This window comes from Toxorhynchites rutilus, chromosome 3 (assembly GCF_029784135.1).
Source record: "Toxorhynchites rutilus septentrionalis strain SRP chromosome 3, ASM2978413v1, whole genome shotgun sequence".
Classification (NCBI taxonomy): domain Eukaryota; kingdom Metazoa; phylum Arthropoda; class Insecta; order Diptera; family Culicidae; genus Toxorhynchites; species Toxorhynchites rutilus.
In genome coordinates, this window is record NC_073746.1 from 318,712,979 (window position 1) to 318,785,067 (window position 72,089).

Genomic DNA, 72,089 nt, shown 5'->3' on the forward strand with positions numbered 1-72,089 from the left:
CATAGCATGCATTCTTGCAAAATAAACACTATGATCTATGTGCATTTCATGCAAAGTATGCATTAGCTCTTTAGGAAGATTTAGATTATGTGTAGAATTAATGATATTTATAACTAAAAATCCTTTGAGTAACCATGAGAAATTAATATCCAATTGATGTAAAAGGAGGCAAGGTTACTTGGATTTCATAGTCATATCATTTAAAGTCAATGGAGACTATTTACTTCTTCTTCTTCTTTTTGGCTTTGAGAGGTTTCAAACTATTTAGTTCATTCGCCTCTAAGACCATTTACTTAATGACCCCCTGAACGTAAGAATGATTTGGAGGATCAACAACCTCTGATGTGTATATAAACTAAAAGCCAGCATATAACGCTGGATATTTTGGATAAGTTTTTTGCCATGGTCATTGTATCAGTTGTGGATGAAATGGTAGATCAATTGGTCTGAAGTTCAGAATAATTTGGAGGACCTAGAACATCTGATATTTATATAAATTGAAAGACAGTGTAGCACGTTGCTTCTTGGGTAAACTGTGAAATAAAATAAAAATTGAGTAATACCCTGTTTTTGAAGTAGTTAAATAAGTTTCCAGCATTCAGCTAACTGTATTAAATTTGGAAATGTAAGCAACACTGAGCAGGGTTGCCATAATAAAATCTGTGTTTTTGGTCTCAAAAAATCTTTTTATCCGAGTTTTTTCTCAGAAAATCTGTATCGAAATCTGTATTTGTCTGCTATCAGCCACCACAGCAAAGAAGTATCCTAATATTTCAATTTATGCAACAATGTATCAGTTCACTCTTTTTCTAAACGAATTTTAATGTCTTGTGAACTTATTCTTGGTTCGTGAATAAGCCCGCAAGACATTAAAATTCATTCAGAAAAAGTGCTACTATGAATAATAGACAACGGTACCCCATATAAACAAAAGTTGTCATCCATGCTTCAGGAAAGGATTAATGGAAAGCACCATTTATTGCGGCACTGTGTAGATGTAAAGAGCATTGTTTTGTATGTTCAAACGGAAAGATAAATGGCGAAAGAGGCCAAACTGATTACTTTTGTGATACATGCGAAAGGCATCACACGAAGAAGAGTTCTAGCAAAATTAAATATAGACATAAGAACATTGTTTGGTAAATACTTATTAGAAGTTAACAAAAAATGAAAGAATTTTGTTCATCTTTCAAAATCTCACCAAGTTATACATCACTGCTTTTTCAAGTGAAAATAATTGCGATCAGTACGGTCAGTAATATTGAGATCAAGCCATAACTAATATTAGATCGTTATTTTGAAAAATTTGTAAATCTGTATGAAAACCAAAAAAAAACTGTAAATCTGTATGAAAACCAAAATTAAATCTGTAATCTGTATATACAGATTGTTGGTTTCAAAAAGTCTCAAAAATCTATATAAATACAGATTATTCTGTAGATATGTTAACCCTGACACTGAGTTGACTGTGTAAGAAAAGAGAGCTCGATCGAAGGTCGAATGATTAATGTCAAAAAGTAAAATTGTTCAAGGGATAGGAAGATGGAGGGAGAAGTAATATTTATCATTGTAAATATATTTCACATTGCTATATATAATGGGTTGTAAATATATTTCACATTGACAAACGAGGAAAAATCAAACACACATAAAAACTGGATAAACTGGACGATATTCAAAAAAAGTGGAGGATTTTAGGGTTCAACTAGATGACTAGATCCAGCCTGAGAAACTGTGGTTCAGTCGCAGCATCACGCGAGTCGTGTCTCACGAGCGCTGCGTCATTTCGCGTCACTTTGCCAATTGGCACCGTTCTATCACTTTTCATTAGCCACAAAAAACAGGCGCTATATCACGCCAAGTTCGCGCTATACGCGTCTCAATATGCGCCAGGTCTAAATATAACAACACGACACATCACACCACAATTACTTCTAATACTTTTCTACTACTTTCACATGTAACCATGAGTACACTGACGATGTTGCTTCACTACGAACATTGCAACTCATTACTTTGGTTTTCTTTGCATGCACGTGAGCTATTATTCATATAAGACGAAAGTAAGAGTAAAAGAAGCCAAAATCCTTAGTTTGACAGTTGCACCTTGACGAAGTGGCAGCGTATTCGTGATTTGTCCCACGCGCAAAAGACATTTCAATCGCGGTGGTAGTGAACCGGTGGACTTCGAAAAGGATCTTAGGCCGAGAAAAGAGAGAACAATTATTCGCGAAGGTGGTCACAGATCGTCCGAAGTCAGTTCGGATTCCCAGAGTTATCGCTGCCATCAAAAGGAAGATTCGGGTCCTGTTCACCGATGAGAGCATGTTTAACGTCGAACCCATATCAGATTCGACCGCTATATTAGCTCTCTCCCGTAAACACGTTGAGCACCGAATTGTTCTTATTACGCTTTCCATTCAGCCCTTATCAAGAACATTTGCACAATATCTGTGTCGGTCTCCGTTCCCAAAGATTTTTAGTTATAAAGGGTGTGTCACATCAAATTGCATCACGGAAAAAACGCTGTAGAAATTCGCCCAGTAGACCGATCCATTTGAAAATTTTAGATAGTAAAATAAAAACTATTAAACAACTCTTGGCATTTTCTTTTTATTCATACTTCGAGCCCAAGCCCGTATGCTCGCACCTTCCTCTTTACCCCGTCCATAAGGTTCTGTACAACGTCAGGTTGTAGTTTTTTTTTTAACAGAAATCCATTTTCTCTTGAAGTCCGCCTCCGATTTGACAACTTTTGGGTTCTTCCGGAGGGCCTGCTTCATAATCGCCCAATATTTCTCCATTGGGCGAAGCTCCGGCGCGTTGGGCGGGTTCATTTCCTTTGGCACGAAGGTGATCCCGTTGGCTTCGTACCACTCCAACACGTCCTTTGAATAGTGGCACGAAGCGAGATCCGGCCAGAAGATGGTCGGGCCCTCGTGCTGCTTCAATAGTGGTAGTAAGCGCTTCTGTAGGCACTCCTTAAGGTAAACCTGCCCGTTTACCGTGCCGGTCATCACGAAGGGGGCGCTCCGCTTACCGCAAGAGCAGATCGTTTGCCACACCATGTACTTTTTGGCAAACTTGGATAGTTTCTGCTTGCAAATCTCCTCCGGAACGCTGAATTTGTCCTCTGCGGAGAAGACAACACTTCTCGGATCACGTCTAAATGGTTATGGTTAGGTTCTCGAAGTATCGTTTTAGTACTCTGCTGACCGTGGATTGGACGATTCCCAGCATCTTACCGATGTCCCGATGTGACAACTCCGGATTCTCGAAAGGAGTGCGCAGGATTAATTCACGACGCTCTTTTTCGTTCGACGACATTTTCCCAAATTTACGAAAAATTGACAGTGAAGCATGGCCAACGTGATCTATACACTCTTATCTGATTATAAGCGAAAGCTGAAGATATGATTCCTAAAAATTAAATTTCTACAATTTTTAGGAATCATATCTTCAGCTTCCGTGATGCAATTTGATGTGACACACCCTTTAACCGCACCCAATCACATCACCATAAAACCACAGACGCGCAGCATAAGCATTCAACGACGATAACGAAGAAGACTTAAATAAACAACAGATGTTTACGAAGGACCAACGGATCGTCGAGCATAGAGAAAAGGAGAGAAGACCACCCGCGCCGCAGATCATTCTTCCAGTTTCACGTTTAGGGAATCTGGATTCAGTTTAGTTTTAGACTCACTAGAAAGAAGACACGTTCTTTCCATATAAAGAATAAAGGTTAATTTCTAAACGCATTAACCGTCTTTATTATTATTTATATACATATCGTCACATATAATATAACTTCCGAAAACAAACCATGAGTCAAAATCGATTAGTGTAAACCAAATCAATCCGAGAAATCGCTGAGTAAGAAGCGCTATAAATTGGAAAATGACGGACGGGAAGTGACTCAACCGATATCTAGTATCTTAATTTGTATCCTCAAGATGGTCCCGAAACACGTTGCCCTACGTAACACAAAAACGTGCGAACATTGTCCTGGTCCATTCGCTCGAGAAACGAATCATAAACACACTCGTAAAAATTGAAGACGAATTACAGAATTACTTGTATAAATTGTCAATCATAAATTAATTGTTATTATGGATTCAACGGATGAATAATCGTGGTGCAGTGACTCTCACTAAAACAACGCCTTGGGTTGGAGAATTCCAAAAAAAGAAGCACACTTGTGAGGTCACTTCCTTCAGCTCCGAGAGGGTTGTTTCTCCTAACCTGAGGTGGGTGCAACCTTGATGACGGTTCAAATCCCACCTCGAAAATCAATTTCAACATTCAATAAAAACGATTAATTTTGTCAAAACTTTATTAATGAGCCAGGGCGTGTTACTGCGAAATTATGATTGAGTAGAATTATTGGAACCACGCCGGCGACCGAAGGCTTAGCTCCAACCGAACGTTAATTAATCAGCAAAAACAACATCATAGTGGTTACCGACGGGTGGGGCGATTGTATTTGCCGCTTGATTGAAACGAGGCGCGCAGAAAGTATCAACTGGATTGTCCACCACTGTCCACTTGACGATGAGTTGTTTTTTATTTTTTCGCCACCATGTCGAACAAGACGCCGGTCGTCACGTGTTCTGTGCTCCGTCCATAGCTCAATTTTGCGGTGTAATTTACGATGTGCCATGAGTATACAAGCTAATCGAGGCAGCATCGTTCAACCGGAATCCATAAAGATCTGTCTCTCGTTCCCCGCCATTCTGGACCGATTATGACAAGGTCCGGTGTGGTTGAGATGGCCGCAGGGACGATCGCTTGTTGGCGTTCCCCAACAAATGATCGAAAAAACAGAGCGAAGAGTTCTGAAAACATAATTGAAGTGGAGCAATCTCGCTGATGCTCTTGCTATCTCTCCATCTCCCCATGGTTCGGCAGGGTTCAACAGACAACAACAGAAAAAAAAAGTTGATTAAATCATGAGCCCAAGAAACAATGTCAGATAGTACGGCTTTGGTTGATGGACGAAGCCGAGAATGGCTGAGTGACATTTTAAGGCCGTATGGAAATTTCAGATCTTCCGATCTCTGTTGTTGCACCCCTCGACTTTCGGATGCCACCGTTTCTTATCGGGGACATGATTTATGCCTGCCAAATGATTCAAAATGGCCTGTTTACCGAAAGAGACAGCGGGAAGCATAAGACACTCATTAAGCAAATTTTAGCCCGGCCAACAGCCCGGTGTTATCAGCGACCTGTGATCGATGACTTTATCGGGTTACATTCTTTTTCTTTTTTTTTAATGTTGTTCTGGTGCGACACGTTGCCTTTACACGATCCGATAAATTCCCGAAACTGGTTGCAATCCACCGGGGTTATCTTAATTAATTTATTTCTTCCGCGATAGGGCGAATTTTTCGTGCAGCAATCTATTCTCGGAAGTGTTACCTTGGCGTTTTTGTTTAAATTGAAATTAACCATCGTTCGCCATGGTTTGCTTCTTGGTCCGGCATCAGCACAGGACATGGTCGTAACTTGAGTGGTTCGCCTTGCTGGGAGGTATGATTTGTTCTAAGTAAACACTATTGTACAACAACGCTCTGACGGGAGCGCGCAACAGTTTCTGACAGCTATCGCACGTTGACAGGGAGCTGTCATTCGCGGTGGGTTATTTGCCGTGCACCTGCTGGTGCTTGCCATTAGGCAATGGTGCTAATTTTGTGGTAGCGAGAGTAGCCACAGCGCTCACGGTTCGATCTTGATTGTGCTTTGTATATTTTAACCCAGCGGATGGAATAAACGAACAATTAATCATCGGTTGACGTTCCGATTGATTCGGTGCAGCAGCGTATGGGATTGTTGATCTCGGTCTTAGCCTTTTTCCGGTCGCCATGTTGATTTGGGGAGTGTGAGATTATGACTCGTTAAATCCTCTTTGTTATGTTATTTTCTCATCCAATCTGGATCATTCTATATTTTGTAATCAACAAGCCAAATCAAACAAATGTCTAGCCGAAAATTTAAGGACCCATCAGAATTAATTCTAGTTGAATAATGCTAATTCACGATTCCTAGAAACATTTGAACGCCAAGCTTTGGAAAGAGTTTGTTTGAAGGAATCAACGGTTTGAAATGTCTTGAGTTTTCTTTTTTTATGCGTTTTGAGCTTTTTATGTACCTGTGTAACATATCCATTGCTTGTAATCATTGTCACTGTCCTCAAGTCACAAAAATTAAGCTCAAATATTATAAATTATTAAATATCAAATATTCGTAGGTTTATTTAACAACGGTATACAATGAGAGTAACAATCTCAAATTTCGGATTGGTCAAAAAATGGTAGGGAAACAAGAACTGATTTTAAATTCATTGTATTGACAAATGTGATAAAAAATTGAAACACTCGTATCTCAATAAAATGATGGGTAATCATTATAAATAATCAAAATGTCCAGCATTGAAAATCAAATATACAGGTCGGACTCGATTGATTACAGACTCGATTATATATGATTCGATTATATACTCCCCCTGATTCCACGCAGCGAGTGTCGTGAGATAGCAAAGTTTCTCGCTTCATTGTGGAAGCTACCTTACTTTTCAACTTCTTTTTGATACCCGAGTCGATAACACATGGGGACATGACTTCAAATCTCACTTAAAGACAAACTATTTTGGGCTCGAATAAATAAGCTTAAAAAATTTTTTTTACTATTCAAATATGACTTATTTCAAGCAAAATTTTAATCTTCCAGCGTTAAAGCGAAATTCAAGAGGCTATTATATGTACAGTGGTGTAAAAATTGTGATTTTTTAAGATTTTGCTTGAATTTTCACCAGGAATTGTTTACATCGATATTGCAGCGAAATTAAGAAACATAGAAGTTAGGTGTCAAAGAACAATTTGTAGAACGGTTAGAAAGCTGACATGATAGAAACAATCAAATTCAATATGAATTTTTGTGACAAAATTAATAATAACACATAAAAAAAACTAATTTTTAAGTTTTTCACTTCAGAAATATTATTTAAATCGACTTATTTAAATGTTTTCCTACTATATTCTATAGTAAATTTTCTCATCTTTGAAATGGAAGTGGCGTACTTTTTAATGTAGAGCCAGTTTGAGGCAACAGAATCCGAACTCTGTCATTGTTGAAATTCGAACATATGCGTAGAAGGATTTTTTCCATCAAATATGATCCTCTATCGCCTTCTGAGAGAATCTAGATAAATTTATTTTTTTATGTGAGAAAGGTGTTTTCTGACTTTAAGGGTATGAATCAAAAAATAAATTCTTCTTTTATATTCCAAAAACGAAACATGTATGCATAAAAACCGAATACCAAAATTTTGTTTTGACTCGATTATATACAGGATTCGATTATATACAGTGAAAAGAAATCCGAGATTGTATATAATGTACATAATGTATAAAATGTATATTATGTATATCAAATCATATAAAGCTTGGATTTTTATAATACAATTCTCCTATTTAGAATTAAAAGGAAACCCACCCAATTAAAATGTTAAAAACATTGTATGAAAACAAAACTTATGGGGAACGACTATTTATTTAAGCAAAAAAAGTAAACAATATTTTAAAACAGTGTTATTCTTTGTTAAGGATTGACTTATTTCTAGCTAATCAATCTAGACTTGAAATATATTTCCTCAATTGAATCATTTAGTCTTTATTGGAGTGCTTTCAAACCTTCAGTTTGTCATTTATTTCTCAATTTAAAATTGTCATAGATCTGTTGCAAAGAAAAAACAAAACGCAATCATTTTGTTCAATTTTATGTTGCGATAGTATCGACATGATAGTTTGGAGTTTTCTCAGTAATAAAATAGAAGCGCTTAATTTAATTAAACAATGAATAGAGGGGTGGAGTAAAAATAATTAAATGATAAATATAGGTGTTGAGTGATGTTGTCAATTGAAAGTGATTTTCGAAAAACTGTCACATAAAATAAATTGAGGCATGTAGATCAAATATACTTCATTTTAAAGCTGCCTATTTCTTGTGCTTCAACTTTTGTCGTTAATATCAGAAAAAAATAGAAAATTCTGAAATATAACGTAATGCACATGTTTGGCGGCATTCGAATTTTTTAGAATATTTGTAATGTCACGTTCGTTAAGGGCTAATTAGTTAGCTTTCATTTAACCCCTAGAGCCATTCCAGTGGTATTATTTACGACATTTATATTTTGAATTAATCGTTTCGTCTTTGATTATTAATTTTCCATGAAATAATGATTGCAAATAGATAATAATTTACGATGTTTAAAATTATTTTTTGAAAAAGTATCGAAAATATTTTTTTTATATTGTTTTAAATAAATTACTGTAGGGGAGAGGGAGGCAAGTTGGCGAGGGAGGCACGATGACGAATCGGTAATTTGACCCGTTGTAATGAAGATTGCGCCACCTACTTTTTACTGAAGATGCATCATAACAAGGTCGGTAACTCTGCCGAAAACGTTATTACAAAAAAAGTGAAAAATAAAAATGAGAAAAATCGTGATTTCGTTATTTTTTCCGTTTTTTCAAATTTCATTATCCACTTTATGAGGAAAGTTAAAATTTAAAAATAATTTTATACATGATAAAGGTACTCTGTTGGACATAATCTGTTTGTTTCCGGCGAGTTTCAATCATGATTTTTTTTCAGCTAAATTTTTTTTATTGAAAAAGTCGCTTGGGGGCAAGTTGGCGAACTGCAACATTATGTTAATTTTTGGTTTTTTATTCAGATGGTTAGAACCTATAAGCGAAAAAGAAACCAATATTGATCGGATACCAGTTTGGAGAATGTTATGAAAGCTATAGAAGAAGGTTTGTCTGTTCTGGGTGCTTCAAAACAGTTCGGTGTGCCAGATCCAACTTTGAGACGCTATCGACGAAAATATTCAGACATGGAGGTTAGATTTTCAATTCAGCATGTTCTTTATGCAAGAAATATTAAATCTGTGTCAATTCCAGGATACGTCGTCAAATAAAGGCCGCTTTAAAACAACATTCAGCGACGCTCAACTAAAAGAGCTGTATGATTTTGTGGTCGCTGTTGACCAGCATGCGTTTGGTCTTACAAAGGTCCAGCTTGGAAGAATTGCCTATTCGTTTGCGGTTAAAAATGGCATAGAGCACCCTTTCAAAGGAACATGCGCTGGACGGGCATGGGTTGAAATGTTTATGAAGGCTCATAAGCTCTTTATTGTAACTATTACTCATGTTAGCAGGTAAATTTTTAGGCTGAAGCATCTTCAAAATCTTGTCAAAATTTCATATTGCTACGTTCCGCCATTGTTCCGCTATGCAGATGCACCGAGGGCTGTAAATTCAAATATATTATTTTATTTTCATTTGTGCGATTTTTTCAAATGATAATGCAACTTGTGCGTGAAGTAATCAACCCGGAAAAAGAATTAGTTATTGAAGATTTTGGTGATTTGGCAAACACATTCATTAATACTTTCATTATATTCAACGAATGCATATTTTATTGCATAGAAAGCTTCCACTGCGCGGCGCCAGCAACCGGCAAAGCATTATATTAGCTCTCAGTTTTAAGAGGGTATACAAGTCTAGAAGTTTGGAAAATGTCGATTTTTTCATATTTCTGAAGTTTAGACATTCAAGAATATACCCCTGCAAGAATTTTATGAATTCTCATTATTTACCGAATTACAGCCTTTTTAGTGACGCGATATCTGATCTAGTACGGCTTTGACTCAAAATGTTTAAATGTTTAAAGAGTTTTAATTCAAAACTATTTTTTAAGCTGGCGCACATTCTATCTCAAGTTCTACTGAACCGATTTATTTTAACTTTTTTTTTTATTAAATTCGTTTATTTTTACAGGCTCAGTTTCATAAGTTTAAAGGAGCCGAATTCTTAATTACATTTTTATTACTATACATAAACATTTTCTAAATCTAAGGTAAGTAAGGTAGAAAACCGATTACTCGCGGTCTACTCGAGTTTAGTAGGGTGACATATTTATTCAGGAAAAGGATGGGATATAAGGAAATTGTTACAATAATGATAATCTCACACACTCAATTCTTAAATCTATTCGTATATCTATTGTGTATTTACATTTCAACTTATTCTACTGTTTGTAGCAAGGGGACCAATTGCACGCAAAGGATATAAGGATATAAGGATAATCACACACGAACATCGATAGCTTTAAGGAAAATATAGATTTGGGACATGTAATCAAGGTCTAACCGAGCCAACACATCTCTCACCGGCACATTGGGCTGTCTTCCTCTAGCCCTGAGGGAGTTTTCTAAATTCGATCTGGCGACAAGATACAACTCACACGACCAAACAACGTGCTCAATGTCGTGGTAACCGTGGCCACAAACACAAAGATTGCTGTCGGCAAGATTAATACGAAAGAGTAGCGCGTCTAACGAACAGTGGTTGGACATGAGTCGGGAGAAGGTGCGAATAAAGTCTCGACTCAAGTCCAGACTTTTGAATCATGGTTTGAAGCTAACCTTAGGGATAATTGAGTGGAGCCACCGGCCCAATTCATCTTCGTTCCATTTGCGTTGCCAATTAGCGATGGTATTTTTACGGACTAAAGAATAAAATTCATTGAAGGCGATTTGACGCTGATAAATATCGCCTTCAATCGCACCTACCTTTGCTAATGAGTCAGCCCTCTCATTACCCGGAATTGAGCAATGAGAAGGGACCCAGACAAAGGTAATGACATAACAGCGTCTGGATAAAGCACTCACAATTTCTCGTATTCTCTCAAGGAAGTACGGCGAGTGCTTTTCCGGCCTCACTGAACGGATAGCTTCGACAGAGCTAAGACTATCCATTACAATGTAATAGTGTTGAACAGGTCGTGAGGCGACGCTGTCCAGCGCCCAATGAATTGCTGCCAATTCAGCAATATACACTGAGCAAGGATACTGAAGACTGTGTGAGGTGCTAAAAAATACGTTGAACATTCCAAATCCTGTGGACTCATTCATAGAGGACCCATCAGTAAAGTACATGTTCTCACAATTGACACGCCCATACTTTGCTTCGAAAATCGTAGGAACGATCCCCGATCGATGATAATCTTGAATTCCATGGATATCCTGCTTCATGGACAGATCAAAATGCACAGAGGAATTGATGTAGTCAGGAAAACACACACGGTTGGGAATATACGAAGAAGGATCAACCTGCATGGAGACGAATTCATGATATGAGCTCATGAATCCAGAATGAAAATTTAGCCCGATCAGCTGCTCAAAATGTCCGATCACCAATGGGTTCATAACCTTACACCGGATGAGGAACCGAAGAGATAATAAATTAAAGCGATCTTTTAGTGGGAGTACGCCTGCCAAAACCTCGAGGCTCATGGTATGCGTTGAGGGCATACATCCCAACGCAATACGTAGACAAAGATACTGAATTCGCTCGAGTTTAATGAGGTGTGTTTTGGCAGCTGATTGAAAACAGAAACTGCCATACTCCATCACTGAGAGAATAGTTGTTCGATACAACATAATAAGATCTTCGGGATGGGCTCCCCACCAGGTGCCGGTAATTGTACGGAGAAAGTTTATTCTTTGTTGACATTTTTTACTCAGATACCTAATATGGGCCCCCAAGTACATTTGGAGTCGAACCAGACCCCAAGATACTTGAATGACATAGCATGAGTGATCGGTTTACCCAAAAGTTGAAGCTTTGGTTTTGCTGGTCTATGCTTCCTAGAAAAAACCACCATCTCTGTTTTCTCCGTGGAGAATTCGATCCCTAGCCCAATGGCCCAGGTTGAAAAATTGTTCAAAGTATCTTGTAAGGGTTCTTGCAGGTCGGATTCGTTTGATCCTACGACAGACACCACTCCATCATCTGCAAGTTGTCTTAGGCTGCAATTTTGTGTAAGACAATTGTCAATGTCGCTTACATAGAAGTTGTACAAAAGGGGGCTTAAACATGAGCCCTGGGGGAGTCCCATGTAGGAGACCCGGCTTACTGCCGAATCTCCATGAGAAAAGTTCAAATGTTTCTCACAAAGCAAGTTATATAACATATTATTCAATAGAGGCGGCAGTCCCCGAGAGTGTAATTTGTCTGACAAAACCTCTATTGAAACAGAATCAAAGGCCCCCTTTATGTCCAAGAATACTGAAGCCATTTGTTTTTTTTCGGCGTAAGCCATTTGAATTTCTGAAGAAAGCAACGCAAGACAATCATTCGTCCCCTTGTCCCTGCGGAACCCATATTGTGTATCTGAGAGTAGGCCATTCGTTTCAATCCATCGATCAAGGCGAAACAAGATCATTTTCTCCAACAATTTCCGTATACAAGACAGCATTGCTATTGGGCGGTACGAATTGAAGTCGGACGCGGGTTTTCCGGGTTTTTGAATAGCTATAACTCGTACTTGTCTCCAATCATCTGGAACAATATTATGTTCCAGAAACCGATTGAATAAATTCAACAAGCGATGTTTCGCCACACCAGGGAGATTTTTCAACAAGTTGAACTTAATTCTATCCGATCCCGGAGCAGAATTGTTACATGAAAGGAGAGCAAGAGAGAATTCTACCATCGAAAACCCGGAATCAAGATCGCACCTATCTTGTGGTATATCTCGAACAATTTTCTGCACGGGAGCGGAATCGGGACAAACCTTCCGTGCAAAATTAAAAATCCATCGATGTGAATATTCTTCGCTTTCATTCGTTGAAGAGCGATTTCTCATGTTTCGAGCCACTTTCCATAATTTTTTCATTGACGTTTCTCGTGACAAACCTCCCACGAAATTTCGCCAATAAGCACGTTTTTTCCCTTTGATCAAATTTTTGAACTGATTCTCAAGGGCTAAATACGTTTGAAAATTTTCAGGAGTTCCACGTTTCCGAAAAGCTTTAAATGCATTCGATTTTTCTATATACAGCTTGGAACATTGGCTATCCCACCATAGATTGGGAGGCCTTCGGCAAATGGTAGAACCTGGGATGGGTTTCGTTTGAGCGCGAACTGCGCTGTCATAGATCAAACAAGAAAGGAAGTTATACTCCTCCAATGGAGGTAAACCATCTCTGGAATTGATGGCTAGAGCAATCGCGTCCGCATATTTTTTCCAGTCAATGTGTCTTGTGAGGTCATATGCCATATTTATAGATTCAGAAGAATTCGACCCAATGGTGATGGAAATTTGGCAAGTGATCACTACCGTTGGGATCCTGTATTACATTCCACTTGCAATCTAACGATAGTGAGTTCGAGCATAGCGAGAGGTCAAGAGCACTTGGGTTAGCAGGTGGTTTAGGAACACGTGTTGTTTCCCCAGTATTCAAAATGGTCATATTGAAGCTGTTACAAAGGTCATACATCAACGATGAACGGTTGTCATCGTACTGTTCCCCCCAGGCGGTTCCGTGAGAATTGAAGTCTCCCAAGATCAACCGTGGCTCAGGAAGGAGTGAGCACGTGTCAGCAAGTTGCTTGCGGCTAACCAATACAGGCTGACAATACAGAGGTCTTTGCCTCTGATGTTTGCATGACAAGCAACAGCTTCGATCCCACCAATAGGTGGAAGATCAATTCGGAAAAATGAGTGGCACTTATTATTTTAACTTTGATGTGAATGAATCTTTGTTCATCTCTCTATCGCATGAATTTTTCTTTTAATTTCACCAAATGAAATCGTCGTAAAAATGTAGATTTTAAAAACATGTGTTTTTGATTCAAATGAAAGTTTGTTATCCGTTTGGGTTGGAGGAAATATGAGTTTTCCACAGCCATTGGGATTTTTTCGACTCAAGTGTAACTTTTGAGAAGAGCGTATCGATTTTAGTATGAAAAATCTTTAATAATTTATATCTCAAAAACTATGAGTCCTACCGAAAAGTGTCTTAAAAAGAGTTATAGAGTATTGATGTCTTAACGTGAAATAAATACAGCCATTCCATGTCAAACCGATATAGTGGTTCTCAGATTTTCGGGAAGTGGAAATTTTGCTCTTTGTCGCAAACCATTAGACCCGTGTTTTTTTTATTTTTTTGTTAGGGTGACCATTTCCATTTTAGGGTGGTTCGAAAAATCAAATTTCTCCACTTTTTTCAAAAAATGACTTTTTTCAAAAATTCATAACTTTTGAACTGCTGAGCCGATTTAAATGATCGATATATCAAATTAAAGCCAATAAGCTAGTCTTTGAAAAAATACCAGAATTGCCCAAAAATTCAATTTTGGTTTCGACATTAATGATTGTATTTATTTTTTATAGTTTTCATGGTCTCGGGACCAAAGGCGCTATATTATTTTATATTTTTTTCGGAAAGCTGAGAATTTTTTACATAATATATCTCGAAACCAGAAAGGCGTTTTTTTTTGTTTTTGAGTTATTATTTTTCAAAGATAACCGATGGTCCGAAAAATCATTTTTTCCCTTTTTTCCACTACAAAAAATCATAACTTTTGATCTACTGAACCGATTTAGATGATCGACATATCAAATTAAAGCTAGGCTTGTTTAAAAGAATATAACAATCTGAATAGAAATGGATTTTGTTTTCGTAATTATTGATTATATTTGTTTTCTGTAGCTTACATCGTTTCGGGAACAAGAGCGCCATATTTTTCTATATTTTTTCCTGAAAGCTGAGGTTTTTTCACAAAATATAACCGAATATCAGATAGGTGTTATTTTTCGCAAATCGAATCGAATTACGGAGTGTAAAAATGCTTGGGGGTATAAAAGAATTGCCGACTCGAATGTATCTGCAATGCCGATTTTCCCTTCTTGGTAGAACACATTCCGGTTTGCAAAAATGCAAGCGAGTCCAAAAGTACCCGCTGCTTGCATCTATTTTGCAATTCCGATTTCCCATGGCTTCATGGTTTTGAAGTCTGTGTTAGAGAAACATCCATCCATTCCAGCGATCGTACCTCAATCGTTGCGCAATCATAACAGAGGGGATTTCCGATCGGTACTCGCTTATATACCGATTGGTGTGATTGCAATAGCCTGTTTTGAAAGCAATTTCAGGGTTATTGAAACAAGTTTTTGGATCAAAAAGTAACAAGCATATAACGCGTAGTCTTTTTCAGCCCTATTCTGTATTCCGACGGATTTCCATTTCGCTCGAGTTATAATTTCGCATACCCTTTATCGAGCGTTTTGTCCATTCAATGTTCGAAGAGAAACAGATCGAACAAAATGCAAAAACAACTCGAACGAAATACAGAATGGAATTTTACAAAGTCGTTTTTTTTAATTCGAATTGTTTGAAATACAGAATAGAGGTTTTTATCTTTCGAATAAAGTGTTTATCATACCATTTCGTTCTGTTGTTTAGGAGCTATGAACGCTCAAAACCTCGTTCTCCGGCGTAACGCTTTCATTTTCGAAACTTTGAACTTACACCACAGTATAGAAATGAAAGACGTAGTCCTACATCAAAAACTTTAATTTGCAAAATCTAAAATACAAAATATTTTTTTATATATTTTTTAAAATTCTTTCTATAAAATAGAAGTTATGTAGGAAATTAAAAAAATTAGTCCAAGATGGTAAAAAAACTTTTTCACAAACATTGTGAAACATCGAATTTTTATGAATTTTCGAAATTTTGTATAAACGCAATCATTTTTAGCCACAAACTATGAATTCTGATGTGATTTAAAACAAAAAAGGTTTTTATGAATCTTCTTCTAAATGCAGCCATTCTCGAGATATTAAAAAAAAATATTTCAAATTTATTGTCCTTTTATGGTTAATAGGCTCTTTTAATGTGTTTGCCGTGTTGTACCGTCATGTTCATGAAATTTTATCAATTTGCTTATTATTTTCAACATTTTTTCCAAATACATCATTACGGTAAAAATATATGTTTAGAAGTTACATTTGAATACATGTGGGTTTTTAACAAAATGTTTTTCAACGTAACTCCTAAACATATAGTTTAAACTTAATTTGTTTCCATTTGGTTGATCAATTCTTGAGTTATGCAGAAATTTATGTTTCATTTGCATGGCAGACCATTTATCAACAGGAGATTCGACAAAACTCTGATTTGTCTGTTTGAATTTTTCCTTCTTCATTCGGGTAAACGTTAGATTCGGGTAAATGTTGCATTCAGGTAAATGTCGCATTCGGGTATTTGTTATATTCGGGTAAATGTAGCATTCGGGTAAGTGTTCATTCGGGTATTTGGTAAATTCGGGTGAATGTCATTAGGGTAAATGTGTTTCGGGTAAACGTGTCTCGGGTGAATGGTATTCGGATGAAAGGGGCACAACCGATGCCGCACCCTATCACAATTCTCACGTGGGTTTTTTACACGTAAAAAATCTGGTGTACAGATCTTTATCTATGTTCTCTGCTAGTTTCTAGTAAAGAACATAGATGAAAAGTTATACTATACATTTCAATGCCGAAGTTGCCAAAAAAACAATCATTTTGGGTGTATAACGACCGTATAACGACCGACCGAGGTCAGGTTGGAACCACTTTCCCTTAATCATCATTCGTTCTGTTTGTTCCTCGTTCTTACGGAGAATCCGTCATGAGACAGCTTCGAGGTGGTGTAACATTTACCCCAATTCCTTTCACCCGAAGCACGTTTATCCATGTAACAAATACCCGAATGCTACATTTTCGCGAATGAACATTTACCCGAATTTCAAAACAAATAGAGAGTGAGTTTTTCAACCATGTGACACCACAAAAAGTGCGAAATCGACTTCATAAACAAGGTTTTAAGGGTCAAGTGTCGAAACACTTGAGAAACCATGGCTCTTAGAAAAAAACATTTTGAATATTAAAAGACGGGTGGGTAATGTCGGGGACATAACCGGAGTGACGTAGGACCATACAAAGGGGACAGCTTTTGCTAAATATATATTTTAAATATATTGTTTTATTTTCTTCTCCTACGTGAATACCTACTTATCTACCTGAAAAATAGATTAGTTTACTGTTTACTCTTTATGAACATGTTGGGGGCTCAGAAAAGAACCTTTGGTGTTGTATTTTTGCGTTTTTTTTTACAAACTTATTTTGACGTATGCACATATCGTACAATCAAAATGATGGCTGTGATAGGGAATGCATAGGTGGTCATCAGCTCATTCACTATCATATATTTCACTATTGAGCACATTACCGTACCTTAAACTGTGGTTTCGGAGACGAATGAATTGTAAGATTTGTAGTCTCCGCAAACAAAGTAAATAAAAATGAAAAAGAACGGAGGTTTTGGAGACGAACTCTACGATCTGTCGAGAAATAAACGAGCTATAAGCGTTCTGAAAAACCAACAGTAAATACAAGGACGGATGACCTTCGGATTAAAGTCCTTTAAAATAAGAACAGAGCAGCAGGAACTACATAGCTCATCATGTTGCTCCTTAGTTATTTTTCTATACAATGCAGATGTAACGTCAGTCAATTTTCAACATCAGTTATCAACCAAAGAAAGCAGTTCATGCTACCGAGAAAATTCGTTAATGCCATCCTGCATACAATGTGTTGTAATTTGAAGCCACTTTTAATTCGGAAACCATGTATGGGTTTGTGAAAACTGAATGATCAATTTAAAAGACCCCAACCATCAATAAGTTCAAAAACACGCATAAACAAAATAATTCAGTTCATATTATATGTCATATTATGTCACTTTAGAATGCATTAGTATAGTGAATAACTTTTAATAACTCTTCTTTGAATGGCCATTAAGCCCTGAAAAGCGCCGTGTTTTACGGAGGCTGGTTTTGCCACCAAAGCAGGATGTATAAACAAACTTTTCCCTTCTTCTACCTGCTGCCGTTTTGCGATTGCGTTTGCCACTCGCTGAAACTAGTTGTGGCCACCGAACCGAATATGCTCAACTCGATCACTCCGGCGACCGAAATTCTATAACCGCTATTAGGTATACTGGTTCTCCGGCACCAATCCGTTGATGCGGTGAGATGTGAAACGATGCCATACAACCACACTGATTTACGGTTTGAAAGAGAATGATATATTTTTCAGCGGATCCGCGCGTTTTGTACTTTAGCGGTACACGCTCACAGGATAGAGACAAATCGGCAGACTCAGCCAAAGGGGCGAGTCCAACGAGACGAACGAATGAGCGTTAAAAGGCAGCGATGGCAAAAAAAATACATTCATAGAGGCGAATGAACTGAAAATTTTAAACCCTCTTAAAGCCAAAAAGAAGAAGAAGAAGAAAATACATTCATTACGATTTATTCGCTCGTTGGATTCAGATGCGGGCTAAAAAAGGTCCTTTTCAGGATCACAAAATTATCTTTAATCTAATAAGTTTATTGTTTTGTTATCACTCGATATCCCCATCTTGTTCGGCTAAACCTTCCTGTTTAGCGATTGCGTTTGCCACTCGCCACAGCTTTCACAGTTGGAAAATTTCTTCCCATCCAGCTTGTGACTGTGACTGTGAGTTACTGTACAACATAAATTATATTTAATGCGACATGCCGAAACACCACTCAGTGTCGCATTGGAGGCGATTTTAACATGTAATTGAACATTTGCGATGACAGTGGTACAGTGTCCATAATTTGGACCCCGAACTCTATGTTTACAAAAATGTCCAAATAAATATGTCGCATTACAGGTCCGTCCAATTAGCTAAATGTCGAGCTAAATGTAAATTACTGTACTTTCAATCTAAAATCAATTTAAGAATTGGTGAAAATTGAATAATCGGGAAAGTCCCCAACCATCAATAAGCTCAGAACAACTGCCAAATTCTCATAAAGGGTGTGTCACATCAAATTGCATCACGGAAAAAACGCTGTAGAAATTCGCCGAGTAGACCGATCCTTTTGAAAATTCTAGACAGTAAAATAAAAACTATTAAACAACTTTTGGCATTTTCTTTTTGTTAATACTTCGAGCCCAAGCCCGTATGCTCGCACCTTCCTCTTTACCCCGTCCATAAGGTTCTGTACAACGTCAGGTTGTAGTTTTTTTTGAACAGAAATCCATTTTCTCTTGAAGTCCGCCTCCGATTTGACAACTTTTGGGTTCTTCCGGAGGACCTGCTTCATAATCGCCCAATATTTCTCTATTGGGCGAAGCTCTGGCGCTTGCAGATCGCTTGCCACACCATGTACTTTATGGCAAACTTGGATAGTTTCTGCTTGCGAATCTCCTCCGGAACGCTAAATTTGTCCTTTGCGGAGAAGAACAACAGGCCCGGCAGCTGACGAAAGTCCGCTTTGACGTAGGTTTCGTCGTCCATTACCAGGCAATTGTGCTATACCAGATTCCCCAAAGATCATAAATAATTGATCTTAATGTTTCCAGAGAAATTTACAACCCTTGAAACCAGAATTGGTTTATTTTCTAGATGTTCCCACGCATACGTTATTTATGCTTATTCATAATTGCATGCATAACATATCATCACTGGATCATGTCTATTCACAGCTAATCGATTATAGCTGAACCTTTTCCATTTCACACAAGTGTTGCAACTAAATTAGGGCACTTGTGTTCCCAAGCATTAAGCGTTGACTCAATAATCGATATACATGTTGCACCATACTTGAAACGGTCTCATGGCATCGTATTTCATGGAACACTCATCGCGCTAAGCAATTATATTTTTTCGCTCTATCTATGAGCCATCCGCACACGCCTAGAACATAGCGACAATGCGTTCACGTATGCATATTGGTATTTGTCATTTCAATTTACTTACTTCTGATTGGATAATCAGTAAATAGTTGTTCCAGGTTTCTCCCTCCAGTTTAACATATTGTATTAGCGGTACTAGAATTAAGAACTATCCTGATTGTAAAAGAACGTGAATAAAAGGATTATGTTTTTAACCGTCAACGAGAGATAACGTCTCTTATTTTTGCAATGAATAGAAAGAAATCCGTGAGTTAGTGTTACGTGTTACATCGGATTGGTGTTTGTTTGCGCGGTTAATCAATCACCACACGACATATCCCAAATGGCGACCGAGTAAAATAGTCAAAGTGTTGAAAAAAAAGGACGTTGCGGAAACATGGGTTTCTTCAGTAGTGACGAGATTGTCACAAATGCAAGTGGTGCAAACGAACACACAGTAATAGCGGTAACATTAATAGTGATCGTGTTGATCGTGGTGATTTTCCTTTGCGCAAAAGTGTACACAAAATATGTGAAGAGCACGATCAACGAAGCCGCACGTAGAGAAGTGCAGTTAAGTAATTTACGCCAAGTGTAGTTGGTTTGACGATTAATACATTCGGAGTGAGAAAAAAAATATATATATAATAAAAAATGTGTGATTTCTGGGACCAAGTGTTAGAGAGAGTTCGTGTGGAACGGATTATAGATGCGGCAGTAGAAGAATTCAAAAACAGTGCAGAGTTCATTAAGTTTCATAAATCGGACTCCAAGAGCCACACACTGGTGGTTGAGTATGTGGACAATGAAGGCACAAATGCTAAAAAAAAGTGAACGTTGCGAAAGTATATGAGAATAGAAATTCGCGTGTGAATAAACTAACCAAGTTAATTAAAGCTAAGAAACTGCAAGAAGAAAAACGTTATGTGTCCCGCCGAGCCCTCTAGTAGCTCCCGCGTGATCAAGTGATCTAAGAACAATTTTAGTGCAAATAAACTTGAACAATAATGAACAGAAAGGCGTCTACCCCGCCATAAATGGGTAAACAGTGCGAATATACAAAAATTTATATACATCAATTATAGCCAACACCGCTGGGTGGTGTGTCCGCTGCCAAAATAAGGAGCTGAGTAGGAGTGATCGAGAATAGCAACGCAGCGATGCAGATGATAATGAGTGGTGAGCTAAGTCTATCAGATTAATTAAGACCGGATGACGGATCAAACATTTTGCTTAAAAATATTAAAAGGTCAATTTAATGATTTATTAAGTAACATAAAAAAATCTAAAAATAACATAAATACAAAAAGTTTAATTGAAAAGCAAAAGAATATATTAAATATATTATATTAAAATATAATCAAATTTTGATTACATTGCAAGGAAAAATACATACTTTAGAGTACAATGAGTTGTTTCTAGATTATGAGCAGTTACTGACAAAACAAACATATGCTCTAGAAATATTGAATAATAAAATCATAATGACTACTACAGTGGCTAATTTTGATGTGCGCACAGCAACTGCTGTAGTACAAATGTATGATGGAGCCAGTGATGGCTTACAAGCATTCATTGATGCTTGTAGTTTACTGAAAGATTTAACTGAAGAACCTCATCAAGCAATGCTGCTTAAGTTCCTGATGACAAGAATAACAGGAAAAACTCGCCTTGGCTTACCAGCTAATATAAATACATTTAATCAATTTATCACACACATTACAGAGAAATGTCAGGATTTAACATCCCCTGAACAAATTATAGCAAAATTGAAGTCGATTAAGCAGAAAGACAATTTGGATTCATTTTGCGAACAAATCGAGAAAATTTCAGATAGGTTGAAAAGTACCTACATTCAACAAAAAATCCCGGAGGAAGTAGCGAAGAAAATGGTTACAAAAGCAGCTGTGGATGCTTTAATTAATGGAGAGTCCAACAGTGAAACTAAACTCATTTTAAAAGCTGGATCTTTTGATAGTGTTCAAAATGCTGTTCAGAAAGTGCAAGAAAATGGTTCAAGTAGCCAACATTCTGCTATCTTAACATTTTCCGCCCGAGGTCACCTCCATCAAAATGGATATAGGTCCTCAGGATTTCGGAAGCACAATCATTCCAATTTTCGTCATAATAATAAAAATTACAATAGTAATCAAAATTTTCAATCACGCAATAATGGTCATAACGGGAATTTCAGAAATTATTTTCAACGTAACACCTCCTATTCAAACTCGAATGGACGTGGAAGGTTTAACATTAATAGAAATTTCCCGAGTCGCATGTTCCCCATGGAAGCAGCTCAAGTCGAAACTCAAGCATTCACCAATCAAATGGTACCAATGCGTAATGATAATATGAACACGAACCATTCTCCATTAGGTTTCAATCAGCAAAATTTTTCTTTTTTAGGCCAACCAACTGCTTTTCATCAAAGACCGGCACAAAATCAAAACCAGTCTTCGCGATGAATCTAAATGCAGCCAATTTCATCACATTATTTGTTCAAATGACGAATACAAAATGTACATTTATTATAGATAGCGGTGCAGACATTTCTGTTTTTAAATGGAATGGAATATCTACTAACCAAAGAATTGACTATTCAAAGAAATACAAAGTAACTGGCATTACAGATAGTGTCTTAGAAACCATAGCTGAAACAGATACTTATTTGCAAACTACTAATGGATTTATAATTTCTCACAATTTTCAATTAGTGCAATTTAATTTTCCAATTCCAACAGATGGTTTACTTGGACGCGACTTTTTGGTCAAGTACAAGTGTACCATTGATTATGAATACTGGTTACTAAATTTTAATCATGACGATAATCTAATTTCAATTCCAATAGAAGATCATTTGAATCAATCTATAGTACTGCCACAGCGTTGTGAGGTAGTCAGAAAAATTCCAAATTTAAATATCACAGAAGACATGGTTTTACTTTCACAAGAAATTAAACCCGGTGTGTTCTGTGGAAATACAATAATATCAAAGAATAGTCAATACATAAAATTAATAAATACAACGAATTCACCAATTACCATTTTATGTTCAGATTTTAATCCAAAAATGGAACCGTTAGATGACTATATAATTTTAAACATTAATACTAAGTCAAACAAGGATGAAAAACGGAATCAAGAAATTTTAAAAGAAATTGATTTAAAAAATGTTCCTGTTTATGCTAGAGATGAACTAAAGAAACTGATTAAAAATTAAGCAGATATATTTTCCTTGCCGGATGAGCCAATCACAGTGAATAATTTTTATGAACAAAATATCAATCTAAATGACAAGGTACCGATTTATATACCAAATTACAAAACTATTTATTCCCAAAGCGAGGAGATTCAAACACAAGTTAACAAGATGTTGAAGGAAATGTTATTGAACCTTCAATATCCCCTTATAATAACCCAATACTACTAGTACCTAAAAAGAGTGATGGTGCAGGAAAAAAATGGCGCCTAGTTATAGATTTCAGACAGCTTAACAAAAAGATACTCCCAGATAAATTCCCATTGCCAAGGATTGATTCCATTCTGGATCAACTTGGTAGAGCGAAATATTTTTCAACTCTAGATTTAATGTCGGGATTCCATCAGATTTCGTTGGACAATAATTCTAGAAAATTTACTTCGTTTTCGACCCAGTCAGGTCATTACCAATTTACCCGACTACCGTTTGGCCTGAATATAAGTCCAAACAGTTTTCAAAGAATGATGACAATAGCAATGGCTGGTCTGACACCAGAACAAGCTTTTGTCTACATAGATGATATAATTGTAATTGGATGTTCTATTCAACATCATTTTCAAAATTTAACCAAAGTTTTTGATAGAATAAGAAAATATAATTTGAAATTAAACTTACAGAAGTGCAAATTTTTTAACAAGGAAGTCACTTATCTTGGTCATAGAATAACTGATAAAGGAATTCTCCGTGATGATGCAAAATTTGAAACGATAAAGAGTTATCCTGAACCAAAAAATAGTGATGAAGTCAGACGGTTTGTAGCCTTTTGTAACTACTACCGTAAATTTGTACCAAACTTTGCAATTATTGCTCACCCATTAAATCAGTTGCTTAAAAAGAATAAACAATTTGAATGGACACCTCAGTGTCATGAATAATTTAACTCATTAAAATTTTTCTTGATGTCCCCCATGGTATTACGATATCCAGACTTCACACAAAAATTTATTTTAACTACAGATGCTTCAGACGTAGGGTGTGGAGCAGTCTTATCTCAAATAATTGAAGGCAATGACCGACCAATAGCATTTGCAAGCAAAAGTTTTACACCTGGTGAGAAAAATAAATCTGTCATATTGAAGGAACTTACAGCGATTCACTGGGCCATTAATTATTTTAAAGCATATCTGTATGGAAGAAAATTTATCGTCCGTACCGATCATCGACCTTTAGTATTTTTATTTAATATGAAAAATCCAACCTCTAAACTTACTAGAATGAGGTTAGATTTAGAAGATTTTGACTTCGACATCGAATATATACAAGGAAAAGCTAACGTAAGTGCTGATGTTTTATCCCGTATAGTAAAGTCTTCAGATGAATTGAAATCATTAAACATGCTCTTGATTAATACAAGGTCAATGACACGAAAAATTAATGAAACCAATAAATTGAAGGATAAGAGCACACAAATTGTAAAAGAAAAAACCAACGAAAAAGACAATAGAGAGTCTGATCAACTTTCTATTTATACGACAGAAAACCCGACTGAAACAAGAAAATTACCGAAGCTTCGAGTGACATTTGAAAATGACAATATATTATTCACAATAAATAAAGGAATGCAGAAAAATGCAATAATGAAACAATGGACAACAAAAATGAGAAGTCAAACGTTAGCGTTTACACTTTCAATGTTGGAATACGAAATGAAAATGAGTAACATAAAGAAAATCGCGATATCATGTCATGATACATTATTTGAAAAGGTACCAATAGGAATGTTTAAGGAATTAACCCTGAAAACAGTTAAGAATTTGCAAATAATAATTTATACACCGCCTGAGTTTATTAGTGATCCTGGCGTAATTCAAAATATTCTCCAAAATTACCACCAAACACCCACAGGAGGACATATAGGTCAGCATAGACTGTACCTGAAATTACGAGAAATTTATACATGGACAAATATGAAAGCTTCAATTGCTCAATTCATAAAGGCCTGTGAATTGTGCAAAATGAACAAAATAAATAAGCACACAAAAGAAGAGTTGAAAATAACAAACACACCTTCTAAACCCTTTGAAGTGGTATCGATTGATACAGTAGGACCACTTCCAAAATCAAATAATAATAACCGATATGCAGTAACTATACAGTGCGAACTTACTAAATATGTAGTTTTAATCCCGATCCCAACCAAAGAAGCAAATGTAATTGCCAAAGCTTTGGTTGAGAATTTTATTTTAATTTATGGGAAATTTTTAGAATTAAAATCAGATCAAGGAACCGAATACAAGAATGAGGTTCTTGATCAAATATGTAAATTATTACAAATAAAACAAACTTTTTCTACAGCCTATCATCCACAGACGATTGGTTCATTGGAAAGAAATCACAGATGTCTGAATGAATACCTGCGATCTTTCGTAAATGAGCATCAATCGGACTGGGACAATTGGTTATCATTTTATTCATTTTCATATAATACCACGCCACATACAGATCATGGTTTAACACCATATGAATTAGTTTTTGGCTTAAAAGCTAAAATGCCACATGAAACACTCAAAGAATGTATTGATCCTGTTTATAATTTTGATCTCTATAGTAAAGAATTGCAATATAAACTTCAAAAATCACACGAAATTGTTAAACAAAAGTTACTAGAACATAAAGAATTACGAAAAGAATTAGCTGACAGATCGGCAAATCCAATACAAATAAAAATAGGAGATTTAGTATATCTGAAAAACGAAAATAGGAAAAAACTAGACCCGTTTTATAGAGGACCGTATAAAGTCGAAAAGTTGAGTGATTCTAATTGTGAAATAAAGCATATACAGACGAATCAATCATTTGTAGTTCATAAAAATAGATTAATCAAATCATAAAAAAAAGCAAAAACCTACCTTTATGCATATAATTTTTCTCATTACACATACAGAACAATTTAAAAAAAAAAAAAAAAACCATGTAGAGAAATTTGGAACAATCCTTTCGAACTCATAACTTGTAAAAATATAAATATCTATGAATGTCTTCACTACGTTACGTCATTCACCCAAAGGGGGATGATGTGCTATACCAGATTCCCCAAAGATCATAAATAATTGATCTTAATGTTTCCAGAGAAATTTACAACCCTTGAAACCAGAATTGGTTTATTTTCTAGATGTTCCCACGCATACGTTATTTATGCTTATTCATAATTGCATGCATAACATATCTTCACTGGATCATGTCTATTCACAGCTAATCGATTATAGCTGAACCTTTTCCATTTCACACAAGTGTTGCAACTAAATTAGGGCACTTGTGTTCCCAAGCATTAAGCGTTGACTCAATAATCGATATACATGTTGCACCATACTTGAAACGGTCTCATGGCATCGTATTTCATGGAACACCCATCGCGCTAAGCAATTATAATCTTTCGCTCTATCTATGAGCCATCCGCACACGCCTAGAACATAGCGACAATGCGTTCACGTATGCATATTGGTATTTGTCATTTCAATTTACTTACTTCTGATTGGATAATCAGTAAATAGTTGTTCCAGGTTTCTCCCTCCAGTTTAACATATTGTATTAGCGGTACTAGAATTAAGAACTATCCTGATTGTAAAAGAACGTGAATAAAAGGATTATGTTTTTAACCGTCAACGAGAGATAACGTCTCTTATTTTTGCAATGAATAGAAAGAAATCCGTGAGTTAGTGTTACGTGTTACATCGGATTGGTGTTTGTTTGCGCGGTTAATCAATCACCACACGACATATCCCAAACAATGCGGCTTCGTCAGCATTTCGGTGTACAGCTTCCGGGCTCGCGTCTTCCCCACCATGTTTTGCCTTTCGTCGCGGTTAGGAGCCTTCTGAACCTTGTATGTACGCAGGCCCTCCCGCTGCTTGGTCCGCTGGACGAATGAACTTGACAAATTCAGCTTATTGGCGACATCCCGGACCGAACTTCTCGGATCACGTCTAAACTGCTTAACTACGCGCTTGTGATCTTTTTCACTGACGGAGCATCCATTTTTGCCGTTCTTCACCTTCCGGTCGATGGTTAAGTTCTCGAAGTATCGTTTTAGTACTCTGCTGACCGTGGATTGGACGATTCCCAGCATCTTACCGATGTCCCGATGTGACAACTCCGGATTCTCGAAATGAGTGCGCAGGATTAATTCACGACGCTCTTTTTCGTTCGACGACATTTTTCCAAATTTACGAAAAATTTACAGTGAAGCATGGCCAACGTGATCTATACACTCTTATCTGAGTATAAGCGAAAGCTGAAGATATAATTCCTAAAAATTAAATTTCTACAGCGTTTTTTCCGTGATGCAATTTGATGTGACACACCATTTACATCAGGATTCAACAACTGGTTTTGAAATCAAAACTATTGAGTTAACTGACCAAAGTGTCTCAATAAGAGAGTCCACTATCGAAGAATTCTATGATACATCTGACGGATCCTGGTCTATCAACTACAGGGCGAAAAAAGATGAAACTAATATAGTTGATTCAACGATCACTGATAACGAGTCATTTTTGGAGCTCACCGACATTCCAATGTACGACCCGGAAGTGCTTCTGTTGGATCCAACCATTTACTACAGTGTGACCGAAAATGGAACAGTCTTGACCCATAGGATAACCTCAGCGAGTCATACTACAGCTGGCGAAACCCCAATACATGATCCGTTGTGTATGTGTTTTGAAATAAAACTGTGATAGTATTTCAACAGTTCAACAGCCAAACAAGCGAATTAAGAAAGCAAACCGACAGATGAAAAAGGACCATTGTGAGGAATTAACCGCAAAAAACTGTTACCGCAAAAAACTGTTGAAAGAGAGCGCATCTAAGGAAATAGAACAAATTAAGGACAAGGGCAGTCAGCGGAAGAACCGGGCCCGTAAATCAGTGACTCAAAATAAAATGGAAGATACTTTATGCTATTACTGTGGAACACTCTTCAGTGCTACAGGAAACGGTGAGGGCTGGCTGCTCTGTATTCGTTGCAATAATTGGTAGCATGCTGAATGTTCAAATAACCCTGTTGGTATCACATGCGACATGTGTATCTAAACTCCATTATTACATCCGTCGGTGAAATTATAAAATGTGCAAGAATAATCAATAAATAATATTCCATCGTATCTTAATTTAATATTTTGAATCTACAACTTACTCGTTTCCACAGCACCTTTTACAAATTATTTAATCCTAAATGATAATTTTTGTCCTTCTCCCTCGAAAAATTTTTCTATGGAAAGTAGGAAATTTTTGTAAAAGTCATGCACAGATTGTGTCACGCATTCAGGGGAAAACATTTTGGAAATTTATGAATAATACCATTATATGTATTACAAATGACACAGAATTGAGGTTAGTATGAATTGGTGCGTTTGTTGTGGTGGATTTTGACTCGTTGTTGTGGTTCATTTTGGACACGCGTATGGCAACCTTGCCCCGCCTGTTTCAGAATGGTGGATTTTATACGCGTTTATCATTTTCGATATTTTGTTTTGTTTTTCCTATTTGTAGTAGGTTTAGTACAAATGATTGCGAGATAAACATATATGGCTCCATGGTGGATGCAAAAAAACTACGGAGTGTGCATTAAACATGCATGTTTCAGTCATTTTTTCCTGAAGGTGTGCGTCTTACCCAACCTTCCCCTACCATTCTAACCTGTCATCCAGTCCTATGCATCGTAGCCACCTAGTGTTTATTTTCACCCAACCACCCACCGTTGCAATAATTAACCTCTTCCCGTATTATTTAATACGTCACACATCAAGTGATTTCACTAGCCTGCTGAGCGTTCTAGCGCCCTGTGTTATTCAAGTACCCACGAGTGAGAATCGATGTTGTACGGGAAAGGGTTAATAGGATTTACCCATTGGTTTGAGATCCATACATTTTTTGACGCCGAACACTGTCTTTCACCTTTTACCTTTCACCTCTGCCGAAATCCTAATCATGATAATCAAATTTTCGTGCAATTTTATTCGGGATTCTTAATTGTAACAATAAATGGATACAATGCCAGATAATGTTCTGTTATCAAAGCTCAATATTTGTATTTGAATCCATTCTATATAGATGTCTTAGCTGGCTTATTGATCTACGCAAATTACTTATTTTTATTCGATGTAAATAATGGGAAACCTGTGGCTTTTGAAAAGTCTATTTGAAAATGACTAAATCTTATGTCTACGGCTGAGTCATCGCTCATTAGCTAACTTTCCACCGGCGCAAAGAAGTTGTTCATTTTTATTGCCGCCAAGGATCAATCTAACGACGCCCGTGATCAGCAAACCATTACATTCAATTATCGCAACAAGACACGACACGCCAATCAAAAATGCATCGTCGCCTGTTCCTGCTCTCAACGGCGGCAGAAGGATTTGTACCGCAACACAATGACATTAACGTCACAACACAAACAACAGGAACTTATTAATTTCGTTCAGTCTAGTCTAGATCGCGTTTCAACCTCCATTTTGCAGGGAGGGAAAAATTGAATATTTATACAACCGTGGTGCCAATAATGAGCATTCCGATTCGGTTCAGGACAATACCGCATTCGGGCTGTTGTTACGGATCGAAATTGCATATAAATTTACAACAATTGCCATTATTGCAGCGATCGATCAGTTCCCTCTCGGGTCTAATAATCGATCGGTGGATGAGGGGTTTCTGGAAAGGTCCCGAGACGTCGTCTCGCAGGGTTTATTATCTAACACAATGCGATAGTTGGGCGCAACGTTGAAGGGTGAAGGTCAGATCTGGCATGAAGCAGATATTAATATGCTCTTTCTGCTAATATTTGCTTTTTAGTGCGCTGCATACAATTTGTTCGACTCCTCGCTGGTAAGTCACGATCTGGAGCCGGTCGAATCTGCCGATCCGATTTTCTCACACATTGTAGAGATGAATGAATGCTTTTCGCTGAGTCAGTCAAAAAGATCATCTTGAAGGCAAATATCGATCGCCTTTGAGAGCATGATTCGCGTTACAGGATTCAAAATAACCAACACTGGTCTCGTGATCGCCGAAAACGCATTAAACGCGTCGTTCCTCATTCACACCCACCCACCCCGCACTGACCACTTCTAACTCGAACAACTTCCCGATCCATCAACTGCTTCACATGTTTCCTCGCTTTTTCCTGCAGTTCTCGCTCTCTCTGTGTGTCACTAGTGCCAAACGAATCTAGCCGTGAGCAGAACAACACCATCAACAGCAACAGCAGCAGCAAGTAATCCTCTCCTGGACGACCGGTTGCGCAAACATCACCACAACACCACGACACCGACACGATCAATGAATCTCTCGGTGTGGAGGCCGAGTGCTTTTACAACAGGAACCGTTGCACTGCAGCTCGTTTGCGTGTAGGTCTTCGGGTCGGATCTAATCCGGCTTGTTCTGTTACTTCTTAGCTTACTTTTCACTCCGGGTTCCTCCTCACCCCACTTTCCTACAACCCACAGCGAAGCTCTCGATCTAAGATCTGAGAGCATTTCAGCAAAAAAAAAAACGAAAGAAAGAACAAAACTTGCGCTCAAACAAACGAACGATCGAACGTTTTCAGAGCTCGGCAGTAGTCGACTTCGGGTGGTATCTCAGAGAGTACGATAACGGGAGAGAGTGAGAGCGAGGTGCCCCCGAAGTCACTCGCCGTTAAGGTCAATCATGTTTCTCTTTTTTCGAGTGAGCACCCAGTTGAACTGATGCGGAAGTTGGAGCTCACGATCGCAGTTGGCCTTACGATTCGACCTCGGGCCGACCGTGGCGAAAGTTGCCGCAGCGAGCGGTTGTTAACTATCGGCTTGCTGAGATTAGTTGAAATCCTGGCCAATGATGATCCGGAGAATCGGAATTCATCAACTATTGCTGAGAATTGGTATCTCAAGAATAAGTTTGTTTTTGACAGCATCTTTTTGATCATTCGAGAATTTATGACTATTGGGAACTTTTATTTTGAACTAGAACATACGCACAGTGTGATCTCTGCGAAGGACGGGTGCTACAAATCATTTATAATTCGGGCTTGTAATATAGCTTACGGTTCTTATTTTATTATTTAAAACAAAATAGTTAATGACAAACATCTAGTTAACAAGTTAAAAAGTGTAAATGATTCATAATTCGATACTGAAGCAATAGGGCTAAGAGTCATTCAAAATGGTTTATTAGTTTTTGTTCCCATTATGCCCGCCAGTTCAAAGATATCATAAAATGACAAGTCGACTTCAATGTTTAGGATTCGCACTGTAACTACTGCACCACGGTCTTCAGATTTTGATTTTATATCTACGGAAATATTGAGAATATGTTCTCTGTAGCTTTGAGTGCATATTGTGCATATTGTGCATATTGTGCATATATACATATTAAGAACCGATTGTAGCGAAAAAGATCGATCTTGATATCTTCAAGTAGAATATCTCCTCCGAAAAAATTTGGTGATTCTTCACAGTGATTTACAGACGAAATAATCTCCATCTTTGATCCCGTGCCGATTTCAAAAACTGATCGTTAGGTAAGCTCCCGGTTTATACAAGAGTTTGGGTAGGTAGCTTCGGATGGTAAAAAATGAACCCGGTGTTCAGTACAGATGGTCAACCGGATACATATATCGTATATCCGTGTGTTACAGAACAAACCGAATATGGCACTTCAACAAGACGAGACCCTATCAAACGAAACGAATCAAACTCAGAAGAAGCTGCAGGGATATCTGTTGTTGAGAACGAAAGATCTCAATCAAATCCCGTTATGGCGCGTGTACAAAAAGCTTAAAAAAGCCCAGTTTGTGTGTATGCTGCCCCAACACAATAGAAAGATTTTTTTCTGCCAACGCTAGTTTGAGTGTAACAGTTCGGTTGAAATGTTTATAAGGTAACACAGTAAAACTATTTTTTTTGCAAAATTAAACTTTGTTATTCAATTTAATTGCCTTCGAGGGCAATACAGCGATTATAGCGATCTTGCAACTTGATATAATTTGCATAGTACTTTTTCGGTTTCTCCTCAAAATAGGCCTCCGTTTCGATAATCACTTCATCATCGGTCTTAAATTTCTTGCCAGTGAGCATTCTCTTCATGTATGCGAACAGAAAATAGTTTTGCACTGTTTGCACTGTATTTTTTTCCATCAAAAACCAATGCTTTATCAATACACGAAATTCGGATTTTTCCATTTTTTCACAATAACAATAGTAGCTTCACTTTCAATGCTGTAACTCACGAACCAATCGACCGATTGCTGTGAAATTTTGATACGTATCCATTGAAAGATGGTGCTTTGTGATAGTTAGGTAGATTTTTCCAAGAGGTGCCATCTAGACGTCAACCTTATGAACTTTTCAGCCGAACTGTTAGTATTAAGATATGTCGCGCACTACGAAGGCATATCTAGCATATCTAGATGGAAATTCGTTAATTTGTTAATCGGTTATCAATCATAGTTATAGGTGCTAGCTAACACATCCCTACTAAGTACATGGAAAAAATCATGCCGAAAATTCACAACAGTGTTGCAACAACAACAAAAAATTCGCATGAAGAGTAGTTAATATTCTTCGTACACATTTTTCATGTGTACATATGTGTATGGATGTGTGTGTTATAGCGAGAATATATAATTATTCTCGTTTCTTCAAAGCTTTCGTAGACTAACACAACTTTTTTCTAATTAACAGAAAAAATAATTGTCTGAAATTTGTTTGTTCATTAACTTTATCAATCATATTTCATTAAACAAAAATCATAAACCGTGCATGAGTGTTCCTATTATTTTAACTCCCAGCTCAATTTGCGATGAGGTGCTTTTCTAATTTACTTTAATCTTCGATCGTTCTGCTATGAAAAAAAGGCTGAATGTATCAGTACTCGTATTCGTAGAGCTTTTGGAGATACACTAGGCTAAATGTTCACTAGCTAACATCAGTACTTGCTGCAATATTGGCAAAATTAGAGTAGATTTTCTAAAGCACTATAAAAACTCAGTTCGAGGCTGTTTTTTTTAAATTGATGTAGAAAATTTCAAACAGTTCTTTTCGTCAAAACAGCAAGTGAATCTAGTTACCCGCGGCATGGAGTCCTTGTGCGAGGCGTTTACTTTCTTGAAGAACTTCCACGATCGATCTCTTCACAATATTTCTTTCCAGGCGGCGTGTTTTCTCCCAAAAGTTAAGTAATTTCTGTGAATAGCATCAAAAGTTGAATTTGAATTCGATTCAACGAATAATAAGCTGGGTCTTATAAAAGCTAGTAAGGCACATCTTAACAATGTGGTCAATCACGGAGAGCAACTACGAATTGTACAGTCTACCCAAGCTCAAGCTCAAGCTCAAGTAAGGCACATCTTAACAATGTGAAAAGAGGTGTGGAATAAATTATTCCAATTCATTAGTCGATCCAAAGTGAAACCCGAATTTACCTATACTGCTATTCTACTCATAGTTGTCCCATGTTACTTTTTGACAATTTTCACTTTTCTTCATAAAACGATGTTTTATGCCTAATCTTCCAGAAAACCAAAAGACAACTTATTGCTTGTTCCCAGTTTTTCAAAAAAAAACAACATCAAAACTCATTTGTTTCTAGGCATAACTGTCATACCATGTATTTTTTTGTAGATCCATAATTAATGAATCGGTTCAAGTACAAGAATTTCATGCTTTCAGCAGACGTATTTATGATATTTATATTCTACAAAGGTGTTGCAGATCACTCCCTTCTTCATGAAACGATGGTTTTATGCATAATATTTCGGAAAAACACTAAAAAACATAATGCTTGTTCCCAGTATTTCAAAAAACAACATCAAGTTCAATTGTCTCATGTTGTTATTCTACACATAACTGTCCCACCATGTATTTTTAAACCGCAATCAAACTTGGTTCATATAAGTGAGAAAAACGTTAGTTTACTGCTTATAAAAAAATCGGTGTATTGCCAAACTAAAATGCTTAAAGCTTCTGATAGACAAATATGCTAGAAAACTTCGATTGCGTTTTTCTCAGTTGCTGATTTTGGAACATGGGACAACTATGCGTAGAACGGCAGTACATTCGTTGGAAATCTCGATCCTGCCTTAACAACTCGAGAAACAAACGGTGCAAATCTTGTTTTCGCACAATTCATCACACGTTTTATCACGGCTTCATCTAAATTCTGAAACTGAAGTCTCACTTAATTAAAATTTTCATAATTTAGAATTTAATTTCAAACTGTGACTTCTGATGCGTCCTGAATATTGCAATTGACGTTGTAAGCAACTTCAAGTATTTTAGAGCTACAGCCCTACATTCAAACTTGCGTTGGAAGAAAATATTTTATCTTCGATAGAAAAAAAACTTTTTCGTGTACTAAAGAATGAAATGAGCAAATAAACGCATCTGTTTCAAAAGTTTCAAAATGTTTGTATGTATGAGAGCAGACATCTCTTTATCTCAGACTGAACGTCAACTTGGGATTGTATCCAAAAAAAAAAAGCCCAAAAGATGTCAATGGGAATCGAACCAAGGTCGACTGAAATGCAAGGCTGTTTAGAACGACCACGCTATTCACATAGCTATTGGTGCTGTTGCATGAATGCGTGATAATGTTATTCCTTATTATAAAATGAAGTTGGAAAATGCTTTCGAAGAGTAAAAAAAAAGTGAATTTATATCCTTCTCGGTCAGGGCCGTGTATGTGGTAAAGTATGCGAATTTTATTGTTTTGGAATTGTTTATATCAATATTTCAGCCAAATTAAGAAAGATAGAAGTTGAGTGTCAAAGAACAAATTGTAGAGTGGTTAAAGAGCTTCAATTTAATTGATAGAAACAATCTAGCTTAATATACAATTTTAGAATAAAATTAATAATAACACTTCGAAAATTATTAACTTTTAAGTTTTTCACTTCCAAAATGTTAATAAAATCCACTAATTTAGCTGTTCCACTGCTATATCCTGTACTAAATTTTATCATCTTTCAAATGAAAGCATCAGAATCGTCTTCCGTAGCGTACGTTTTAATGTAGAGCCAATTTGAGGCAGCAGAGTCCGAAACAAAAAAAAAAGTTCTATAACTCTGTCATTGTTGAAATTCAAACATATGCGTAGGAGGATTTTTTCATGAAATATGATCGTCTATCACCTCCTGAGAGAATCTGGATAAATTTATTATGAATCAAAAATTGAATTCCTCTTATTTTCAAAAAACGAAAAACTACATGCAAAAAAACCAATAAAAGCATTTTTTTGACTCGATTATAGACAGGACAGTGAAAAGAAATCAAAAACTGTATATAACCGAGTATAATGTAATAAATCGGCATGCCAAAATATGTGCTAAAAATTGATTTTGGGTGTATAAGAAACCGAATTCGCTGAATATTGTTGAGATCGTCGAGAATAGGGACGAAATCAAATGAGTATATTTCTTGTTTCGCATGTAATATTTTTCACGAAATTTAAACAAATCATCACCAAACAATCACCAAAAAATGTTGACGACGCTCTCTGCGCCGCTATTTTTTGTCGAGTGTACAATACGTTATCAGTAAGTTTCTAATAATTTTTTTTTTAGATTTTTTAGCACGTTTCCTGATATCAAAACAAGCAAACAATAGTGCATTTTTAAAAATAATAATTATTTTTCTGATTTTCACTTCATCAGAGTAAAAAAAGATTACAAGAAGGTTTTTTTTTATTCTTTATTATAGAGACTTTCAGCCATAGGCGAAGTACAAGAAGAAGGTTGAATCCGAGAACCGACCGCATATTCGACGTAGTATTGCGTTAGGCTATTTGTTGTATGTTGATTGTGGGTACGTTTGAAAAATTTTATCATTAAATGACAATAAATCGGTGGGCTCGGTAATAAAAATAATAAAATGCGTTATACGGAGGATAAAAGAATAGCTTCTACCAACGGAGAACGAAGCACTGATCGTTGTCTAGAGTAACACTAGATCCCTGAAATCGCGGAAAACGGCTTTTATACTTGCTGCACGGGCACAAATAATCGCCGCTATGTTGCTTGCTCCTTGTAGGCAGCAAATATAAGGGAGCGCAAATTAGTCCAATCAAAATGAGGTTTATCCCAGCAGAAAATCAAGCCCCAAGCGCATATTCCATTGCACAGTCCCATTTTCTTATTTAGTTTTATTGATGCACAAATCTCGTAAATCCATCAGGAAATTCAGGAAAATGTATGATCACAGGTGAATTAAAAAATGCTAATTATTTACACTGGCACTGAATATCGTAATTTGTGTTGTTAACATGAACAAAATTGAGAAAAAAAATCGATTGTCCCAAATCCATTTTTCCAGTTTTTTTTCGAATTTTTACAGTTTTTTTTAGAATGTTTCCAGCTTTTTCAAAAATTTGGTTGGCAACTCTGTCCGAAGCATATTAAAAATAATTTTGAATTTTCACCCAAAAATAATGGATTACTTTTTCCCCAACGTAATATTTCGAGCAACTTTACAACTATCTTAATCTCACTATTTTCTTTCAATTAAGCCGTGGCACTCGTACAGTTTTACCGTCGTCCCATTAACGAAGTCAGACGTCCCAGAAGATAATGAATTGTTAGCTTCACACCAAGGAGAACTAGTAAGTTTTAACAATTTGGATGCCTCGTCATACCAAGTAGTAGATAATGAACAGACTTCCTCGTCTCAACAACTAAATGTAGTTGAAATTTTGATTTACTGTCAAAGTTTCAACCGTATGAAATGTCCACTTAAAATGAATGAAATCCAAATTAATACTTTGAATTCTTCTTTCTCGATAATTATGACCACAGAGACAAGTTGGGATGGTAGTGTTAGAAGCGAGGAAGTATTCGGAAATCGTTTTAATGTCTTCGGAGATGACCGTAATCTTCACAAATCCTATAAAAAAGCGGGAGGCGGCGTCCTTATTGCTATTCATTTATCAATAAATTCAGAACATATTTCAACAAGAGATTTCGACGAGTTTGAGCAACTGTGGGTCAAAGCACTTATTGCGGGAAAGATACATATATATGCATCTGTTTACTTCCCCCCTGATCGTGGTCAGATTAGTTGTTATGAGAAATTCTTCGAAGTTGCTGAAAATATTTTATCTTCCTTGGCACCAGAATCAAAAATCAATATATACGGAGATTTCAATTAACGAAATGCAGCATTGATTACTGATTATGACAATGCATTAATCTTGCTTCCAGTTGTTGGTGATAATAAGACTCTGTAATTTATTTTTGAGAAAATAGCCGGTCTTGGGTTGAATCAAATAAACAATGTTCATGATCGACAGAAATGCTTCTTGGATTTTTTGATGACAAATATGATTGAAGATTTTTGTGTGACTGAATCATTAACTCCACTTTGGAAAAATGAAGCCTCCCACACAGTTATCGAATATTCCATATTTATAGATGACACCCAACAACCATTTGATTATGAATCCGAGGAAGTCTCTGATTACGCTAAAGCAAATTAGCAATCAATTAGGTGTAAGCTTAACTATATCAATTGGCGGGATTTATTTAGAAGTGTGGAAAACATTGAAGTAGCAGTGACGACTTTTCACTCGATGATCAATTAAATTATAGAGGAGGAGATACCAACAAGACGAAAAAGGAGAAATATAAACACAAAATATCCCATTTGGTTTAATCAAAACATACAGAATCTAAAAAATAAAAAAACAGAAGGCACATCAAATTTATAAGAAATACAAATCTGACGCTAATCTCGAAAAATATCTGAACATTTGCGAACAGCTCAACTGTTAAAAGCGCTTTTGAAGTTTACAACTTAAAGACAGAGTCGGACATAAAGTCTAACCCGAGAACTTTCTTTAATTACATAAACACAAAATAAAGAAGCAATGGTTTTCCATCACGCATGCACCTTGACGATACCGTGGGGAATGAAACCCAGAAAAAAATTACAACCTCTATGCAACATTTTTTCAAGAAGTTTATATTGAAACAGCTGAGGAGGACCGAGATTGTGACTTCTTTGCATTTCTTCCAGAATTTCCATGTGATGTTGGAGTCAGAAAACTAACTTATATTGAAATGTTTGACGCATTAAACAAGCTTGATTTCTCGAAAGGGCCAGGTCCTGACGGAATTCCGACGGTTTTTATGGAAAATTTGGCATCTGAATTAACTCATCCTCTTTTATGGCTCTCAATAAGTCATTGGAATCAGAAAGGTTCCGTAAAATATGGAAAAACTCTTTTCTTGTACCTATATTCAAATCCGGTAATAGATCCGATGTAAGAAATTATCGTGGAGTAGCAATTATTTCTTGCGTTCCAAAACTTTTTGAAGCCATATTAAACTAAAAACTTTTTCAACAACTAAAGACACGAATTACGAATAAGCAACACCGTTTTTTTTCAAAGGACGATCAACAACAACAAATTTGCTGGAATTTGTCACATTTACTTTGAATGCAATGGATAGTGGTAATCAAGTTGAAGCTCTATACACTGACTTTAGTAAGACTTTCGATCGAGTTGATAAACCCTTACTCCTTCTTGAACTTCAAAAAATAGGGATAGAATTCAAGCTATTGAAATGGCTAGAATCATATTTGACTGACCCACGCAAATGGTAAGATTTAATGGGAAAATTCCAAAACCAATATTTGTTACATCCGGAGTTCCTCGAGACTCTCATTTGGGGCCACTTTTGTTCATTCTATTTGTTAATGACGTTTGCGTTTTTCTTAACAGTGTTAAGGCACTTATCTACGCAGATGATATGAAGCTGTATATGGAAATAAAGAATGAAGAAGACTCTCAAACATTCAGAAATGAAGTTTACATAGTTTATAATTGGCACACTAAGAGTTTATTACAGCTCAATGTAAGGAAATGCACTTTGGTTACTTTTACAAGAAGCAGAACACCATTGAACAATGGTGTTAACCTGGGAAATCAACCCATCAGTAGATGTCAATGAGTAAGAGACTTAGGCGTGGTCTTAGATTCGAAACCAACCTTCGTTGATCATTATAATACAATCATCCATAGAGCAAATAATATGTTGAGCTTCATCAAACGCTTTAGCTACCATTTCCAGGATTCATACACGATAAAAACATTGTACGTTTCATACGTCAGATCAATTCTCGAATACTGAAGTATTGTATGGTCCCCCTACATAACTTCACACGAAGACAGAATTGAATCTGTACAAAAACAATTTCTATTATTTGCACTTCGTAAACTAGGCTGGTCTTCCTACCATCTCCCTCCATATAAGGCACGTTGCATGCTAATCAATATGAAAAGCTTAAGAGAACGTCGTAACTCTGCCATGATTCTATTTATTATTGACAACACATCACAACGAGTGGACTCAGAAGAAATATTAGGAAACCTAATTTTTGACGTAGGACTACGTCTTTCATTTCTATACCGGGGTGTAAAATCAAAGTTTCGAAACCGAAAGCGTTACGCCGGAGACCGAGATTTTGAGCGTTAATAGCTCCTGAACAACTGAATGAAATGGTATGATAAACACTTCATTCGAAAGATAAAATGTCTACGCGTTATATACTTGTTACTTTTTGATCCAAAAACTTGTTTCAATAGCCTTAAAATTGTTCTCAAAACAGGCTATTGAAATCACCAATCGGTATAAAAGCGAGCGCCGCTCGGAAATCCACTCAGTTCTAATTGAACAGCGATTGGAGCATGTTGTCGCTGTTATGGTGAAGCTATCCGTTTATCATGAAAGCGCGGATGAACGGTGTCACCAAGAGCCTGTTTGTGCACCTTAGGCCAGAAGGGAATCCATCAGGAGGAGAGTGATGCCACAAACGGTTCCCCGGGAAGACATCGCTACACACACACATACACGCGCTGAAGTTCATTCCCCTCTAGTTTGCCTTCCAAATTGCCATCGTAAACCACACCTTCTCTCGATTCAATCACACACAAAAAGCATACTTAAGCGATATTCTGGTGGTGAGACGCATTCATTTTTCGTGAGGACATCGACAAGACAACATCGTTGCCTAACGTGCTGAAGGAGGTGGGCGGCGAAGGATCGACACATACACGTGCGGAATTCTTTCCGTTTGGATGCCATTCAGCATCGAGAACGTTCCGGAAAGATCTAATCATTGCTGGAAAATAATCTGCCAGTTCCTCTGGGAATTTAAAAATACATTCACGCGAAAGAGTTTATTTGAATGTTTTCTATCCATGTAACACTGTGACCAAATATGTTTCAATCAAGTGCTATTAACATATGGTTATCGAGTTAGCATTAACCACTGGTGGGCTTCCAGTATCGAGGAAAATCAGGAAATATCTAATCGTTACTGAAAATAATCTGCCAGTTCCTCTGGGAATTTAAAAATACATTCATGTGAAAGAGTTTATTTTGATGTTTTCTATCCATGTAACACTGTGACCAAATATTTTTCAATCAAGTGCTATTAACAGGTGGTTATCGAGTTAGCATTAACCACTGGTGGGCTTCCAGTATCGAGGAAAATCTGGAAATATCTAATCGTTGCTGGAAAATAATCTGCCAGTTCCCCTTGGAATTGAAAATTACATTCAAGCGAAAGAGTTTATTTTAATGTTTTCTATCCATAAAATATCCATATGATACATTTGGTTTTGTGATTTGTCAATCAAGTGCAGTTAGCAGGAAAGGTTCTGAAGATTATTCTTCAGAACAAGGTTTTTCGTATCCTATATTGGATGCATAAAACCTTGTGCCTCCAACGTAACGCTCACGTTTTCGAAGTCCCCTAAATATTCATTTATTCATTCATTCAGAATGGATTTTGATTCAACTTCAAACAAATGATCTCTAAATCAACGATAGTCCTACGTCACCCTTGCGGTTATACCATAGATATAACCAACTTCCTGTTTTTTACGCACTGATTAGGCACCGAAGAAACCCTAACATTTTCTACACAGATTACCGAGGAACGAATTATGCCAAATATAGTCATATTAATCGTATGATGAGCCTCCGTAACGAACACACTGAAATAATTGATGTAAGCATGTCAAGGTCAATGCTAAAAGACTATCTGAATAGAATAAGATATAGTTAAATTTCATTGTAATATTTGGGCAGCATATTTAGTCTACGCTGATTTGACGAAATAAATAAATAAATCAAAAATTTATTTGATTAAGTTACTTGTTAAAATCGTCTTATGAATTAAACGGATACAATATCCAGCCAGCTCTCTTTAGTTTTTTTAGTTTTAAGTAAGTAGTTTGAAGTAGTATCAAGAATGTATCGATCTACAATTTTGATTGACGACAATAAATAAATAAATAAAACTCACCAAATAAGTTCTCCAGAAGTTCTCTGATCAAGATAATGTAACAATGTAATGTAACAGGACAATTTGCAAGCTTTTCTACAGTATTATTTTGATAAAAGGTAACACATTGTGAAGTAGAACCATTCGATTGAACCTCCTATAGGAAAAACAATGCAGGTTTAGGTGAATTTTCGAATTTTCGTACATTTCTAGGAGAATGGATACAAAATAATGAATATTAAAAATATTATTTTACCTATTAGTTCAAAGCTTATGAAAATAACCAAAAATCATCCCCTAAGTTTAGTTGAAAAAAATCGAAAATTTTTTTTTGTTACTGCAGCTAAAACTGGCAGACGGGAAACCCTTCTTTTTTTACGAACCTGTTCAACGACTTACATACTGGTCAGCCAGTAGTCCACATTAGTTCGGATTGTTTGAAATTTCACCACTCTATCTCAAGAATCTCGGCCACACAACAAAAACAGCCGTGTTTGATAGTCGGGTGATCGAAATTTGAGCCCTCCGTAAAACACAGGCTTCTAAGCATTCGTGAGGACGTGACAAACCTAGTTTTGTTACGAAACATTGCCGCCTCCATAAATCACGCTCACTACCGGGCCACTAGAGCAGTAGCAGGGATTGGGTATCCGAGAGCTCGGTAGCATCGCAGCAGCCGCCACCACATGCAAAGATGATATGGGAAAAAGGAAAGCGAAACGCCGCGGCCTCCTGGGATGCTAGCGATCCTAGCGTTTCAGATTGTTATCTTTAGTGCAGAAGCGTGATTTCGACGTTTCGCGCTTCTATCTCAGAATCTGTCAATGGCTTGTGATATGCGTCACCGAGATTCGTAGCGTTATGTAATCGGGAGTTGCGTTTCTTCGCGCTGCCGGTGTACTCCCGGTCGAAATAAATTGGTCCAATTAGAAGATAACGTACGATCGAAAACGGTCCAAACATGGTTAATGCAGACAGTGTCGCATATATCACTTTTCAATTTATGTCCGCCAAGATTAAAGCTGACGCTAAAGCATTCAAAACCGGAGGGCCTCCGCCTGTATATTGAATTAGAGCTACGAATCGTTTGAAGTTTCATTTTTTTCCACCACCGACTGCCCCTGCAAAAAGAGACTAATCGTCGGCTAAAAATTTACCGCTGCAGATAAATTTAAGCTGTTGGCAAATCCTACGCATTTCGTGAAAAAAAAAGAAACTCGTACGCCCCTATTTGAGACCTAGACTCAAATACGCCGCAAAGACGTAGCACCTATTTATTTCAGAACCGAGTGTTCGAAGAGGCGAAACACCTGCCGAACGGCTGCTTTCGGTCTGCACTAAATCAGCAGGTACTCCCACGATAAAACTTTAAATTAATTGCCCTCATTACACACTCATACCGAAGCATGTCACGTTAGCTTCAGCGGAATGCATTCTATCGATCCGTTGTAGAACAAATTACGGTTCCCATTTCTGGTTTCCACGTTGGTCATCATCGCTCTCCGAAAAATCTCTTCCCGAGTCACCACCCAAATGGCAAATCCGTCAAAAGTTCGCCGAAGGCTGAAGGAGCGAACGAGACTAGGTCAACAATCATTTCTCTAAGTCCACCCCCTACCGCTTCGTTGGGCTGGGGCTGAGTCATAGAATCCCCCGGACCCAGACATCTCTGGCAAACGGGTTTCAAGAGTGATGGAATAAATTAGCCGCGAGCGGATTCGATTCGGCTATCGAAACCACTTTTGATTTTTCTTCCTCTTGTCTTGTCGACTTATTTGCCGCGCGCGCCATGTTTCCAGCCGCTTCAACCGGCAAATGGCACATCCCGCCGGGGAAGCTTTTGCGAACTTCCTGCGACAAGAAGACCAGTCCAGAGTTCGTTTGGATTTTTTTTTGTTGTTGTGGGTACCAATTTTGAAGATTGCCTCATAATGATCCGTTGACGAAACGTCTTTAAGTGCCTAGGCAAATCGGTAGGAGAGGTCATTTATCTTTTTCTGCGGAATTCGATGTCGTTCGCTGTTGCGATATACTTCCTCTCTAAATCAATATTTTTTTTTCCGTAGAGTTTTTGTTTCATAACTCGGCGGTTTTCGACGAACGTTCCACGTAACAAATTTCGGAACGGAAGGCCATCCCTCATCCGGCGCGACCGTTCGCAAACCCATAAATCACAGTTCGCATTTATTGAAAACACGGAACCTCCGATCGTAACTTGGGAACCGACTGAACGAGGAAGCACTAAGCTAGGTCCACAGACAGACGGCTTCGAGTTCTATGCTAGGTTTGCGGTCCCGTCGGGGCAGAGGCAGCGGTTTGAAAAATGACCTTCACACCATCGCGGTGTGGTGCGCGATGACCGCTTGTATGCTATTTTGCAAGGCGCAATAAAACAGTCAACACGATCTTCATCCGGTGTGTGCTAATGCAGAGGAGCTATTTGCCTCGGTAACGATCATTCCGTGTCTGAGTCGCTATTTTGAGGTTTCGCCAGGGGGTGGAAACCCGTTAAATGATGAAGAACGATTAGGGATTTATGCACCTATGCTGGACGCCCACTTGGTCGATGGTACTCGCACGAATGTTGGTAAGTGAGAATCAATCGAGAGAGTTTAAGTGTCAGGTCGTTTCAGACTTCGAGGTTTGGGAAAATTTGTGTAGAGTCTCGAAATCAGTTAATGAAATCTGGTGTCATCTGTGAATCAATCGATGGCTCTCAGATTGACTGACCCATCGCTAACTTAAAGAAATGCAAAAATTGATCGACCCATACCTTACCTCCAAAAATAAATTTATTTATCGCCACCGAATCCATTGCGCATTTTTTGTAGTGTCCAATGATCCTTCCTTAAAATTCCTAGTTTTAACAGGTTAACTCAAGTTGTAAAAATTATTTTTTTTTTATTTTGATTATTGGCGTTATGTGGTACATTTTGTTTATTGTTTTTGTTTGTTTATTGTTTTACAATTCATCCATCGGACTTCAAGGTCTACATGAATACTACACTTAAACTACATTTAAAATTCGATCACGGAAAACTTTACAGCTCACATTGAAATCAAACAAATAATAAAAAGAATTAAAAAGAACACACATAGATGAAACTGGTTCGTGCTGAGCATAATCTGTTCGGTGTGGTGGAAGTCGAAGGAAACTCCGCTGTCTGAGTGGTCCTGGTACAACGTTAATATTGATTCGAGCGAGAATCCATGGGGCATCGATCTCGCCAAGAAGAAGTTTTCCGACGAATGTGGCTTTATTTATGTTCCGTTTCTTCTCCAGTGTATCCATTCCCAGCAGACGGCATCGGCTTTCATACGATGGGAGCTCATTTGGGTTTTGCCAAGGCAGAAATCTCAATGCGTACCTCAGAAACTTCGATTCTATTCTCCCAATCCTTTCGATCCATACCTCCATACTACAACCGCTGTTTCCAATGTGGACCGGACTAAACTGAAATACAGAGATCTTAAGCAGTATGGGTCACGGAATTCGGCGGATATCCGGAAGATGAACCCTAAGTTTCGGTTGGCTTTGTTGATGACATAGTCATAATGTTCACGGAAGTTTAGCTCTGAGTCCAGCATTACACCGAGGTCCTTCACAACGCGTGTCCTTTCCAATGGTTCATTCCCTATGCGGTAGGTCCAGATAATAGGGGTTTTCTTCCTAGTGAATGAGATGACTGTGCACTTCTTCACGCTTATGATCAGATAGTTTCGCCTGCACCAACTCACAAAAATGTCAATGATCGTTTGCAACATCCTGCAGTCATCGACAGACTTCACGTGCCAATATATTTTGAAGTCATCGGCATATATGATTCGACATCCCTGTGGCACGGCATAGCAGACATCATTTTACCCATAACATATTAGAAATCGATCATTATTTTGAATGACAAATTTTTCTTCCACCTAAATTTAAGGGCATGATTTTTGGGTATTTTTCAACGCTCTGAACTGATAGGATAAATAATATTTTTAATACCTATAAATTCATTTTTTTATTTATTCATTAAAACAGGTAGAATGTCAAAAAAACCAGTGCCCTTGCGATTCTCGCCCTATCTGGTTATCCGAAGCAAAAACATAATCTCGGAACCTCGGATAAGATAATACAATATTTTCAGTCAAAACGGCGGCAGTTTGAAAATAAAAACATGAACGTTTTTTATGAAAATTTTACTTTTTTTCAAAAAGTAAAATTGAAAAATTAATGAAAAATGTCCATACCAAATTGATACAAATCGGTTCAGTAGAACTTGAGATATCGTGTACCGGCGTAGTTCCGAGAAAAACGCGATCAATGTTCTGAGTCAGGGACGGACTAGACTATATACCGCGTCACTAAAATGGCTATAAATGAAATTTAGAAAAATCCTTCCAAGGACGAATTTTAGAATATCTAAACATTAAAAAAATGTTTTTTTCCTTTCAGAGATCCGATATCGTTATTAGAGTTTCAGGTTGAAGAGTCATAAACATGGTTGACAAAGTACCGTTTTGTCTCATATTCCGAACACTGAAGCTTTGATGTCGATTACACAGCGTCTCATTACTCAAAATGGTACTTTATCACGAAATTATTTGTTTTTTGGATACAGTAGAGCCTTCTTTTTCATTTGACTACAATAAAATTGATTTACAAATACATATTCATGGTGAAAAACCAAAAATATGTTTAATCACTTTTGTCTCAAATTCCGAACACCATTTTTGTCTCTGACTCATATTCCGAACACTTTTGTCTCAAATTCCGAGCAGCAAAAATGTAATTTAAAAAAAATCGTAACTTTTAAACTACTGGACCGACTCATATGAAGTCTGTAACCAAAAAAAAAAACAAGGTTTTGATTATTCAATTATTTATAACAGAAAAGTTTAGTGCATAAAAATGAAGTGTTCGCAATTGGAATCATGCGTAGAAACTCGATTTATATTCCGAACACTAATTTTAATGAAGATTTCTGCATAAAATATCATTTTATTTCATCCATTTATTGTAGATGCTTACCATTTCTAGCACTTATTGAAAATAACAAACCAAATAGTTGAAAAAAGTGCAAAAACTGAAAAATTAACGATGCTTGTGTTTTACAAAATTTGCTAACGCAAACATTTTATCATTGGTTTTGACTGTCCCTTTTTTGCAAATGCTTAATATTATAAGTTATAGGGTGTATCGATACCTGTAAATGATGTTAAAATGAAGTATATAACCTGAAAAATTTCAGGATTTTGATTATTCAATTATTTATAACATGAAAGTTCAGTAAATTTACATTTGAAAATGAATTCAATATTGATTTTTTTTCACCCATTTATTGTAGGTTCATACATTCTTCAGCACTTTTGAGTATGAAAACAACAAACCAAATACTTGAAACAACTACAAAAACTGAAAAATGAACGATGCTTGTTTTTTACGGAATTTGTTAACGTACACATTTTATCATTGGGTTTGACTGTCACTTTTTTTTGCAAATGTCTAATATTATAAATTATAGGCTGTATCGATACCTGTAAATGATGTCAAAATGAAGCCTCAAAGAATGTCTGTGTTTTCATTTTTAAATTATTTATAACATAAAAGTTTAGTAAATTTACATTTAAAAATGAAGTGTTCGTAATTTGAGACTGTTCGGAATATGAGACAAAACGGTAATTTCATCTTCGTAAATTCTCCTTCGTATAAAAATGTCCCGCACCAAACCTCCTTGCTTCAAAGATTTGATCATTGTAGTTGATAAGGGGGTCTTCGTAGTCACATTGGTTGCGCGCTCGCTTAGTAAGCGATCGATCGTGAGTTCAAAACTCATGGCCCTCATTGACCATTTTTGTGTTGTTACAGAATAACTACCTCAACGCAAGAATCATCAGCGATGAGATCGATCCACAGTCGAATGAAGATCGATTCATCCATACAATCAGTGTTGCCACATTTAAATCTGTACCAGAGAGGTCAAAAAACTTTCTCATTTGTACTTTTTATTCTAAAAACCTATACCATCTAGAATATTCGTTGTAGAGAAAAAAATAATTCATTAGCATTACAAAATGCTCATTTATTTACTACAAATACGACATTGACATTTGCAAGTCATTCGTGTGTTTGATGATGCTTATACATTGTTTTTTAAAATCTAGATTGCATACTATTTTTTTTTTAATTTTCGAGCTGCCACCACGATGTTTGACCAAATCCTTTGATTTCAAAATGGCATTCATCGTATAGTTGCTGAGCCGATTTCAAAGCTTATCTTTGTTCTGATTATAGCATATTCAGAAAAAAAAAATCGCCTGACAGTTGCCGAGGCGTGAGGCATAGTGAGAACGTTACAAACAAGGCAACGAAGCGCCGAATAGGCGAGCAAAACCGTCAATTATTCTTTTTAGGCTTCCAAGTCATTCGTGTGTCAGAATATTACCAAAGAACTAAATTTTGCCATTAAAAGTGCACACGAAGAGTATAATATAGGGATCGAAACAGAAGTCAAATCATGTCCGAAAAAATTCTTTAATTACGTAAAGCAATAACTTTCCATTGCGGATGTAAAGTCTGCTTCATTTAATATTGGAACAAATTCTTTTGCTCATTGTGGCGCTCCTAGTGGACGGATTTGGAAACTTTTTTCACCCACGTGTCGGGAAATTCATTACCTTTCACCATGTATTTATGTCATAACACCAAACGATAGCATTTTGTAAACAACCGCCATGGAAGCCGAACGGAGAGATAAAATTATGCACAGTTTTCTTGAAAATCCATTGTTGTCGGCATCTAAGCTAGCTAAACAGCTTAAAATGCCCAGAAATACCGTATGGCGTGTTATCAAGCAGTACAAGGAAACATTGACGACGGCTCGGAAGCCGCATTCGAAGCGTCGGAGTGGAACTGTCGACCGGAAACTGCGTGGGAAAGTCATCAAGGCCGTCAAGAGGAATCCCAATCTTTCAGACCACGATTTGGCCAATAAGTTCCAGGCCGCTCACAGTACGGTGCGACGAATTCGTCTCCGGGAAGGAATAAGGTCATTCCGACAAACAGCCAAATCGGACGCTGAAGCAGAACAATGTGGCCAGAATCCGTGCTCGAAAGCTGTACGACCAAGTGCTGACCAAGTTCGACGGATGTATTCTGATGGACGATGAGACCTACGTGAAGGCGGACTTTGGGCAAATCCCAGGTCAAAAATTTTATTTGGCGACGGCTCGGGGGGATGTACCTGCAAAATTTAAGTTCGTGTTTGCGGATAAATTCGCCCGCAAGTACATGATTTGGCAGGGGATATGCAGTTGTGGACAGAAAACCAAAGTCTTTCTCACTGACAAGACAATGACATCAGAAGTCTACAAAAAAGAGTCCCTACAGAAACGGATTCTGCCGTTTATTCGTGCCCACGACCGTCCAGTAATGTTTTGGCCGGCAAAACGGTTATGGAATGGTACGCAACGAACGGGGTCAGCGTAATACCGAAGGACCTCAACCCCCCAAACTGCCCCCAGTTCCGGCCGATAGCGAAATACTGGGCAATCACGAAGCGGAGGCTTAAGGCAAAGGGAAAACTTGTTAGGAACATGACTCAAATGAAGAACTGGTGGAATCAAATCGCCAAAACGGTGGACGAAAAGGGTGTGCGCCGCCTAATGTGCCGTATTACGGGAAAAGTACGAGAATTTCTTCGAAACAGCAATGAATAATTTTTTTAATTTTTTTTTATGAAAGAGTAAAGAAAATGCTACATTTGTATGAAAAACAAATTATGAATTCGTTAATAAATGACTGAACTACACGCAATTGTTTGTGTTCCAATATTAAATGAAGCAGACTTTATCTCGATGAAGAGGTAGGGAATTCTTCGAACGAAATTTGTAATCTCTTTGCAAAATTTCTTTCAGGAAGTATATACCACATTTTCCGAAGAAAATCGCGATCGGGACTACTTTTCATTTTTACCGGAACATCCAAATGACATATCGGTGAACTATCTTTCACAACAAGAAATATGCCATGCATTAAAGAAATCAGATGGAACGAAAGGACCAGGACCTGACGGAATAGCACCTGTATTTCTGAAGAACCTGGCTGAGGAACTCACCCTTCCCTTATATTGCATTTTCAATATGTCTCTACAAACTGGAATATTCCCAGTAAAATGGAAACAATCTTTTTTGGTACCTATCTTTAAATCAGGCGCTAAATTTGACGTACGTAATTATCTTGGAATTGCCATTATCTCTTGCATTCCTAAACTATTCAAAGCAATAGTGAATGAAAAAGTCTTCCAACAAGTAAAGAATAGAATAACGTGTATGCAACATGGCTTCTTCAAAGGCCGCTCAACTGCAACTAATATGTTGGCATTTGTGACTTTTATTTTGAATGCAATGGAAAATGGCAAACACGTACAAGCTCTTTACACTGACTTCAGTAAAGCAATTGAAAATTCTCTCTCAAATCCAGTAAAAGTCACTTCGGGAGTCCCACAAGGCTCTCATCTTGGTCCTCTTCTTTTCATTCTGTACGTTAATGACATCTCCTTCGTTCTCAAGCGTATGAATGTACTTGTATATGCAGACGACACGAAACTTTTCGCGGAAATTGGTAATGAAAACGACATCGAAGCATTACAAAACAAAATACAAGTATTCGATACTTGGTGTAATAAAAATCTACTAAAACTGAATGTAAAAAGATGTAACTCCATTACATTTAGCAGAAAAAAATCATGTACCAAATATTGTAATACGTCTTGGAAATCAAAATGTAGAGAAATGTTAAATAGTTAGAGATTTAGGCGTCGTCCTGGACTGTAAACTCACATTCATAAAACACTACAACTCTGTAATAATTAAAGCAAATAGTGTGTTAAGCTTTGTTAAACGCTTCTCACATAACTTCCAGGACCCATACACAGTGAAGCTTTTATATATCACATACGTAAGGCCCATTCTGGAATACTGTAACATCGTTTGGAACCCGTATATGGTTGTACATGAAGAACGCATTGAGTCAGTCCAGAAACAGTTTCTCCTATTTGCACTTCGTAAGTTGATCTGGACATCATTTTCACTTCCTTCATATGAAGCACGCTGCATGCTCATAAACATCCAAGCACTAAAGGAACGCTTCTAACACATCGTTAATGCTAGTTTATTGGAAAAGTTTCTGGGATTCAACATTGCCGTAGACATGAGCGTCGAATCATCAAAATCGAATCTTTTCCTCATTTGTTTGATCAGGTCCACGAAAAAACTGCGACAAATATCCTTTGAAATAATTTGCCTTTCGCTGTCCATTGTTCTGATAATTTCTTCTGCTGCCTTTCCAACCTAAAATTCTTGTCGCTTTTCAAATTTTCTTCATATTAAATAGCAATAAATAACACTGAAACAACGTAAGATTCCTCGCAGATATTAGTGACAAAGATCGAATAAAAATCTTTCAGCTCTTGATGTACCATCGTGAATTCAGGTTTTTCAGCCTGGAACAAACGATTCAATCTGGTAATCTGGGGCAAAACATACGTCGCACCGTCCGAGGCGAATCCTTTCAGACGATCCTTGTGAGGAATTTCGTCCTTATGAAACTGATAAATCATTGCATTGTAAATGCTTTTATGCTTTTATGATCAGCTGCACCAAGCGATACTGCAGTGTAAAAGTCGTCATGTACCTTAATGTTGCTTTGTTCAAATCTAAGAAATTTCACAAATCAAAAAATCTGTACCAATCTGTACTTTTTGACGAAAATCTCTACTCTGTACCGTACAGCATCTGTACCAATAATAACGAAAAAATCTGTACAATTTCAGATAAATCTGTACGTGTATATCTCTACTTTGCAAGAAACATCGGGCTGCTGTTCTATTAATAACACAACAATGATCATATCAACCGTCTCCGCTGTCCGGTGGTCTAACTGAACAATGGAAGAACAGAAAGAATACTCTTACGCCTAAATGGCAACTGTGTAATGTGCTATTTATAGATATGATAAACATGTGACATGTACTCGATTAAAATTCGGCTCTGTTACAGCTAAAATGCTAATGAGCCTAAATAAATAAACAAGTGGGATAAAATAAATTGGCTATTGTACAATAGATAAAAACAAATGTGTATCGAAAGATAGGAATACTCTTTCGCCAGAAAATAAGGTACTTTGTAATATACAACAAAATCGTAAGATAAAAATGTACACGAATTGATTCGGCTCTGTTACAGCTGAATTGCTAAATGAGCCTAATAAAATAAACAGATGGGATAAAAAAATGCTAATGATTTCATAATAGGCAGACCACATAATCAAAAATAAAGTCGTCTAGAATCACGCCTAGTTTTGAGGTAGGATTACGTCTTTCAGTAAGGGTAGCACATCAAAAAATAGGTCACGATTTTATGGAATAAAGTTAACGTTAATAACCATTTTCGCTACGAATGATTTTTTAAGATTTGCACACCAATCGAATCGGAAATTCTCTACGATTTGTTCGATATGCTGTACATTATGATGGGAAGCATTCCCATTTTCCCATACATTTGCATTTGTTCCTATTTTTTGTGATTTCCCACCCGTGCTGTTAATAAGGTTTTACTTACTTTTAAGCACCGGTGAATTACAATATTTATATACGCCTGTGACTCAAATGCAGTGTTCGTTTTACGGACAAGTAGGAGAGGGGAAATATTCCAATGTAAGCTCCGCCTGTTTTAAACTGAGTTTAAATAACCCCTTCATGATTTTAAATAACAGTCGCACTGACTCTGATGATAAAGTTCGAGAAAATTAAGTCAATTGGATTTAATTTTAATTTGTATTTTTCCAAGTTGGTACTCGCTGCTTTCGTTGGCGCTCCGATGTCGTTGTCGTTGCGCTGCGGTTTACCGTTTCTATTAAGAGGAAGTGATGTTCTGTTCCGATGAGTGACACGCATTTGAAATGTACTGGTCAAAAACCTCACTCGAAAATTAGTTGTGTCCAACAATATGCATTTTCTAATATTTTACGAACATGATTTTGATTGTAATAAATATCGAAGTGGGATGTTTTAAGATATAAATGTTTTTAATATTAAATCCAATTTTTGAGTAAGATTTATTAACAGTGCATTAAAATGATATCTAAATAGTTCTAAATAGCACAATAATTTTCCAACAACTTTGTCAAACATCATTTTTTAATCAGACATCTGGATTATGAATTACGATTTTTTTTAAAGAAAATCAATGATTTTGAATACGCCCTATCAAAAAAACTGTGGTAATTTCAATTGGTTTTATGATAACGAAAATTGTGATTTTAGGTAGTTTCCATCTCAAGTACCAAGTTTAAAAAAAAAATTATAAAATTGGAGTCGGGTCAGCGGCCGGTTGATTTGGCGTGGAATTACTCAAGAAGAAGATAGTGGCGCCGAATCGCGACCATAAACAAAACAAGACGATTGAAACAAGGATTCGGAAACGGTGATTACCTCGAAACACTTTTTATAGCTGTATTAAGGAATTGCCTCCAGTTCACGCAGAGAATTCGTTTATATGTCTTCGATGCTTTTAAAACAGATCCCACGAAGCGGTAATTTAAGTTTCGGAAAAAGGAAAAAGTCACATTCATGTCTCGTCGTGAGTAAGTATGCGTTAGATGGGATCAGAGTTTTATCGTTCAAGCATGTCTTCAGGCCCTTGATTGCGATAAAAATTTTGAAGAAAATTGAGCTCTTTTCATACTGGGACTATTCTCATACGCAAAACATCAACCAAAATAAAACAAACAGTCTCGTGAGAGATATTTAATTCACGGGCAAGCTCTCTCAAAATAACGATTTCCCAGAACCATTCCTTTTATTTTGTCGATGTTTTCATCAGTTCAAGAGATGGAAAGTCGTCCTTCACTTGGTAAATCGTCCATCTCTTCTCGGTCGTCTTTGAATGCCTTATACCATTCATACACTCGTGTTTTCGACATAGTTGAGCCGCCAAATGTATTCTGCAACATTTCCAACGTTTCGGCACAAGAAATTTCTTTTGCAACATAAATTTCCACATAATATATTTGACCAATAGATTTATCCATCAAAAATCACGGGACAGAAGAACTTGTTCGTAATGACGCTGAGAACAATCTGAATGAATGAATGAAAGATGTTCAGCATTCCACAAAATCCCGGTCTTAACCTTATGTTTCTCATATATGTCTTCCTAAGAAGCGCTAATGTTATTCTTTAGTCCGATTAACTTACCCATATCAACTGAGGATAGTCAGCGGACTATGCATAAATTCCCCTTCGTATTCAATCGGAAATGACTTTTGGCTTCTTCACGAGTTCACGGTGGGTAGACAATAAACCGTCCATTAACGGTGTAACTACTTTTTTGCATCAGAAATCAAGTGTTTGTTTTACTTTATACGGACGTAAAAATAAGATTGTGTACGCGGGTAAAAAAATCGTGTCAGGGGGAAGTAAAAGTGTGAATTGAAGTCAGTTGAATGAAGAGGCAGATTGTTTTCATTAGTCACGTCAATTAGAATAACCATTTACTGTAATAATTCATCAGTCATCCTCGGTCTCAACGCTCATCAATTCATATTCTAGTCAATTCAAATCATGTTGACGGCGAATGCCGAAGTGGTGCCAGTCGAAGCGAAGCGACTGAGAGGAGAGTCGATATTCATTTTTCATCTTCGAAGATTTCGGGCCCTGGTCCTAACTAAATACTTCCAAGGAAGTCCCATATGGTCATTTACTAGCTCGGTCGAAACGTAGGGAATTCATCCTGATGTCCATGGCATGATCATTGAATAGGGGTTCATATTATGGACTGGTCAATTTGTTTAGCAGATAAAAATATAATCGAGAACTTATGGGGTGCGAACAGAGGATTTTGTAGAGTTTAAAAAAGCAGCTTCCACTGCGAGGAACGAAATAAGAATTTCCACATGCCGTGGCTTAGTCGAAAGCTCGCCAAAAGTTGTATGAACTGGTTGAGAAATAAGGATAACCTACGAAATATTAACTCGTTATAATTCATGCGAAATTGATGTTAATTTTGTAACGCAAGCAGTGTGAGGTAGTTACGTAACCACACACACACTGGCGTTGTCGTGGTCGTAGATTTATGAAATACGTATACATTTTTTCCTAAAATCTTAGCGATGGTGTTTTTTTCTATCAGTATAAAAAAAGGTTTTAAACCACAACAACGCTGTATGTAAATGAAATCATACATAAATAATCACACCTTACGCTCGATGGTTAGCTAAAGTGGGCAGCTGTTCCAATGTGCTGTGATGTTCCGACCCAAAACTCGAATCTCGGGCCCATCCTTTTTGTCTTCGACGATGACGCCAGCTGCCTCGAGCATGAACCCGCCTGAAAGACAAATGGCTGATCATCAATAACACAAGATGGATGAAGCCTAAAAGCTTCCCCCTTTGCGGAATAGGTGCACCCTTCCGTGCAGAAGTGGAGCAGTTTTAGATCTTCACTCGGCCGGCTCTGGCCGGACTTCATCAATCACGACTGGCCGGTGCTTGGAGAAGAGAAAACAGAGAAAAAAAACACAGATCCAGTTATCTTTCATTTGGGCACGCAAAAATAACAACAAAAGCTTAACTCCAGACACAATTGAGGTATTAATCTTGTTTATGTTGGTCCGATTTGCGATTGTTTTCCCCTTGGGTTCTTCTGAGGAAGCAAATGAGTGAAAGCGCATCACAATGAAAGTGAAAAATATGACTCAGTCAGCAGTCGATTGATGTAACCGGCTGGAAGTAATATCGAAATCATCATCTTCTCCTTTGGCACTACCCTTCGAAGAGGAGCTTTGCCTTCTCAACGTATATTCGCGTGATCTCGATGCGAAATAACACTCAACTAATTCGCGAAAGTTTACTCTCACAATTTGTGAGGTATAAAACATTGCCACTGATCGCTCGACTACGTGAGTCACACAATATTGAAACACACAGAGCTTAAGTAGAAAAAACGAGCCAGTCGAGAGCAGTCAAGATCACGCCCTATCCGGGAGAGAAGGGCCAGCGAGACACTCGATCATCCGCTGAGCCATTGCAACGGTAGCTAACGTATGCAAAGTCGTCGTAATATCTCATTCATAACTCTAAGCCCATCATCTTGTGTGCAGTGATCGCCTAAGATCCGGAACTAATTGCTGTCGATCAGCTGCTGGAAACTGCCACGTGATAATGGGATTTTAAACAAGTGCGAATCGCTATGTAAAGCAGCTTAGTGTCTGCCCTGGCACTCAGCGTGGACCGATGGATACTCATCTGGGTGCAGATCGTCACAATGAGAGTAGGCGGAACATGTCTGACTAGTTGCGAGGGCATGACGAGTAGCGATTCGTTCTCTGCAACGACTTCGATTATCACCCGAGGATGTCGCACAAATTAACACCTTATTAGGAATTCCACAACCTACATCAATCGGAAGCATGCACAAATTCTGTGCGTTTTCGGCTCATAAAATTCTCCAAAGGACAACGCTGGCAACCAACCATAACATGCAGTTTTAACGGTCGTTTTAGGGTGTGCGATTGTGTCCTTCCTGGCCATTCCGGTTCTAACTTTATTTCATAAGGTGTAATAATATATACAAATTATAACTGTTCTTCGTAGAGTATAATAATGATTAATAAATTATAGTTCACATGTTTATACAGCCATTCCATGCCAAACCGATAGAGTAGTTCTCAGATTTTTGTGAAAAGTGGTAGTCTTGTTCCTTATTGCAAAATATTTGAATAAAAAATAATATTTTATTTTTTTATTATGGTGCCCAAATTAAATTTTAGGGTGGCCCACAAAATCATGTTTTATCCTTTTTCCAAAAACGATTTGTTTCGAAAATTCATAACTTTTAAACTACTGTACCGATTCATATGATCAACACATCACATTGAAGCCATTAAGCTAGTATCCTTAAAATATTACATTGCGAAATGGTATTCTAGTCGCATAAATCTAGTCTAGTCAAGACATAGGAACATTGAACGATGACTAAAAACAAGTTATCTCTCCGATTTTTGGATGTATTATTGAAAAAACGATATTGTCATTCACAAGCAAAATTCATGTGACGCGTGACTTATTTTGTTAAAATATGCCTTATTTAAAATTTAAAATCGGGGTTGGTTTAATCATTGAAAATAAATTTTATGAATTTCGGCAAAACTTCATGTGTAATATTTATATACTTTCTGTTTATTAGGAAAAAAAAACTGGGAAAACTGGAGAAAGCTGAAACAATTCCTGAATGGGATAATCTTTTTTTTTTCTAGTGGGAAAGCAAATTGAACACAAAGGAAAGCAATCCATTACCGAAATGTTTGTAAAAATTGAAAAATGTCGTTACGGGATTTTTCTCTGATTGAACTACTATTAAATATGATATTTAATTGAATCCCGTTTGAAAGAAGGGAAACGCTCTATTATCCCTAAAGTTTCGTTCCGGAAAGTTTAGGATACCTTATAAAAAATACTATTTAGTACTTTTTATAAGGATACTATTTATTTAACCAGATACACTCCCCCAAATGCATTTGTCCATCACCCTTCCCCTTCCCTAAAAATAAACAGCACCCGTTAGGATCAATTCACTACAGAAAAGGGATACCATCTGGCCTGGACATGTCCTGATTTTTAGATATATGGACATGTCCTGATTTTGATAAGAATTTTAATTTTGTTGACAAATTTTTTTTTCAGCGTTTTTTGTTTTGAGGACACTTAAATTTTACGAGCGCGTAAAGAGTGACAGTTGCATCTTCCACGAGATCTCCCATCTGTTTTCATTCAGAGTTTTCATTTCACTGGCCACTCTGTTGTTTTTTTTTTGTTTTGTCTTGATATATATTTTTTTTATCCCAACAGTTTATTTTATTAGGCTCATTTAGCAATTCAGCTGTAACAGAGCCGAATTCATTCGTGTACATTTTTAATTTTTTTATTTTTTAATAAAAAAATAAAAAATGCACACGAATGAATTCGGCTCTGTTACAGCTGAATTGCTAAATTGTCTTGATATCCCAATTCGATTTTTTTAAATGTCCAAACGAAAGTTTCATTTTACCAACGAATTGCACCGGAAATACCCTTGTATCACAGATGGAGGTAATTATAAGACAAAATGCAAAAGTGATTCAAATGTTTCAGTGGCTAATAACGGTATGTGCGTTTTATCATTTTCTTGAAACAGATATTTGGGATCCAAAAACCGACACATTCAAAGAATATTCAATTTTTACCTTCATCCAAATCCCTGCTGAACTATATAGAGCGAGAATTAAATTCAGCCGCTAAGAAGATTCGGGCTGCAGCAGGAGCTCTAGCGTTTTATACCGCGATGAATCAAAACAGCTTCAAGTCAATGGATCGTACTCCTCGGACACCGCAAAACGAAACTCCTGTACTCGTGCAAAGACAGAAACCATCAGCTCTAGAGTTTATGTAAAACAAATGAATTTAAGCATTTGTATCTCTTGAAGACGATATCACATACAACGTGTTTTAATTTATTTATATCTCACCGTCGTTTAGCTCGCCGTGGTGGTGCCAATCAAACCCTCGCAAATCGACGCACAGAAGCCGATGGCGCCAAAGTCAAGGAAAGCATGTCTTTGCGCCAACTACACGGGCGAGTAGCACCATAGTAGCAAAAAATGTCGAAGTTCGTGACATCTGGTAGCAATATTTTTCTTCTTTTGAATTATAGAGACTTTAAACTTTACGTTCATTCGTCTCTAGCCCTGAGAAGGGCCCTTGCGAAGAAAACTAGTTCATACTCTTTCTCGACCTACCTTTAGAAAGACATTTTCATTGTCGCTCAGCACTCCTCAGCAAACGAGTCTGCTTTCGGCGGCACCAAGCGACGCCATGAGCAATATTCATTTAGGGAGGCAGATTAATCTCCCATCGAACTAGCAGGCCCGAAGGCAGTTTTGAATTGATCAAATTTAAATGTATTTATTTTTTTATTTCGATTTTTGATTGTTCAAAACAATTATATCAATTTTTATATATATTGCCTGATGTTTCTACCAAAACACATCATTCAAACACATTTTTTTTTCATGCGCAATTTTCATATAAGATTTTTTGACGTTGGATTACGTCTTTCGGGAACATACAAATTGAAAATCGAAAATCGATTACATCGTGAAAATTGTCCAATTTCAAACGCTTATTGCTCAGTCATTTCATGATGGATTGATGACATTTTTGCATCAATCGATTTCGGTACCCCATAACATTTTTTTATATTGAAGAAAATAATCTCATCCCCCATCCAAACGGAAATACCCACTACTGATTGGTCGAAATTGACGACACATGCGGCGAGTCCCTAACCGAGACATCAAATTCAAGCTGCCTGGGGGAAATCGGTATTGCAAATACATTAAAGCAGGGCGAGCTTTTGTTCCTATCGAAATGTGTCCCCTCACAGAGACATCATAACCAAGGTGCTCGGGGAAATCGGCATTGCAAATATATGCAAGTCGGGGGTTGCTCCATGAAATTTCATATCAATGAGCGATCGTTTATTGTGAAAAATTTAGCACAAGTGTAAGTGTAAAATTGTATATGGTAGCAGTTGTGCTAAGAATGACTTGATATATGAAACGATTTATTTTAATTTCCTAAAATTAAAAACCAAGATGTGCTCCCGCTCGAGAACGGGTCGTTTAGTTTAAGTTTTTTATGTTCATTTTCACCCGAAGGAAGTTTATACGGCGAGAAAAATGGAAAAGTGAAGAAATATTCGAAAAAGTGATTTCCCATATCCTCTATATATAGTATTAGGTGTTATTAGTCCAATTAAAATTGAATCGGGTTGAATAAACACTCTGAAAGTAAACATTATAAAAAAAGAAAACCTTTTCCATTTCAAATATGTTTCCTCTATATTAAAGTAACATGTTTTTACTGATGAGGAAAAATTATAATTGTGTTCGGTATTGGTAATTGTCTTATGTTACATTGGTGAGTTTTTTTTCCTTTATTTCACACATACATATCACAGGAGGCATCTCGTCTAGGATCACAGAGGGCGGTTTTCATCATATATCGTTCCACTTCGGTATCATTTATCTGATACGCACCATCCAACGACTGTTTACCATCCTTCTGCCATCATCACTCGATAAACACTGGTGGAGTTAACATACAATACCCAACAACCAAACAAAACGGCCCTTTTCAGGGCCACCATATCATTATCAAAGAGTTTAACGATGTAATTCTTCAAACATATCCAAAATCAACAGATAGTCTAACGGAATCCTACGTCAACTATGCGGTCGTGTCTCGGACACAACCCTCCTGTGACTTTTTTTCAACAGTTTACTATTGCAAATAGACAGAATTAATAATTGATGATACCGGATTCTTTCTGCCACTACAACTTTTACAATCCGCTGGAAGTTCAGTTCAGTTCAATTCATATTACAAATGGATTTTTTAGAGTCACCATTTGGAGTATTGAATGAGTTAAATCTACGGATTGCTGAACAGCTACAAAATCTCCTCTAAATCCTACGTTAAGTTTTCGTCCATGTCTCAAGAAAAAAACGGAATAAACGCTCAGATTTTTTTATATGTTATGTAAAAAAATTATAGGAGGTTGTGTCTAAGAAACGACCGCATTGTTGACGTAGAACTACGCTGTTATTCTATATAAGTCACTTATTTATACCTTCGGATATTATTCTATAAAGTTGTGAAATTTTAGAAACAACTGCTCAGTAGAGTAATCTCTGAAATGGTTTTTTCATTGTAGAATTTGTTGACGATAATTGATTGATGATTCATTCTTGCCTTCGCAAAACAATACACTAGCTGATCGTAAGTCGCAATTTATTTCATGTCAATGCAATGAGAATTTACCACGAACGCTTTTCTTTTTTCTTTTTTGCCTTTTTCGCAATTGACATAGACTCGGCTAGAGTCGATTATATACATGTTGCACCAGCACCATTATTCCACATCTCATAACTACATCAATATATCTTTGGCACCGCATGGAAACAACAACAATGACAACACTTGCAAGTATCAAATATCATGCCACATGTTGTTTAGTATTTCCTTAAAGGAATCGCACCTCTAGGCATCGTTCGTACAACGTAAACCAAGCGCCAAACAACCGTTCGCCATAGCATGCATACAGAGCCATACTAGGAATATCAAACACTTCTCATCATTTTGCGCTATTCTCAAAAGAAACACTTCTGTTAATATTACTGGCCTCGGAAAAAAGTTGTATTTCTTTCTCATGCTCGAGAGAAGCGCAGCTATCACCTTTAGTGGAGGAAGTTTTGCTACTGGCAAGCGAAAACACATACAAAATTCCAGAACGACATTTACTTTCTTGGTGACTAAACAAGCGAAATAAACTCTTTTTGTTAATAACAACCTCGAAAACAGTAGCAATGCTTCATAGCGCTAATGCAATCCTAGCTGAAGGCAGTTTTGCAACTGGCACGCGAACCCAAATAACTTATAACATTCCAGTAAGACATTCAAGATGCTTGGTATACCCCAAATATTTTTTTGACGCACAACCTTAACGCCTGCTTTGCCATAACGTCAGTTTAATGCATTGATGCATTCTCAAAGGCACCAACGAAGCCCTTATGATGACGGAAAACAAACAATGTTAACTGCTTGGAAAAATACTGAATTATGCCACACAGCTTGTACTCTGCTGTGCATCATTGGATGACGCTTGCCTCGAAATATTATTGCCCCTGGCAATGCGTTCGTTTTTTGCAGGGCTCGAGCCTGCCTTCCTCTTCTTCTTGCTCATCATTCACTACGCGAAGTGTCCAATTTATGACGCGGAAAGAAAAACACACGATACGAATAACGTGAAAAACGAACAGAAAAACCAAACGACGATATCCAAGTTGGATTACCACTGGTGGGGTCCAATCTTAGATCGAAGCGCAGCGAAAGCAAAGTGAACTGGATTGCTCAACAGTCCGATGCCGAATGAAAGTTTGCCTCAACGAGATCCACTGTTTATACTCTAGGCAAGTATTCCCCTTCATTCTTCTACTTTTCCTTTGTTCATGGGGACTTTGAATCCTACGATTTCCCCTCCGTTGGTCGTCGATAAGTTGCTCGTTATTGACAGGTCTGTTCGGGAAAGCACACAAATGAACAGAACAAATGTATGGGAAAATGGAAACGCCTCAAGTTTTCATGAATTTTAACCATTTACAAACCAGGGGATTCTAATGTATAGTATATTAAACTAATCTTACGGAATTTCCGATTCGTTCAGTATGTGAATCACCAAAATCCGTTCGCGGCAAAAATAGTTATTAATTTTAACTTTATTTCATAAAAACGTGACCTGTTTTCTGATTTGGCACCCTTAATGAAAGACGTAGTTCTACGTCAAAAAACAGTTTTCAAGTAAAACATATTTAAAAAAACATAGCGCACTTGGTCCCGGTTCCGAAAAAAATGCTCATTGGCTTTAATTTTATAGGTCGATCATCTGAATCTGTCAAGTAGTTCAAAAGTTATGGCTTTTTATTAAATTACTAGCTGACCCGGCAAATTTCGTCCCACCCAAAATTTATTTTTCGTTATCACATTCACGTTTTCTTATTAAGCGCACGTTCATGAGTCCAATCGCAGAACTGTTCATTGATTGATCACCTAATCTATCCTTTAAAATTACCTTTTACTATAACATTCCTAGTACTTCTACCAAAACTCGTCATTATAATATCAGATTATTTTTAGATACAATTCTCGTTCAAGATGTTTAAATCACTTGCAAATAACATGTCTCTCCGTTACATGGAATAAATGTTTGATACAGAAAATATGATAGAATAAAGACAGTCCTGAATCGGACAATTACTTTCTCGAGTTTTGCTATTATCAACACATTTGGTGAACCATTTTTTTATATAGATAGAAAAATATATAGGAGTGCGTTTTATCACTATAAAATTCATTTCCACTTTCGAACAAAAATCAATTTCGTTAGCGCAAACATCAAACGGAATAACAGAACTTGTCACTATGTAAATGCAGAACATATGCAAATTTGAATTTTCCGAATTTTCCCATTTTCCTTCAGAGTTTTCCAAAAATTTTCAACTGTCATGTTTGGTTGAATTATGTGTATTATTTTTACTCACACCGTCACACCATCATAGAAACATTTCTCGTGTCCAAAAACTCTCGCCCCCTTGCCTTTAGAGAGGGGGAAGGATTGTCAAAGGATTGTTTCCGTTTGCTTGATGAGTTATGCAGTTTTTTATTCATTTGTATGGCAGCACTCCACTTAGAGAGGAGGGAAGGGGTATGTAACCACCATAGAAACATTTAATGTACACTAAAACCTCCACATGCCAAATTTGGTTCCATTTGCTTAATTAGTTTTCGAGTTAAACAGAAATTTGAGTTTCATTTGTATGGTAGCCTCTTCTAAGAGAGGGGGCAGGCGTTTATCAATTCCTAAAACCTCTATATACCAAGTTTGATTCCATTTGCTTGATTAGTTCTGGAGTTATTCTTTAAAGAGGTCTATATAAAGGTGTCTATTCATCATAGAAACGTTTCTTGGCCCCTTCAATCTTCACATACCAAATTTGGCTCTATTTGATTGATTATTTTTCGAGTTATGCAGAAATTTATGCTTCATTTGTATGGCAGCTTCCCCCTTAGAGAAGGGGGAGGAATGTCTAACCACCATAGAAATATTTATTGACCCTAAAACCTCCACATACCAAATTTCGTTTCGTTTGCTTGATTAATTCTTGAGTAATGCAGAAATTTATTTTTCTTTTGTATGGCAGCTCCCCTTTAGAGAAATAGTTTCTTAGTATGAGTTATGGTGTATTGATGTTTAAACGCGAAAAAAAAGTACATCGAGGAAAAAATTAGTACTTTCTTACACGCGAAAAAAACATTAATTTGCAATATCTAAAATATGTATTTTTAAATTATTTTTTTATATAAAATAGACGAAATTTGTGGAACATCGAATATTCGTGAATTTTCGAAACTTCGAATTTTTGTATGTTAACAATTAATTTGAGCCACAAATTTTGAATCTAGATATGATTTAAAACAAAAAAGCTCATTATCAATCTCCTTCTAAATGCATCCGTTTTCGAGATAATTAAAAGAATATTTCAAATCAATTATCTTTTTTATAGTAAATAGGCTCTTTTAATATGACTGTCATGTTCTACCGTCATGTTCATGAAATTTTATAAATAATCATTTGGAACATATCATCAACATGATTTCAAGGTAGTGTGAATAAATAAGCAAATAAAAAATAACAAAGTATTCAGTCATTTAAATATTTAAATATGAAATAAAATGCGATAGAATTTATTTATGAACAATTGGTGGTATCTTAAGACGATTCACCAAACTTGCGGGTCCTTTCAGATAGAACGAAGAGGTATAATCTTACAAAAAAATATATTAGGACCATTGAAAGTGCGCTCTCTAGTGTCGAGAATTTTCAGAACCTAACCCAACAATAATTTTGTGCAAATAAAGCTCGTTGTTACAAAAATCTAATGAAAGCGTAAACTGAAATACCTTTTGCTAATTGATTTTTTTTAGTTATTTTTTCAGACCACAGATACCTAAATTTAGTGCTCTTCAAAACGTACGTTCTTTCGTACGAATTAACAGTCGCAGGCAGAGTTGCCAACTATAATTTTCAAAAATCAGCAACAATGAAAATAAAGATCAGGATAGCTCATATTGGGTTGTCCGGACAGTTCGTGCAATTTTTTGGGAAACTAAAAGCATGATTTTCGTAGGCTGTCATCTTCCAGGCAGCTTAAAAATTAAATTCTTCCAGGACATGTTTGTTTTCTCGTATTTTTCATGCTGGTCAGAGATGACATTTTTGCTATTGATAGGATTTTGCATGGATTTTGGATCGTTTATATTTTTTACATATTCAGAATTTGCTTTGATTTCGTCGTTCATATTTTGGAATGAATCTTTGCCCCACAAATGAGGTATGCATACCAACAGTGGATGAACTTTTGAATGTATATTTACTATAACTACACCATTAAAGTTGATTATACTTTGAATATGACGAGCAAAGGTTATATAATATCTTATGTCTCCGCCCAGAGAGGTATCTGAGCAGAGTTCTAGTAGAGATGTGAGAGTAGACTGGCTACCTGATTATTAAGATGAAATAAGATCGAATATAGTCATGACGCTTGATCTATACTGATCGGTGGTTTATTTGCAACTGACTTGCTCTGGTAATGGTAATGGTAATGAATTAGAGAGACTTTAAACTCTGAGAGTTCATTCGTCTCTTGCCCTTGAGGGCGGGAAATTTAACTAAAGGAAAACTAAGAAAAACTATTGCAAAATTCGTTATTCTCGCTCGACTCAGTCCTAGTAACCGCTATGGATGTATGTCGCAACGCCGCATCCTACACGGCTCTGGGGCCAAAAACACAACCAAACAAATGGAGCAGGGTAAAAGCCCCTTTTAGTGTGCTTGACGAGCTCGCTTCTAAAAAGGGCGTAAAAAACCTGCTCATCTTTTGCTGAAATTAGAAGAGAAAACAAACGTAGTTTTATCAGTATAGGTAGATTTAGTAATTTGATATTAGATCTGATCGAATAAACCTGTATCCTTTAGGAAATCGATGGTCCTTTTTTCCTCGACGGCGTCGTCCGATAGTGCTGTCCTTATGGTGTCTGCAACCTGAAACTTTATTCTTGAAGCATTAAATTTAGGGCATGTGATTAATATGTGTTCCACCGTGAGTCTTACATGGCACGACTCACATAGTGTTGGTTCCAATCTACGCATGATAAATTTGTGTGTTAAAGATGTATGCCCGATACGTAAACGTGTCAGACATACTTGAGTAGATCGGAGAATACTATCCTTCCAGGGAAGGGTAGTATTCTTGATCCTTCTTAAGAAGAGGTCACGGGAAAAAAACCAACTGTTCTCCCAGCTCAATCTGAGGGATTGCATGACCCATTTGATGGTGTCATTTGCTGGGTGGGAGGTGGTCCATAGTTCGGAGAGCCTACCCTCCTTGGCGAGACGATCAGCCTGTTCATTACCCTGGATTCCGCAGTGCCCTGGGACCCAGCAGAAAGTGTCCTTCCCTGTAATTTTTTCCTCAATGCTTTGAATCCAAGGGTGTTTACTATCGTCGCTTTGTAGCGCCCGTAATGCACTATAGGAATCCGAGAAGATCACCACTTTACTGTCGTTATCACAGAGTGATGTCGCGACAAGGAGAGCGGCAATTTCCGCGGAGTATACCGAACATATGGAAGGCAGTTGGAATTTTAGCTCCGTGTTATTGGCAAAAACTCCAAACCCTGTTAGGTTTCCATCAAAAGACCCATCTGTGAAGATTTTGTGGTGGGTGTGATACTTGTTATGCAGGTGGTTATTAAAACAGGCCGTAACAATGCTGCTGGCTTCCCCAGCCCTGACAGCATTTTTGATTGACCAGTCGGTCTTTGGCGGATGTGCATGCCATGGGCGTTGACCGACTCTGCTTAATGGGGCAATAGTCGGGAGGGTGACTTGGCTAATATTTTGCAGCCAAGTGTTGGCTCTGGAGTAAATGGATAGAAGATCCGGGTCTTTCTCGGACGTCCGGATGGCTTTAGTGGCTAGGATATTTGTGAGGAAGTGTTCGAAAGGAACTACGCCGGCCTCCACAAGCAGAGCGTTTATTGGGCTGGTCTGAAAGGCTCCTGATGCATATCTAATCACATTATGGTAGACAGGCTTTAAGTAATTCAAGTGATCCCAAGAGGCACGGCTGAAAAGTTCGATGCCGTAACGAATTTTAGAGAAAATAATGCTTTTGCCTATGTTGTAGATGGTTTTACGAGAACTCAAGCGGCATCGGCCACCTAGAGCATTCACCAGCCGCAGGCGGCACTTCATACTAGCTTTAGCATTTCTGAGGTGTTGTCCGAAAGATAGTTTACTGTCAACTAGCACTCCGAGAATTCGGACAGAGCTGACTCTCTTAATAGGCCTGCCATTGATTAGGCATGTTCTAAACCTTTTCCTATGACCTTTACGTTTGCAGCAGTGCATTATATTAGACTTCTCTGCCGAAAACTTAAACCCGATGGAATTTGCCCAGTTACTAACCGCCGAGATTCCTTCCTGCAGTCTTCTGCGGGCCATTTCTGGGAAAGCATTTCTTGCCATCAGCAGTAGATCGTCTGCATAGGCCAGTACCTCGGTGTTTTTAGGGATAACCTCTAGAACCGACTGCATAGCTACGAGGAAAAGGGAAACTGATAGAACCGAACCTTGTGGTACTCCGTTTTCTAGGCAACGGTGATCCGAAAGTACTCCTCCGAAGTAAACTTGAAAACCTCGATTGGTGAGGAAACAGCGAAGAATGTTGAAGAGTGAGCCTTCAAAACCCCATCGGTGGAGTTGATCGATAATGTTATGACGCCATGTGGTATCGTAGGCTTTGGCTAGATCGAGTGAAGCGATTTCGCTATGTTGGCCCTTTTCGATAGTTTCTTGAAGGAAATGATCGAGTTGACTGAAGTAGGTGCCCGTACCTTTACCTCGGCGGAAGCCATGCTGTCTTGGGTCTAATAGTTGGCATTCTTCAAGGGCCGTCCTAAGTCTTCGATTGATCATTCTTTCGAAGACTTTCCCTAAGCAGTTGAGAAGGGTTATGGGACGGAAGTTGTTCGCGGTCCGTTTACTCTCCTTCACCTTTGGGATAGGTATTACCAAGCCCGTTTTCCATGTATCTGGGAAATAGCTGTTAGCCCAACATTCGTTGTATATCTGGAGGAGTAGAATTTTTGCATGAAGAGGTAGATGCTTGATCATCGGATATTCGATTCCGTCAGGGCCAGCTGATTTGCTTTTGGATATTTTTATTGCCCATAACAACTCGTCCAAAGAGAACTTATCGTTGTATTTGTGGACCTGTTCCGAAGCAGGAGGAAAAACTTTAAGTTCCGCCTTTGCCTTAATAGCCTTGAATTCGTTGGTGTAGTTGGAGGTGGCTGAAATAGTGGCAAAGTGTTCGGCTAGGTGGTCGGCTATGATGCCTGGATCTTCGGTGAAGGTGCCATTAATCACGAAGGAATAGCAATTTGAAGCTTTCTTGCCACTAAGTAAGTTGACCTTGTTCCAAAGTTCAGATGTCGAAGTATTAGGGTTGATGCAGTCGAGAAATTCCATCCAACTGTTTTGCTTGGCTTCGGTTATTACCTTCCTGGCTAGAGCTCTAGCCGTTTGGAAGTTGGTTAGGGCAATCATTTTGCAAGCGCTTCCATCAGGAAGGCGTCGTAGGATACGGAGGGATTTCCTTCTCCTTTTGATGGCCTGTGCAACTGCATCGTTCCACCATGGGACAGCCTTTCGGCCGGGTTTCCCACTGGTACGGTGGATATTTTGTTCAGCCGCCAAAAAGATGGCGTGGGTAAATTCTTCCACGGAGCAGCTTTCATGTTCGGAAAGTAAGCTGTTGATTGTGGATTCGAAGCCTTCCCAGTCGGCCGACTGGTATATCCACTTCCTGCGCAAACGAATGTTTGGGTTTCTTGACAGGGTTCGGATGTGGATGGGGAAATGATCACTACCTCTGAGGTCACTATCAACTGTCCAGCTCAACCTGGGGGCGAGGTCCCAGGAAGCAATCGTGATGTCAATGGCCGATGATGATCCGTGATGGATATCTATCCTGGTATGACGGTGATCGTTAAGTATGATGAGGTTTAGTTTTTGGACGATTCCCAAAATTGTTTTACCTCTTTTGTCACATTTGTTTCCTCCCCATGAAGAGTGGGAGGCGTTAAAGTCACCCATCAGGACGAATGGGTGCGGTAACTGTTTGATGGCATCCGTAAGTTGAGTTTCAATGTCATTACTGTGCAATGGGGGAATATAAATGGAAGCAAGGGTTACCTGTAGAGGTCCCTTCAGTTGTATAGCACATATTTGTAATGATGATGTTATGGGGATGACGGTATGAGGAAGGTCACTCAGGACAGCGAGACAGGCTCCAAAAAGCCCCGAGGATGGTCCTTCCTTAAAATACCAAGAAAATTTGCCGCTAAATGACCGCTCTAAGAGCGATACATTGATTTTTTTAGCTTCTTGAAAAGCCAGTGTTAGTGGGAGATGTTGTTCCTCAGCTAACATTAGCTTAATTTCATTCATGGAAGTGGATAGCCCACGCAAGTTCCATTGAATAGCAAGTTTTCGGTTGGGTGTTTGGTTACGGGACGACGGGTTGCTGTTAATAGCTATAGGAGTGAATTTTTTAAAAAAGAGAAAAAGGTAAGTGGGCTGAGGTAAGTAAATAGGGGTTCGAAGATGGGAGAAGGGTATGAGATTAGGAATGGGTAGATTTGCTGGATATGTTCTTCAGTCTAGGATCATTTTTGGAAACGTTGGCAATTGATTTGTTGCCAGGTGGGGTGGGTTTGTTTGAATGGTTGGATTGGTTGGAGGTTTAAGTTTTGGATGCGGTGGTTGGTTGGAATGAAGTGGATGGTTGGGGGGAAGTGGATGGTTGGAGGGAAGTGGATGGTTTGGATTCGTTGGCTGGTTGGGTTGAGTTGAATTTTTGGTTTTTGGATTTCTTCCTATTGGATTCTTTTCCTCTAAAAATTTCCTCTTCTGATGATTTGAATTCATCTGAGGTTGACCTTTTGTTTGTATTTTTCCTCTTGTTGGAGGGGGTAGTTTCAATTTCCATAGAAATTTCTGGGTCGGATTCTGAATCTGACGAGGAGGTGCTGAGTTCCGATTCCTGTGGATTACTGGACGGGATTGGAACTGCTTTTTCTGAAGAAGTTTGCTTAGCCTGATTGCAGTTGCATTTGCATTGAGAACAGCCTGTATTTTGAATTTTGACTAGTCTCTCTTGCAGCTTACTTGCAAAGGAAGGACCATTTTTGTTTTCAAAAATGGATTTAGCTTCCTTATAAGACACACCTTGGTCAATTCGGACTCTGGTGATGTTATCCTCTGCGATCCACGCTGGGCACTTCCTACTGGTAGAGGCGTGATTTCCCTTGCAGTTCACACAAGAGGCAGGTGCATTGCAGATAAAATTTTTAATTTTGTCCTTATCGTTACTATTTGTGTTAAGTTCAGGGTGGGCTACACCGCAGTTACGACAAAGCTGGATTTTTTTGGCGCATTTTTTGGAAGTGTGGCCGAAAGCGAAGCATCCGAAGCATTGCATCGGGTTTGGATAAAAATTCCTGGTTGAAGCACGGAGGAATCCGAAGTTAATTGCTTCAGGGATAACTGTTCCGTTAATGGTAAGGATCATTGTTGAAGTAGGAACTCTTTCCTTCAAGACTGGGTCAAATCGTAGGATTTTTTTAACGCCGATCACATTTTGGTCGGCTAGTTCAGTTAGGAGGACGTCTTCGTTTAAGAACATTACGTCACGACAGGACACAACGCATTTGCGTTGGTTCAAGGTGGGATGGTATAAAATTTCGATGGGTGTTTCGTCGATCAGCGACTTTGTACCCAGAAGCAATTGAACGAGTTTTTCATCTCGTAAATGTAGCGCATATTGCAGGCGATTTTTATCGTCGCGTTGAGGTTTCGCATCTTTAAATTCCGTACCGATCACTCCTTGGATCGATTTGGAAACGGTGAAAGGATTCGATGGAAGAATGTTACCTTCAGTGGCTCTCAACAATAATATTTGCAAGTTGCCACCAAAAGGATCAGCCCATCTGGGCAAGGTACGAGAGGTGGTAACACCTCTGTAAATGTTGGTTGGCCTTCCGGCGCCGGAGCTGCTGGAAGCCATGATTGGGGCCTGGCTATATCGAAATACAGCCAGGCGCGGAAAAATATTCACGAACCAAAGTAGACTATACGACGTGCGACGGGGGACGAAAACGGCGGAGGACAGTAACGGCGGGGGACAATGCCGACGCAGTTACAAGAACAAACACCGAAATCACTTGGCGGAAAAACACTATTTTTAAAAACACTTGGAAAAAATCACTTTTTAAATGTCAGTTAAATTAAAATCAATTTGGGATATGTAGTAAAAAATTATTTTTTTTAACCTATACCCTTTGGGCGTCCTAACTCTCACTAACTCCTGGTATTAAGAAAGGCTTGGTCACTCACCGATCGTGTTGAAGAACCACTTCTAATACACCACCAAATAGTAGTGGGGTAGCGGGGAAGGGACCGGATACCGCCGACGGCAGGGCAATCGCCGCAGCGGTTCGAAGCGACGAAGCAAAGAAAACCTCTCTCCACACCTCCTGAGCTGCTGATGATTGACGAGTAGAAATTGCGCCAAAATCGCGCGTCACTGGCAGGAAAAACGTTGCTGATGAGACGGGCGCAAACAGCGGGACACGCAAGGGGCAGTGAAAACTGCCGGTCAAAGTGGCCAATCCGACCGAACCAACTTCCTGAATGGCCGTTGGGGGCTTCTCGGCTGCTTCCTCCTTTCCTGATGTCCGGACAACTGTTGCTAAAAGAAACGCTATATTAAGGACCGAACACAGCTTTGAAAAAAGCTTTGCATCCGGTTGTAGGAGAAAACTTTTATTTCTATGCTTCTCTTTTAGAATGGCGCTAACAACATAACCGTTGCGGTCGAGTGTCAGAAGCACCATGGACTTGCTCTGAACATTTCGTGCCCTATTTATACTATTGGCTCATAGTCATTTGAATAGCCTATAGCAATTGTTTCTTTGGTCGGGTTCCTTCTCGAAATTTCGCTATAAACAATTACGCGTTGTATAGCGGGTTCGATTCCATCCGTTCCCGTTCTATGACAATTGGGTCGTTATTGTTTATTTGCATAGAATTGAATTGTTGTGGTTTTGTCTGTCGTATTTAGAGCTGGTAGGTATTATGTTGTATATTGTGTTCTATTAATCATCGTTCCATTCTAGGTTTTGGTTAACAGGTTTTAGTGGACGATGGAAAAGGTAAGTAACAATTGTTAGTCATTTATGTGAGATACTAATTGTCATTCTTTTCAGACACCCTATTTTGTGTAGGGTTGTTGTAGTGTTTCGTTTAGTTTTGTTTAAGTGTAAATATAAATTAATAAAGTGTATTGTTACATAAATTGATGTGTTTTTTTTTGTTTAACAGTTGTCCGGGCCGTAACATCTTATTTTATTGACTTTTAATTCGAAAAGCTTCTCTAGAATAGTATTACACTCTGAAACGCATTTTTCATTAATAACTTTGTGACTACTCGTACATACAAATCATGCAAGGTAATGTTGTTCCTCAAACTCAATCTCGTTATTACTTCTCAAATTCGTCAGACATTCTGGTTTCACGAAATTTTCTAGCACTGTTTTGAAAAGCCACGAATCATTCGTGCGTAGTGATAATAATTGGGGATTTTCACTTATTTACTCAATTGGGAGAAGCCTATTGAGTTTATTTTACCAAAGTTAAGTTTATTTTATTTTAACGATCATACATATTGACAAAAAAGTTAGGTACAGTTTTGTACCAGGTGAATTTTATTCTATGTAGGCATTATACATAACAAAGTGGTATTATTACAGTTCTCATTTTCAAACAAAAAAAACTTTGACAAGGATTCTAGTATATTTCTCACGGATAATTTTCATTCCGATGAAGTAAAAATTACAAAAATCAGGAAAAACCAGGATCATTTTTGATAAATCAGGCAAAAATGAGTATTCCTCAAAATATCAGGGAACATTCCAAAAAGTCTGGGAAACCTTGAAGGTTGACATCTCTGTTCGCAGGTAAACTATAACTTTAGATCAGGGACTCTCGAACTGTTTTGGGCAAGAGACCCCTTTTCCAGAACGTGATACCAGAAGTGATAATTATTAATACAAGTTTCAAAAATAATACTTTTCACTTTTATTAGTCATTCTTATAACGAGTTGGTTCACGTAACACAACTTATACAGT